This window comes from Notamacropus eugenii, chromosome 5 (assembly GCF_028372415.1).
Source record: "Notamacropus eugenii isolate mMacEug1 chromosome 5, mMacEug1.pri_v2, whole genome shotgun sequence".
NCBI lineage: Eukaryota > Metazoa > Chordata > Mammalia > Diprotodontia > Macropodidae > Notamacropus > Notamacropus eugenii.
Genome location: NC_092876.1, coordinates 186049496 through 186121584, shown reverse-complemented (window position 1 = coordinate 186121584; position 72089 = coordinate 186049496). Strand labels below are relative to the sequence as shown.

The following is a 72089-nucleotide window of genomic DNA, read 5'->3' as shown; positions in this document are numbered from 1 at the left end:
GGTTCTGAGAAGCATAAGAGTGATAAAGAACAGACCATCATTAAGATAATTTTAGCTTATGTGCAAAATCCCTTGTAGAGTGTAAAGAGGAAGAGAAATTTTATGAATAATCAATCAATGAATTGACAAATACATGAAGTGCTTACTATTTTCCAGGTATTGGAATAGGCAGTGAGAATACAAATAAAATGAATAAGAAACAATTTACTCTTGAGGAGCATACATTCTAATGGGGAGGATACAAAGTGTATATTTGTGTGTGTGTGTGTGTGTGTGTGTGTGTGTGTGTGTTATACATGCACATAAATACTCAGTGTCCTCCTTATTATCCAGTAGATAGTCTATCTAGATAGAGACAGATACACACAGAGAGATTACTATATCTATATATATTAGATACAGATGTTACTACATATCTATGTTGTTTTTGTTCAGTCATTTTAGCCATGTCTGACTCTTCATCTGGAGTTTTCTTGGCAAAGAGAGTGGAGTGGTTTGCGCCCTTCTCCAGTCCATTTTACAGATGAGGGAACAGAAGCAAAGAGAGTTAAGTGACTTGTCCAGTCACACAGCTTTGTTAAGTGTTTGGAGCCAGATTTAAACTCAGAAAAATGAGTCTTCCTGATTTCAAGTCCAGTGTTGTATCCATAGCACCACCTAGTGGCTCACTAGGTCTCTGTCTTTCTGTCTTGATCTGTCTGTATCCCTCCCTCCCTATGAAATTTCATCTATATGTATCTCACTCATTCTTTAAAGGTCAATTTAAGTCCTGTGTGCATTGAGCCTTCCTTAGCTACAACAGTCCACATTGATATATTGCCCCTTCTCTAAGCTGTTACCCTGAGGGTACCACAGAAGTTCCCAGCAAATGTTTCATGCATGTTAGCTGTTTTCTCTCCACCTAGATTGTAACCCCTTAGAGGGTAAGAAGCTTGTCTTATATACGAAGGAAAGCTTTTTTCCTGCTACATATTTTTTTGTTTTTAATTATTAATTTATTTGTTTTTAGTTTTCAACAATCACTTCCATAAGTTTTAGATTTTTCTCCCCCATCCCTTCCCAAGATGACATGAAATCTTACATGAGTTCTACACATACATTCTAATAAACACATTTTCACGTTAGAATTATGTTGCATAGAACTTCCTGCTACACATTCAGTCACTTCTGCTCATACCATGATACTTAAAAATTACCCCTTTATTCCATTGCTCTTCATCTCAGGCAACTTAGCTTGTAACAATAACCCCAATGAATGTGAAGTATTTCTCCTCATTCTCTTTAGTGACATTCTCCCTCTTGTGGCAAATAGGGTAATTGCAGGGCTTATGATGCAGGGTTAGAACATCCCAAAGAGCACATGGGGGAGTGGGCCTGACATGGAGAAGAGTGAATGATCTGTAAAGTCCCCCAATTTATTTTTATACCACTCTTTCTTGTCCAACATGAGCAAGTGACCATCTTATGGCCACTTCATCAGTGGAGATACCCCATGCTTCACCCAGCCTGTGATTCTGCCCCTGCTGATGTCATTTTTTGGCCCTCAAAAGAAAGGTCTATCAACCAATGAGATCCTGTATTTTACCATGCCTATTTTGAATATTTGAATATCGAACCTTATAAAAACAAGGTCTTCGGGACCAGGGTCATCTCAGTTGGTGAGGAAGACCTGAGGTCCATTTCATTAGTGGGGACCATGGACCCTTTAATAAACTGCCATTGGTTCAGAGCTCTTTCTCAGTGATTTTTCTTGTAGATTGGGCAATTATAATCCCCACAAAAATCTCAATGGCCCCTTTCTTGATCTGAGTTTTCCCCTCAGAAGATTCTCTGTTCCTCAAGGCCTGCAGAGCCCCCAGACAAATCTCTATAGTTATTCCACTTCCTTTCTCCCATTTACCAAATAGTTGACAAAAATATCCCTCTGAACTTCACAAGAAGAGCAGTAACTGGGACAACTATTAAAGGTTATTCAGATTTGGTTTCCTTCTCTCCTGAAATAGAGACTAGGAAGGGTCTCCTTTTATTTTAGTTTCACCATTTTCTGCAGGCAAGTCATCTTTAATCTCTTCTACTTGTCACTTCTACTTGTTTTCCTTTTGCCTGTTTTTTTCTCCTTTTTCATGAATGTTTTTGTCCTCAGATTTACCCATCCCTGCTGTTTTTTGGGGCTTAGGGTCAATTTTTACAGGGACCAATTTAGCTGACAATCTTGCCAGTTTTCTTTGCTAACCTCTTCTTCTTGGGTATCTTGGATGGAAGCTTGGATTTGCTTTCTCTCTTCAAATACTGGCTGTCATCTGATGTTTCTGATGTGGGTTGCTGCACCTAGCACTTTTCTAAAGCAGAACTCATACCAGCAGAGGGAGCAGCTGGAGAAATAAATGAAGGTGGGTTAGAAGTCCACGCCCTGATCCCACCCCTCAATCTCCATCTTTCTACCCTTTCAAATAATTTTTTGTTTTTGTTTTTTATTTTTTGGAAGCAATTGGGATTTAGAGACTTGTCCAGGATCACACAGCTGGTAAGTGTCTGAGGCTGGATTTGAACTCAGGTAGTTCTGACTCCAGGGCTCGTGCACCACTGCTCTATCTAGCTGTCCCACCTTTCATATAATCTGTAATAGTCTTCATTTCTTCTTTTGAAAACTGTTTGCTCATATCCTCAGACCACTTGTCCATGGGGGAGTAGCTTTTGGAGATAGACAGACAGACAGATAGATAGATGTACTTATATATTTTATATAATCTTTAATTTTAATAAAATGTAATCTTTAATAGCAATGAAAGACACATGTATCTTTAATTATTTACATATCTTGGATACCAAACTCCTATCATAAAAATTTGAAAAAAGATTTGCTTCCTATTCAACCACTTCCTTTTTTGTTTAGGTGCATTAATTTAGTTTATCCAAAGTTATTTCTCTTATCTTTTATGATCGTCTCTTTCCTTTGGTTAGGAATTCACCTAATATCTATAGTTGTGAAAGGCATATATATTTATGATCTGTTTCTCTTCTGATATTTTGTGATCCGATTTTTAACATTAAGATCTTGTATCCATATTGTGAAACATGGTACAAGGTCTTGATCTAAACCTGACATTTTCGGCCTAATTTCCAATTTTCCCAGCAGTTAATCAAATAGGGAATCTTTTCCTAAGTAATTTATGTTTTCCAGTTTATCAAACACCTGGTTACTGGGTTCCATTGTTTCTGATTTTCCTTTGTCTTAATCTGCCCCATTGATCTGCCTTTGTATTTTCTGCACAATACCAGGTAGTGTTGATGATGGCTGCTTTATAATATAGGTTGAAGTCTAGAAATGGTATTCTTGCTACATCCCTACCAATTTTCACAATACCCCTTTTCTACATATATTATTTTTCTAAATGAATTTTATTATTTTACCAATCTCTGTAAAATATCTCTTCAATAATTTGTTATGGCATTCAGACTGTAAATTAACTTTGCTAATATTGTAATATTTTTTAAAAATGTATTTATTTTTAGTTTTCAACATTCACTTTTATAAGATTTTGAGTTCTAAATTATGCTCCCACCTCCCTCCTTAAGACAAAATGCAATCTGACACAGGCTATTCATGTAAAATCATTAAACATATTTCCACTTTAGTCATCTTGTGAAAAAAAAAATCAGAACAAAAGGGAAAAACCATGAGAAAGAAAAAAAGGAAAAAAAAGAAAATAGCCTGCTTTGATCTGCATTCAGATTCCATAGTTCTTGCTCTGTATGTGGACACCATTTTTATCATGAGACTTTTGGAATTTTCTCAGTTCATTGCATTGCAGAGAAGAGCTAAGTCTAACAAAATCAGTCATTGCACAATGTTGCTGTTACTATGTTAAGTGTTCTTTTAGTTTTGCTTCCTTCACTCAGCATCAGTTCATGCAAGTCTTTCCAAGTTTCTCTGAAATCTGCCTGCTCATCATTTCTTATAGAACAATAGTATTCCACCGTATTACATGGCACAATTTGTTCAGCCATTTCCCAGTTGATAGGGTCATATTGCCATCTTTATTATATTGGCAATTTCTCTAGCTACTTAAGTTGTTATTTCTTTCCTTGTGGAGAACATTGTAATTGAATCTACACAAATATTTTGTGCACTATGATAAACTGAATCTCAAATATTTATTGCATCTGTAGTTATTTGGCAGGGGATTTCCTTTTCTTTTATTGTCTCATAGATTATATAGAAATGCTGTTGGTTTTGTTGTTTTATTTTGTAGTCTACAACTTTGCTGAAGCTATTTTCTCAGTATCCTTCCTCATTCTCTAGGATTTTCTAAGTAAACCATTATGTCATCAGCAAATAGGAATAGCTTTATTTCCTCTTTACTTATCTTTACACTTTTACTTACTCTAGGAAACTTTTCTGTGTATCCACATTGTATATGATACATTCTTTTGATATGAGATAGATGTTTTTTATGACAATAAAAACAAGTCCATTCCTGCCTATATACATTGTAGAGTTTTTAATATAAATGACTGTTGTACTTTGTCAAAGGATTTTTTCCTATGTCTCTTGAGCAATTATGGGGTTTGGTATATTATTGTTTTTAATATGATTGTTTTCTTAATGTTGAACTATTCTTACATCCCTGGCAAATATCTAACTTGGTAACAATAAATTATTTCTTGAAAGAATCAGTGTGGACTGATTAGTAGAATTTTACTCAAAATTTTTAAATTGGAATTAATCATGTTAGTCTATGGTTTTTTTTCCCCTGTGCTTTGTCCTTCTTTGATTTAGGCGTTAGGACTATACTTGTCTCATAAAAGAAATCTGGTAGAGAGTTTTTATCAGTTATTGTAAATGATTTATGTAATATTAGATTTAATTGTTCCTTTAAAAGTTTAAGAGCATTTACCTGTGAATCCATTAGGATTAGGAGGTTTTTTCCCTATAGGAGACAACTTGGTAATGAAGTGAATAAAACTCTGGACCTGGAGTTAGAAAGACCTAATTGCAAATTTAGCCTCAGACATTTTCTAGCTGTGTGATCCTGGGAAAGTTATGTAGTCTCTGTCTACATTAGTTTCTTCACTTGTAAAGTGGAGACAATAATAGCGCTTATCTTCCAAGGTGAGAATCAAATAACTTAGTGTTTGTAAAGCACTTAGCATGGTACCTGGCATGTAGTAGGCATTTAAATGTTTGTTTCTCTTTTTACAGCTAATTCTATTTGGGTTATTTATGATCTCTCTTTGGTCTTCTGTTAGTTTGAGTAGTTTATATTTTTGAAGGTATTCCTTTTTATTCTTTGGGTTTTGTTAGCCTTTAACTCTACATAGTGTGTTTTGATAATTCTTCTTATATCTCCTGGTTTTGCTGTGATTTTACCGTGTTCATTTGCTATTTTATTGATTTGATGCCCTCTTCTTTTTAATCACATTGTTTTGTCATTTTACTAGTGTTTTCAGAGAGCTAGCTTTTAGTTATATTTATTATTTATATAGAATTTGTTGGTTCCCAGTTTATTTCTGTGCTAATTTTTAATATTTCCTCTATTGTGCTTATACTAGGTTTCTCTATCCATTGGCTTTCTAATTATAAAAATTTATCAATACTTTCCTTTTCTATTTTGTAATGTAGGTTTTCAGAGATTTTTTTTTAATCCCAAGGACTACTTTAACTGTATCCTAGAAATTATTTTGCTTCATCATTATCATTTCCTTTTACACAATTATTAATTTTTTTCTGATTGTTCTTTGAACTACTTCCTATTTAGGATTCATTGTTAAGGTTCTATTTGGGTCTTTGCCATTTTTTTTATTCCCTCAACTAATTATGATGTTTTGTTTCATTAGGATCTATAAATTATGTATTTGCAATTAATGGTTTTTAATATTCATTTGCTACATCTCTGTACACTAATACACATAGTCAATGTTTGTCCAGATTCTATGTGGTATTAAGAAATATTCATATTCTTTAGCAATCGCATTTAGAAGACATCATAGGTCCTTTAGATTTAATTTCTCCAGCAGTTTGTTAATACTATATTTTTCCCTTTTGTTTCTGGTTCTGTTAGATTCATCCAAAACTAAAAGTGGGACATTAAAAACTCCTGCTATGATATTAATTTGTCTTCTATAATTCAGTTTTTTTCATTTATGAATTTAAATGTTAAGGCATTTGTAGCATTTAAGTTTAAATATTGATATTGGTTTGTGTTCTATGGTTTCTTTATTTCTTCTTATGTTAAGACTTTTTACTTTTCTTTGGATAACAGCATGATTGCAACTCCTGTTTGTTTTTTTTTAATTCACCTGATGCAGAGTAAGTTTTGTTCTAGTGGCTAAAATCCAGTCTCTTATTTTTATTCTGTGGGTACCTTCATTTTTAAACGTTTCTTGTAAGCAACAAAATAGGAGATGTTGTTTTCTTATCCAACCTATTATTCTGTTTTGTTTTATTGGATTGCTTAACCCATCTGTCTCTAATGTTGTCTTTCCCCCCAATTAGTATGCTTCTCTTTTCCTCTGTGAAGACAATACTTTTTCCCCTCAATTATTTTAGCTTAATCTACTTTAAGGCAACCCTATTCCCACCAGCTCTTTTCTCTTCACTCTCAAGTCCCTCTCATTTGGAAGTCCTTTTCCTACATTTTGAACTTTGCCTTACTTTTAAATTTCTTTTTATACCTTCCCTTTATCTAGCTTTTGAATTCTTTCCCTTTTTTTCCCTAAGTAGTCAATTAAGATCTCTCTTTCCCTTCAATCTTTTCTGTTAGTTTTTTATTTCATTTTCTGTGCCTTTTTATAAAAAAAACAAAGGATTTCTTTATCCCATTCTCTTCATTATTTTCTTCCCTTTCTGTCTATTCTAGACTCTCATTCTTTGAACCATGTCCCTTACACTTATTTACTTCTTTTTAGTCCTTGCATTCTTCATTTAGTTAAAGCTTCTAAAGTACTCATTTTCAGTTCCTTTTTCAAAAGAGTTTCTATGTTATTGCCCCAATCCTCTTTTTCTATTGTTCTCTAGTCTTGTGAAAACTAATTCTTGCAAGTGATAGACAGAATAAAAGTATTGCCCCATGCTAGGAATTTTCTTGTGTACCTGATTGTGCAGTTGTTTACTGCCCTTTGCTCTCTCCATGATTATTTTCCTCCAATTTGCAACTAGTTTTTTCTTTTGGGGTATTTAATTTTATTACCTATGTCTTGCTTTGTTGCGGTATTTGTTTGCATTTTTAATATTTCTATTGCTTGCAGTGTTTGCAAAGCAAATAATTTATTCAGGTCTAATTTTCATTGGAGGAATACATCAAATAACTCTTTTTCTTGAATATCTTTTTTTTCACTAGTGATTAGGCTCAGGTTTGTAGGGTATATCAGCTTGAGTGGCATCTTGAACTCTTGTTCTTCAGTACACATTATTATGTTTCCTCTTAGTTTCCTGTGAGTATAGAATAGTCTTATGTTATTCAGATTTTCTTTCCTTTATATTTGAAAGTCTTTCTCTTGATCACTTGCAAAATTGTTGTCATTGGATTTATTAACTTGACCAATATGTGCTTTGGAGTGAGGAGCATAGAATTTTTTTCTGGAGACAATCTGTGCATTCTTTTGATTGGCATGTTATTTTCTGTGTTCAGAAGTTCTAGGTAGTTTTCTTATATTATTTCTTTCATGATGGTATTAAGATTTTTTGACTTGTGTTCTAAGAATTGTCTCTATGTATATACTGTATATATAGAGATTATATTTTCTTTTAATGTTATATATAGCTTTTTGTTTTCTCTTCTTCCGAATTGTCTTTCATCTCTGCATATTTACATTCCCTGGGTGGATGAGAACAATCTGTTCCAACAGCCATGAAGGCAGATGAAGCAGGCAATGAGGAGCGCTTAGAGCTTGGTTAGACACGGAAGGTCATCCACTGCACCCTGAGCCATCATCAGCCCCGTCTTGACTCTGTCCTGCCACTGGACTATGATGACTCTGGAGGAGAGAGTGAGACTGATGACTTTGTGCAACTCTGCCTCACTTAAATCCAATGTATGCAGGAATCAAAAGGCAAAAAGAAAAATTTACATTCCCAATCTGTTGTTCTCTTTTTTGTTTCTGTGGTGAGGCTGGTCACCTTGTATTCAAGTTTTTCTATTCTACCAATTATGTCTGCTGTTTAGGCCATACATTTTGCTCTTATAATTATTATTTCTCTCTTAAACTATTTATAAATATCTTGCTCTAGTTCCACGATCTCTTGAGAATTCGCAGGTTTCTCTGCCTCATCATACATTGATTTCTTTCTCTTGCAATATTTATTCATAGATGCCTGGATTCATTCAGATGATTTGCAGGCCATCATCCTTTTTTACGATAACATATTCCCTGTTTCCTTATATTTTACGTCTTTAACTGAGTTTTCTCCCTCCTGAAATCTTTGGTAATTTTAGTCTTCTTACCTTATATTCTTCCTTTCACTCACTTTCTGAATACTTTTGCTTCTATGCTATTTTCCCTGGGGGATGAACCTCAAAGCTCTCTGTGCCTCTTCCCTTTCTGAGAAGGGAATGTTTTACTTTGCTTTAGTCTTTGCCCCAAATGACTTCTAGGGGGACAGAACTGGTTCTAGTTGGATGCCAGTCCCCTTTGTTTCAGATCTGGTGGATCCACATATATACACTGGTATCCTTCCCTAGTTTCCTCTGTTTCTCACTTCTGTGGAGGAGTACTGTTGTTGTACAGAGTACTACCACACTGCACTGCCAGCAGAGCAAGGTTCTGCTTTGTGGTTTTTCATAGTTGGCTGGTTGTTGTCCCTTGTTTTTGAAGATGACCAAAATGACATCACTACTCTAGAGTCAAGTTTCAACGTGTCTGACTGTGTCTGATCAGACCAACAAGAGCTTGGAATGCTCTATCACAGATCAGGCACAAATAATCTCTATGAACACTTGGGGTGTATACTCTAAATTTGCACATCCTGTATTTCTTTTGAGCTGTTTCAATTCTGCTTGGTCACACCATGCTGAGTGGTTCTGTGCCAGTGTCTCTCATTGTCACACATCAGTTCCGAAATTCTTAAGAGAGATTGTGAGGGTGTCCTTGTGTTGCTTCTCCTGACCACATGTGAATGTTTGTGTGAGTTCTGCATAAAAGTCTTTTTGGCAAGCATACATTTTGCATTTGAAAAATGTGGCCAGCCCATTGGAGTTGCACTCTTTGAAGCAGAGTGTGAATGCTTGGTTTTCATAGCACAGAGAAAGCTGAGGAGCTGGGAGGGAGAGTCGAGTTCTTTTGCAAGCCTGTGGGTTGGTGTATGCATCACTGCCAGATTGTGTTGGCTAGTAGGAGAAGGGGTGCAGAGTAAGCATGTTAGGGATGAGGGATTTGCCTTCTCTGCTATTATTAGTTCATTGAATTATTATCTCATTAGGGTTCTTGGTTTTACACCATACAGACAATTGAAATTACTTAATTTATTGTGCATAAATCTTATTTAGGGGTATTTTCGGAGGTTGTGAGGCTCAGATAAAGCATCTAATTCTCCATCATGTTGGCCACATCTGCCACAATCACTTCTGCTACTTACTCCTGTCCCTAGAGCCCTGTGCCTCTTTCTCTTGAAATCAGATCTAGAGCCTAAGCATCTTGGCTCAGTGCTCTCCCTTCACAGTAAGCGTGGTCATTCTCACTATCTTCCAGTCTCTTCTTAGCCTGGAAAGATTACAAATTCCAAGATCTCTAACCAGCCTCTAAATGTCTGTCTTCTCCCTGCAGAATAGTCAGCCAAAAATAATATACTATTACAGTGGAGGTATTGATATCATCCTGCATTCTTTTTAAAACATTAAATTCTAAAATAGAAATTTGTACCTAAAAACCAAAAGCGGTGGGGAGAGAATATTCCCATAAATACAGTAGAGGACTTTATATGAATTTCCATCTCATATACTTGCTCTTAAATAAGTTTTATGTTATTTTCAAAACTGTCTTTCTTATGTCCTCTTCTTCACATAAAAAAAAGTTACAATGACCCTCTTTTTTGAGGAGTCATCACTATTGCTGTCTCCTGTCTTCTCTACTCCAGTCATTTAAGATGCAGAGAAATAGTCATACTCCATCTTTATACCTTTCATCCCATTGAGTTAGATGCAGTTCTACACCAATGTGTTTTCAACACTGCTTTGTCTATTTCAGTTGAATGAGGTTCATCAGATGCCCTTTTGATTTTTGGAATATTATATTCCAAGATCTTTTTTTTTTTTTTTTAAAGAAGCTACTACTTATGTAATCCTGACTGATTGCTTTATATTCTTTTTTCTGGATGCTTCCAATCGTTTTTCTTTGCTGTAAGGTCTCAGAATTTTGGCTTTGACATTCCTGAAGCTTTTCTTTTTGGGATTTCATCCAGAAGGTTATCATTGGATTCTTTCTATATTCACTTTGTCCTGTGGTTCTAATACAACTAAGCAGTTCTCATTTAATATTTCTTGAATATTCAGGCTTTTTTTTTTAAGAACATGGTTTTAAGGTAATTCAGTGACTCTTAAATGATGTCTCCTTGACAAATTTTCCAGGTCAATTGTATCTGATATCAAATATTTTACATTTTTCTCTATTTTTTTCATTCTTGATTTTGTTTTATATCTCTTGGTCTCTCTTGGAGTCAATGATTTCTGTTTTGTCCATATTGATGCCTCAACTGCAAGATTTTTGTCTAAAAAACAATGAATTGAAGTAGTACTACTTAAGGAACTGAACCATATAGGGAACTTCCAGATGAGGAACTTACTCTACCAATGAAGGTTATCTACAACTTCTATTTGTAGTGAGGTTCTTAGAACACTCAGAGTTTAAAAGGTCACGTAGCCTATATATGTTAGAGGTGAGACTAGAACTCAGCACTTGGAGGTCAGCACTCTGCCCACTACATTATGCTGCTTTTATATATAAGTATATGCAGGATGAATAATGAATAGAATAAATAAAAAGTAGTTCAATACAAAATATTTTGAGAAGGAGGGCATTAGCATTTGCGGGGGGTGGAATCAGGAATGGCATCATATAGAAGGTGGTGCTTAAGCTGCGTTTTGAGGAAAGAGTGGGATGCTAGGAGGCAGAGGTAAGGAGGGAGTGCCTTCCAGAAATAGTTGGCAGCCAAGGCAAAAGCACAGTTATGGGAGATGGAATGTCATGTTTGAGAACCAGAGAAAGCCAGTTAGGATAGATCATAGAATGTGAGAGAGGAAGTAATATTCAAAGAGACTGGAAAGATAGATAGGGACCAGGCTGTGAAGGGCTCTAAAAGTTAATCAAAGTAGTTTATATTTTATCTTACAGGAAGAAGGGGCCACTGCAATTGGTTGGGTATGGGAATTACATAGTGAAATGTGGACTTAAGGAAAAAAAATTTTTTAATAGGATTTTATTTTTTCCAATTACATGTAAAAACAATTTTTAAACATTCATTTAAAAAGTGTTTTGAGTTCCAAATTTTCTCCTTCCTTCCCTGCCCCCCCTTTTTCCTCCCCTGCTCCCTCTCTAAAATGGCAAGCAATTTGATATAGGTTATATATTATGTAAATCATGTAAAACATATTTCCATATCATTCATGCTATGAGGGAAGAAACAGACGGAAAGGGAAAAAACCTACAAAAAATAAAGAAAGTGAAAATAGTATGCTTTGATCTGCATTTAGACTACATCAGTTCTTTCTCTGGATGTGGATAGCATTTTCCATCATGAGTCCTTTGAAGTTGTTTTGATCATTTTATTGCTGAGAAGAGCTAAGTTATTCATAGTTGATCTCATAGCATAATGTTGCTGTTACTGTGTACAATGTTTTCCTGATTCTGCTCCTTTTGCATCAGTTCATACAAGTCTTTCCAGGTTTTTCTGAAATCCACCTGCTTGTCATTTCTTATAGCACAATAGTATTCCATTGCATTCATATACCACAACTTGTTCAGCCAAAGGAAAGTACTTTGGTAGTAGTGTATAAGATGGCCTGGAATGGTGACAGATTAGAGGCAGAGAAATCAATTAAGAGCCAGAAAGGTTGATGAGGGTCCAAACTAAGATGGTAGTTGTGTAATTAGAGTTCTTTTAAATCAAGTCAACACTGAAAAATGAGAATAATAGCACCTACTTTCCAGTTTGTTGTGAGGGTTAAATGAGATAATATTTGCAAAGTATTTAGCATAGTGCCTGATACATAGAAGGTGCTATATAAATGTTAGGTATTATTACTATTATTAGTTAGATCTCAGATCATCTGCATCCTAATTCAGCATGTTTTTCATTGTAGGACCTGACCTCTTAAACACTTAAACTTTGAATTGATTAGGATTTAGAATTAGCTCTATTTAATAGGTAAACTTTAAAAATATTTGAAATCCTTGATGCCAAATATTAATAACTCTCTCCAGAGAATACATGTAGAGTCAGTCATGAACCTGAGTGGGTCAGAATTTCCATACCTTGCTTCTGGGCATTCTTCACTGGAGATGGGCAGTTTCTCAGCTACCTGTCTGGGGTCCTGCTGTTTGGCTGAGAAGGGCTGGTCACCATCTTGCTCAGAATGCTGGAAGGAGGAGACAGCCTTGGAACTCTCTCCTTCTAAAATAGGGACAGTTTCTTAACTTGGAGTCTGTGAACTTGTTTCAAAAAATATTTTGTTAATTAAATTTCAGTATAATTGTTTCCTTTATAATCCTATGTATTTTATTTTATTCATTTAGAAACATTATTATGGGAAGGGGGTACAGGCTTCACCAGACTTCCAAAGAAGCCCATGACACAAAGAAGGTTAAGAAATCCTGCTCCAGAGACTTTATAATAAGATAGTGTGAGAAGAGGAAGGGCGATAAGGGGGACTGCCAGAGGGGGAGCTTCAGGTTTCTGAGTGGGAATCTGGTTTCTTGTTGATATAGACTTGGACCTGTGACTGATCTCAGTTTCCTGGGAAACATATCCTCCCATCTTGATGTAAGAGAGAGTTTCTAAAAGGAATAAATTCATTATGACATGGGACCCAAACAAACCCTATTCAGCTGTGCCCCCTGTAATCAAGAAACCACTAGTTCTCTACGGTTGTTACTAATTATGGACACTGTTCCTTCATGTGATTCTCTTCTTGTGATTCCTCCATGATGAATTGATCTTGAATGTCATCTATCTCCTCTATGAGGTTGAGAGTTGTTTGAAGGCAAAGAACATTATCTTCTTCCTCTGGGCACAATAAAAGAATTCTGAGTCTGAAGTTGAAAGATCTCCTTGACTGCCTAAAATGGCTGAATCTTGAGTACTTTAGATTGTTAGAAAATTCACAAACAAAATAGAAGAGTTCATTCTAGGCAGTTACCTTGGACCAGAGGGTAGTGGTGGCTAGAACTGACCTATCAACAGGGGCTCTTAACTTTGCATCCCTAAGTAAGGGGGTTGCATTCACATCACTAGAAAGCAAGCAGTAAGCACCATCACTTCTGCATAGCATAGAACATGTGTATGTGTGTATGTGTGATTTGAGTGGGCAAGTCAATTGTAAGTCAAAATGGTCAAAAATGGACCAATCTGTGCTGCATGATCTGTTGAGCTCACTTGACTTTTAAACCTTTTTGGTCTTTTAGTTTCTCCTTGGCCTCAGCTGATGTCCAGGATGAGAGGGAAGGGGCTTTCACCAGGACTGCAATAGCTCTGTCAAATTCCATCTGAAAATCACAAAAAGAGGCAGCAGAAAGGCAGGTGGAGAGACACATCATGGGAAAAGAGAACAACAGAGACTTTCATTTGTGTGAGAGGTGAATTCTGAAATAGCTAAGGAAACAAAGTTTTGAGTTTCTAATTCTAAGCATATGGATTTATTAAGCAATGAATGTCAATTGTGCAACAAATTGGGATCAGGCCTCTTCAGGTTGACGCTGGACCCCAAATACAAGGGGAGACAGATTCAAATGCATTAAAAGATAACAATAAGCAGGATATAAAATAGATGTATAATTAGGCAATCTGATTTCTAAGGGGAGTAATGAATAAGGGCTTTCCAAGTTGCGAGGGGGAGAATGAACAGGTGCAATTCCCTGAAATCAGAAAAAGAGGTATCCCACTCCCCCCAAGTGACTGTTTTCAATCAAAGAAACAGTAACTGATTGATCAGTACAGGTCAGATAAAACAAATGGGTTGCTTGAGATGTATGATTATGAGAAAACTCCTTGCATCATCTTTGGATCTGACTGGGTTTCTGGTCATCATAACCTAGGTCCTTAGTTAAGAGTCTTAAAGCAACAGGTAAAGATGGTTCAGCTTCCCAGTCACATGGGACTAGGTTCAAACAATACAATAAAGTTTTCTTACAGTTCCCAAAATTGAATAAAATTTTCTCACAAGACAGATATTGGAAGAGACCCATAACTGAATAGAAAGGGAACTGAGCTAGACCTAGAATTGACTCATGAGGTAGATCAGTGTGGTTCACTCAATTTCCACTATTTCCACAATTGATTTATTCAGTATTAAGGACCTACTCCGTGTTGATATCCCTACAAGTTGTAGGGATATCAAGGGAAAGACCTGCTCCCTGTGATGTAGAAAGACTCAACCACCTGTTTGATTTATAGGCTTGGGTCTGAAAGATCTCAAGAATCCATATAGGAGCTGATTCCACTTTCTCTCCAAAATATTGCACATACCTGCTCTATAGCTAGGTGGAACAGTGGATAGAGTGCCAGGTTTGGAATCAGGAAGACTCATCTTCCTGAATTCAAATCTGACCTCAGATACGCTTACTACCTGTGTAACCCTGGGCAAGTCACTTAACCCTGTTTGTCTTGGTTTCATTATCTGTAAAATGAGCTGGGAAAGAAAATGGCAAACTGTTCCAGTATCTTTGCCAATAAAACCCCAAATGGGGTCATGATGAGCTAGACAGGACAGAAATTACTGGACAACAAATAAATCAATTAACCAGAACTTATTTATCTGATCATAAAAGAAAGATTTATAGCTGAGAGACTTTAAAAGACATCTAGTTCAATCTATTCATTTTATAGATGCATTATATAATAAAGAAACTGAGTCCTAGAGTGATTAAGTGAGTTGCCAAAGTCCATGCAGGCTTTAAGTGGTAAAAATCAGGATTCAAGTCCTAATCCTCCCATTCCAAATCTAGCATGATCTCCTAGACCAGAAAAAAATATATTAAAGACAAGTGAGGTTGAGAGAAAGAATTAGGGATGGAGAAACCAAAGAAAGCCACCTACTCCTGTCACTTGCTAAATCTCCAAGGTTCCTCAGATCATAGCTTGGAAAACGCTACTAGGTTTCTTAACTCTCTCTCTCTTGTTCCCAGGTCTCTCTCAAAGACTATTGATCCATAAGAGGTTAACAGTACTAGAGGTAACATAACTCCCAGATAGCAGAAGAGAAAAAAAAAAGTGATACAAATGCCTGAAGCCAAAGCCCAAAAACTCATACATATAATTAAACCTTTATAGAAGTATCTGGACCTAAGGACTCCAGGGAAGATTTCCTTACCTCAGTGCAACCCTGGAGATACTAGAGAACTAAGCAGGGGAGAGATCAGTTGTAAGATTTCTTTTTGTTATTCCACTAAGACTACACAAAGTTAGATTTGCTCTGCTTAACTCCAGAGGGCAGAGCTACAAAGAGTAGTTGGGAATTACCAAGACATAGATATGTGCTCAAAGAAAGGAAAACTTCCCTAACAATTGTTATTTGGTTGTTTTCAGTCTTGTCCCATTCTTCTGGACCCCATTTGGGGTTTTCTTAGCAAAGATACTGGAGGGGTTGGTTTATTTTAGAGATTAGGTACTGAGACAAGCAGGGTTAAATGACTTGCCCAGGGTCACACAGCTAGTAAGTGCCTGAGGACAGATTTGAACTCAGATCCTGCTGATTCCAGGGTCAGCTCTCTGTGCACTGAGCCACTGAGCTGGCCTCTTACTTTTTTTTTTTTTTTGAAAGATTTAGAGGAGGTCTCTAGGTGGTACAATGCAGGGTGCTGGCCTTGGAGTCAGGAGGAACTGAGTTCAAAGGTGGCCTCAGACACTTACTAATTGTGTGACCCTGGGTAAGTCACTTAACATCGTTTGCCTCAATTTCCTCATCTGTAAAATAAGCAAACCACTCACATATTTTTGCTAAGAAAACCCCAAATGGGGTCAAGAAGAATGGGACAAGGCTGAAAACAACTGAACAATGATTAGGGAAGTTTTTCTTGCTATGAGCAGATATCTGTCCTTGTAAGTCCCTTTATCCTAGCTCTGCCCTCTGGAGTTAGGCAGAGCAAATCTAACTTTGAGTAGTCTTAGTGGAATAACGAAAGAAATCTTGCAACTGACCTCTCCTCTCCTTAGTTCCCATTTACCTCCTGGGCTTCTGGATCTGGGCTTTGCCTCATTTAAACTGAGACCAGACCTTGGCTACAAAAGGCTAAGGTCCCCGCTGCATCAAGGCCATCTCCAGTTGTCCTGATCTCTATCTGGTCACTGGACCCAGATGGCTCTGGAGGAAAAAGTGAGGCTGGTGACTTTGCACAGCCCTCCCTCACTTAAATCCAGCTCACTTGTTTGTCATGATAATCACCTCCCTTTGAGAAGGAAGGACAAACAACAGAAAGCAGTAGTAACCCACTGAGCCATCTAGATGACCCTCTAATACTTAGAGCTATTTAAAAGTGGAATGGGTTGCCCTAGGAATTGTTGTATTTCCTTCACTGAATGCCTTCAACCAAAGGCTGAATGTCCACTTCTCGGTATGTTATAGGTAGAATTCTTGTTCTGGTATAGATTGGAATAGAAGGCCTCTGAGGTCTTTTCCAAGTCTAAGATTCTGTGATTCTTCACCTAGAGCATTTGCATGGAAATTTCTGGATGCCATCTTTTCTTAGGAATTACAGTGGCTTATTTGGGAAGCTTCCAGCGGGGGGAGGGATCAGATGGCAGAGGGCTTTGAGATCATGGCCTGTGATGACTGGTTGAATAGACTTGGGATTCTGAGCCTAGACAAGAGATGATTTATGGAGGATATGATAGCTTTTTTTCAAGTATCTGAAAGATTCCACTGGTTCTGCCTGGTGCCAGAGGGCAGAAAAGTGTGTGAAGTTTGCAACAAATCAAATTTCAGTTTAATGTAAAGAAGAACTTTCTAGCAGCTTTGAGCTATACCAAAGTGAAATGGCCACTCTTGGGCTCCAACTATCTCAATTATTGTGATTCTGGACCCAAGTCCTTGATATTAGATGAATGAAAGAAGGTAGATAAATGGTGTTTAAGGCTATTTGATTCTGAATGAGTGGTGACCTCCAAGGACCTTTTAAAGTTGGAGATTCTATGATACTGATATTCTCTTGTTTTGCAGCCATGGGAATCCACTTCTAGGACTGGGATATCAGACATATCACTGATATCCTCGAGAAACAGTGGATAACTCCAAGAATTTTTAGAATCTGAAGGTCTTCCCCTAAGCTTATCCTTGAAAGAAGATAAGGATTCTGAGAGGAAAGAATGTGTAGAGTGAACATTCTAGGCATAGAGGATGGCTTGTGGGGATCCCCAGAGGTAGAAGACAGAGTTTTGAGTTTGAGAAACAGTTAGTAGTCTAGTTTGGTTGGAGCATAGAGTTCATTGAGGGAATTAAGAGATTCAGGGGTGAAGGACAGTCTATATAGGTTAATGAGGTTGTAAAAGGAGTAAAGTCACTTTAGAAAAAGATGGAACAGACATGGAGAATGAGAAGCAAGGTCTGTAGGCACTGAAGGTCATAGTGAGGACAATGAATTGATTTATTAGGAATGAGGCAAAGGGAGAGATATAAGAACAGGAAATGATGACTAGAGAAGGAAATTTTAGAATTCTTTATCTTGGAGGTTGCAGTGTGATGACAGGGTACTATTTCTGTGAGGATCTGAGATAAAGTGAAGATGCAGATCATGGGAATTGAAGAAGTTCAGCTGGGAGGCCTAGGTCTTCAAAAGAATATCAAGATATCTGTTGAGGTTCCTAAGTAGGAGGGTAGTAGTTTGGATGGGGGAGAATTGTGATTCCAGTTAACAAACCAAATCAACAAGCATTTAAGTATCATGTGCCTGGCACTATGTTCAGCATGGAGAATACAAAAAGAGAAATAATTCTGCCCTCAAGGAGCTTAAATTCTAAAGAGAAGACATCAGGAGGTTGAAAAGCAGGAGGTTGGGGGAGAAGGTTCCCAGCTAGGTCATGGTACAGAAAGAAGTCCTGAAAGTTAGGAGGGGAGCAGAGAGAGGAATAATGTCCCATGGCTGCCCTTCCCTTCACCTTCTAAGCTGAAGACTACTTCATATTTTACTGAAAAAAATGGAGGCCATGTCCCCTCCTCCTTATCTCACACTACTCATATGCCTTTTACCTCTCTCTTCTCCTTCATTCATTTCTCATTCACTAAAGAGGTATCCTCTTGCTAAGGCAAACCAAACTACATACACAAGTGATATCATTCCATTCTACCTCCTCAAACTGATTTTCCTGCTATCATCTTCACTCACTTATCTTCAATATCCCCTATCCAGTTTCTGCTTCCTTTCCTTCTACAAACATACCCATATCTCCCTTATCCTCAAAAAACTGTCATTTGCTTTGACCCTCCCTCCCAACTGTCTTGTTCATAAACTCACTGAGAAGGCCATCTAAAATAGGTGACTCTACTTCTCTTACTGTCTGGCTTCCAACCTCATCATTCAACTGAAATTTCTCTTTAAAAGGTACCAATAATCTCTTATTAAATTCCTTCAAGTCTGATTCTTCTTTTTATAATGGAATTAAAAAATTTAGATTCCATTTTCATTTTTTGTTTTTTTTAACATTCATTTTCTTATTTAGAGTTCCAAATTCTCTTTCCTTTTAGCCACTCCCCCACCCATTGAGAAGGCAAGGAATATAATAGCCATTTTACATATGATGAGGTAAAACAAATTTCTATACTGGCCATGCTGCAAAAGAACCAAACATAAGTAAATAAATAAATAAATAATGAATGAATGAATGAATAAAAAACCAAAAGTGAAAAAATAAGGAAAGTAAAAAATATACTTCAGAGTACCCTCTCTGCATTCTCTGCAATATGCACAATCTGTACTCTCTCTCTCTCTGTCTCTCTCTGTCGGTGGATAGCATTTTTCATCATGAATGGAACTGGAATTGTCATGGATCACTGTATTGATCAGAGTACCTAAGTCTTTCACAGTTGATCATCATTGCAATATTTCTTTATTCTTCAATTGTTCCACTTCCCTTTCCTTACTTACCTTGCTTTGTCTTGCCAAGTACTTTCTTCTTTTCCTTCTTGAGTCTACCCTCTTTAGGTGCTACTTTCCTAATCTTCTTTTAACCTCTTTTATGTCCTCAATTATGAGAACAATTCTTGATTTTGATCCTCTTTCAATCAAAGAAAATAAAGTTGGGATTACTTATCTGAGTCTGGCAATATTTTTCCTTAAAATTTCTTCAAATTCTTCCAGATTTCTCTTTCTTAAATTCAGTCTACCATTTATTTCACTAGTCTAAATTTGTCCAAGTTACCTATATGATTTTATTTTCCTTATTTGGCTTCAGTCTATTTTCTCCTGCAGCTAGACGGCATAGTGTATGGAGTGCTGGCCCTGGAGTTTAGGAGGAAGTGAGTTAAAATCTTCCTCAGACACTTAATAGCTGGACCTAGGCAAGTCACTTAACCTTGTGTGCCTCAGTTTCCTTATCTATAAAATGAAGTAGAGAAGGAAATGTCAAATCACTCCAGTATCTTTGCCAAGAAAATTCCAAATGGGGTCATGAAGAGTCAGATAAAATTAATAGACTAAACAACAACTATCTACTTCTCTCACAAAAAAGAGAAGTAGAAAGAGGGACTTCTTATTAAAGATTTTAATGCAGTTTCTAGGCACAGTGAATTTACCCAGAATCTGTAGGGGAGACTTGAATAAACAGGGGAGAGGTGACATATATGACTAATGGACTAAGGGTTCATCTTTTCCTGTGCCTGTTGGTCTCTTTAGTGAAAATGGCTGATATCCTGGGTATAGTTTGCAGCTGTGTGTAGGGGGATGGAGTGTGGTAGTGGTGGTGGTAGTGTGGTTAGCATGTGCTAGATGGACAAAAGAAGGATCCAGATCCCAACTATCATCCAATCAAGTAAATATGCAAATGTATTTGCCTTCTCCTTTTAAGTCCCTAGAAACCATTCCTTAGTCTAGAGCTATGCCTGGGACAGGGAGAACAGGAAAAAGTTACAAGCACTTGTATTCCTTCTTCAGGTAGAACAAGTGAGATCAGCACCCTGAGTTAACCAGAATAACTAATTAAATATACCAGTTGGTTTGCTTCCTCCCTGCCAGGGTCTCTTCTTCCTCTGATGGGGTACAAGCCCAAGCCAAGACTTTTTCCCCTTGCATCTGGAGGGCTTTTGTCCCATTTGTCTGAAGGGCCCCTGGAAAGTCTGGTCTTGGGGAGGGCTCCTGGGATTCCCCTTCCATTTCTCCCGGTCCAGATACTCCCTATCTTATCACCATTTGGCATTCTCTTCCTTTGATCCTTTTGATATTCCCGACTATTTAGCATTCTCTTGAAGTCCAAGTTGCCTGGCCTGGATTGTGGATTATCTGGACTACTGGCCACTCCCATCAGGATCCTCCCTGGATTTGATCTACCCTGGATAACTTGGCAACACCTGTATTCTTCCCTCAGTCTTTTTCTGTATTTAAGTTCCATCTCGCCTCCATGAAGGCACTCAGATTCAATCCAGCTAGACTCTGTCTAGCTGAGATTCTATCTGGTCCGTGAATACAAGAATTACAAATGCTTAGGTTCCTTAAGAGTCAACCCAGTATGGTGAATCTTTAATAAACTTTCTTTTTCTTTGGCTTTAAGAAGGCTTGTGTTGAATTTATTCTAGCAGGACCTGGCATGTTGGTATTATGGGATCCCCACACCACCCCAAACCTCAACACCTCCATTTCCTCAGTCCCATAGCAGTGGCTTCCCTAACAGTGTCTCCCCAGTATGCTCAAGTCTCTGTCTCCTCGTTCCATTCTCAATCTCTGCCTAGGCACCACAAGGCTTTATGTCTTGAGATGCGACATCTCAGCTTGAAGCCTCTTGTGTAAATCTGTTTTAGAAAGTTGATTTGGGATGGTCTTTCCTTCTGCTTTCCCCAATCCTGTTTTATAGTGTTTGCCCAAGGCAATAGAATGGATAAAAACCAAATTTGGTTTAAAAACCAAATGTTCTGGGGCTCAGAATGCAGAGGACAATATCTGACAAAATGAAAAAGGATATTGTTCCTTTCTCTGTCATAAGCATCTATTTCTTATAAAATGCTGGCCGCTCTCCTGATCAGATCCTTACTTATACTTGCTAAACACCAGATGGCATGTCACTGTGTGTCTCTTTCTCTTTGGCTCTGCCACCTGCCTTCTGCCAGATATTTTTCTCTAAGCAGACTCCTAAAAGTCTATTGGTGTTGGTAATGTGGTCTGCTTCCCTCTCCTCCCTCAACCTCATGGATATCCATGGGAAAGAGGATATTGATAAGCATTCTAACACATAGACCCTCATATTTAATAATCATTTGTTTGAATAGATTTATGATTTGCTAATTATTAATCATATCAGTTCCTGGACTTCTCCTTACCAGTTCCCTGGGACAGAAACCAAGCCCTGAAAAACTGAGCCCTTTCATGAATGGAACTCCCACACTGGGGTCTGCTGTCCTGATAGGTGGTTACCTCTGGTCTTCCTCCCCCGCATTTAGGTATAGACTTTAGCTATACTTTGTTACTCCTTTCACTCCCTAGATTTCTCTTCACCAGCCACCATGCTGCTTCAAGAGCAGCTTGTTCCCCTTTTTCTACTCTCTCCCCTTTCCAGGTCTAAAAGTATAATCAGATCAACTCCATCGTTGCTCTTGGAAAGGGTGCTTCAATATACTCCCATACCACCCCGTTCCCTATTCTGATAACTTTCCAAATCAAAATCTCCCTCTCTGTTGACTCTCCCATTAGAATGTAAACTCCTTGAGACCAGGCAATATCCTTGGTTTTTGTATTTATATCCCTAGTCTGGAACATAATAAGTGCTTGGCACATAACAAGTACTTAATAAATGCTTTTTCATTCGTTCATTTATTCATTCATCATTGAATATCCAGTATAGTCTTCCGCACGAATATTTACTCTCTTGGTTTCTTGATATTTTATGTTACATTATCATAATTTATTATTTTCAGAATGCTCAGCCATGTTTTATAGCATTTCTGCACAGCTACACTTTTCACTTGATGGTGGGCTACACTTTTCACTTGGTCTGTGCATCAGTATAGTGCCCAAGGCACCGGAACTAAAGATTGAATGTTAAAGAATAGGGTAATCCCTGTTCTTTCTGGCATCCATTCTCCCCACCCCTCACCCTCAAGCACCTTAGCCACAGCCCTTGCTTTCCTTTCCTCCTGTCTCTCACTGCCAGCTCCCCTCTGGGAAACGTGTAACGTTGTTTCTTGGGAATTGTTCACTATGCTCAGTGCCTTTCTTTGCCTTGTCTTTGCTTTTGGGGTTTCCAGTCCTCTCCAGTCCTTGAAGTTCCATATGGTTCAGTTCTTGAAGAAATTCCTAGAGAAAGGAAACAAAGATGTTAGCCTTTTATTACAAAGGCTCCCTTCACCATAATGCCATACCCTTTTCCAACTAAGGCAACAAGGGAATGTACTACCTGAGGGACTCTAGGTAGGAGAATGAAGAGTGGGGGTTAAGAGGGAAAATAAAAGACTCTGATGGGGTGCTTGGGTGCTTGTACTTGGATCCCAATTCCAAGATCACATTTCTCCCTAGCTTCAAAACACTCTCCCTGACAGTTTACTTTCCAGTCCAAGAACAGTATGCCTAGCAATAACTCATGAGTGGGCCCCAGTAAGAAAAACTACCTTTCCCCTCAATTACTCATGAGTGGGCCCCCAGTAAAGTAAACTATCTCTCCCTATCATAAGAACAAGCTGGCCTCTGAAGAATTTCTCTTGTAAAAACAAGACTATCTTGTTTTTGTGGTTATCTTGTAACCACAGAATTATCATCTATTGATTCCCAAAGTTATCATATTCAATCCAGAGGTCAAGCTATACAAGTCAGCTCTCAAAACTGTCTTGCTACAGATGTAACAGACCAAAAATACTCCCCTGAGAAACCCCTTCTGTCTACTCTGACTGCTAAACACATTTCTTGGCCACTAAGTACTTAATAAATTCTTGATGGTTATTTAATCATTGACGCCTACTTTGTAACATAGAGAAAGCAGTTAAGCCGAACCTTCAAACTGAATCTGATAATTTATATGACATTCTGCATCCACAATCCCTTACCCTTCTACCAAAAGAAGCAAGATAGGTTCTTAGAGTCAAGGGCTTTTCTTTCCTAAGGGGGACATGGGAAAGCCTTGCTCTGGCTACGTAGAAGTGCTTTTTTCTCTTTTACTCTGTGTCCAGTCCTAATCATTCAGGATGGCATTAACAAACCCATTGAGGGCAGCTAGGTGGTGCAGTGGATAAGAGCGCCAGTGCAGGAGTCAGGAGGACCTGAGTTCAAATCTCACCTCAGACACTTGACACTCACTAGCTGTGTGACCTTGGGCAAGTCACTTAACCCCAATTGCCTCATACTGGGTCATCTCCAGTCATCCTGATGAATATCTGGTCGCTGTATTCAGATGACTCTGGAGGAGAAGCGAGGCTGGTGACATGCACAGCCCTCCCTCACTCAAAAAAAAAAGTCAAGTGCAAGTCATGTCACTGTTTCTCTGATAACTTGGCCTTCTTTGGCAACAAAGGAAGAACACACCACTAAGAACAAACCCATTATCCAATTGCGGGGAAAAATTCCTCACTTCAGGAAAGAGGGCTGGGCACTTCCAATTCCATACAGCCTTCCTCTCTAGCCCTTCCCTTTCTTTTGACATACATCTATGAAATTGGGGCATTCTGTTATAGTCTAAAGATATTTTGTTTTGTTGTTAGTGCAAAAGGGCCCCGCATCACCCCAGGTCAGTCAGCATTTACTATATAGTTTTTAAAAGCATGCAGAGTGGTGTACCTCACAGAGGCACCTCTTCTCACCTCATCTATCTTCCTGCCTCAGCCAGGCATACCTGTGATGTGAAGAATCAACAAAAGAAATTGAGAAATGGTCAGAAAGCCAGTAAGAAAACTAGGAGAGAGCAGTGTAAAAAACTATTGAGGAGAGAGTATCAAGAAAAAAGTGACCAACGGTGTCAAAAGTTTGCAAAATATGTTTGGCAAATAAGAGGTCACTGGTAACTTTGGAAAGATTAATTCAACTGAATGATGAATTTGGGAGCTAGACTAGAGAGAGCTTAGAAAGAGTGAGAGGAAAGGAAGTGGAAATATCCGAGGTATGTTGCTTTCTCAAAGAATTTAGCCTTGAAGGGGAGAAGAGATATATGGTTATAGCTAGCTCAGGTAAGGGATTGTTACAAAGTTAAGTTTGTAGCCAGGAGGGTAAAAGTCAAGAGATAGGGAGAGACTGAAGATAGAGAGAATGGGAGTGATAATGGTGGAAATCTGCCGAGAACATTAGAGAAGATAGGATCAAGGGATGCACATAGAGGGGAAAAGAGAAGATCTACCTCTTCATATGAGATAGGAGTGAAGGAGGAGATGGTGTGGTAAGATGTCTGGCATAGCTGGAATATAAGACTTGATTCTAGAGAGGATAAAAGAGGATCCAAGAAGTGCTTCAGGGGAGCTTGGGACTACCATTTTTCCTCGTTGGGCCAGTTCCATCTGACAAAACAGGTGTGGAGGGAGAATGGAATCAGGACTAGCAAACACTGATACATCTTAGCATTAAATGAAAACTTCATGGGAGTTACAAGATATGCAAAAGAGGATACAAACTGTCATCCTAAATTGTCATTCTAAAGAATCAACAGAGAGACAGCATGGCATAATGTATAGGGATGTGGTCTTGGAGTCAGAAGGATCTGGATTCAAATCCCCACAAATGTGTCAATGGACTGGCTATGACCATGGACAAGCCTCACTTCTCAATACCCCCAGGTTACTCTGTAAAACTATTAATTGTAGAGAAGTTATCCATTTACATCATAGAGAATATCTCAATTTTCCTTTTCAAAGTGATGTTCTCATCAGTGAATTCTTTTTTCATAATTTTAAAATCATTGGCCAGTTTTTCTTCTATTTTCTTCTTCATCTGTTCCAGGAAAGCTAGTTGTGCTTGCGAGAAATTCATAGTCCCTTCTGAAGTTTCAGATGGAAGTACAGTCTCAGCTCTGACCTCTTTGGTGTTTGTGTTTTGGTCCTTATCCCCATAGAAAGATTCTATGGTTTTTTCACTTTTCGTCTGCTTTTTCCGATTCATGATGTTGGCTGAGTGTTGTAGCTTCTGGTTCTTTCAGTCAGAAGGTACAGAACTTTGTGTTGAGCTGATGTGTGAAGAAGCTAAAAGCAGGTTTTTGTTTTTTGTTTCCCAGATCAACCCTGGGGTTAACTTGTTAAGTGTGTGGGAGGAGTGGTCGGGTCACAGGAGACCTCCTCAGCTGAACTGAGGCAAAGGCAAACTCAGGGGATGATGATCCCAGCTTCTCTATTGTCTTCCCTTTTCCCCTGGAGGGCTGAGGCACGCCTAGATGCTAATACATGTTCCCACCCCTCCTGGGGCTCGTCTCCCGGCGCTGAGGCTTGCCTGGGTTTCAGTGTGAGTTTTCTCTGCCCTGGGTCCTCTGTCCTTCCGGATCGCCTCCGCCACAGTAGGAAGAATCCCCCTTTGCTATTTTCCTAGCCTCTGGTGTTATGAGACTATTTGCCCCCTTCTGCTGTTCCCGCTGATCCAGGATTTTTCTGGGGAAATATTTTATGGTTCTTTCACGGACATCAGGGGGGAGGAGAGAGCATTTACTGATCACTCCACCATCCTGGCTCCCAGAAGTTCAAGTAGGTGACTTACCGAAGTTTAATCTTCAGGCTGAAGGTCTCAGGAGCTGCTGCGCTGATATCTGGCTCTCAGCGGCTCTCACCGGCTCGATTTGGCTGGTCTCCTGCTCCGCTGGTTCCGTCTGCCGCTCTCAGGCTTGTCAGGTCCCTTCCACCCCGCTGTGCTCACTGTGCTGCGCTGTGCACTGGGGGCTCACCCCCGCGGAACAGATCCTTCCCGTGGACCTTCCAGTCTAATCTGGGCTCTGAAGCCGTCAAAGTCTGTCACCCACTGGATTCCACACCTCCAGAGTTTCGTCAGATTCTCCTTTCAGAGATATCCAGAGGAATTTGTCCAGGAGCTTAGGTGAGTCATTGCTTTCACTCCGCCCCCGAGAATATCTCAGACTAAGCTGAATGTGCTCCTGCGAGAGGTATGTGTGAGAGGGAGAACGAGAGACAGAGAGACAGAGACAGAGACAGAAAGAAAGACACAGACAAAGAGAGGAGAGAGAGACAATAAGACAAAGAGAGGGGGAAGAGGGAGAGAGAGAAAAAAGGGAAAGGAGATAGAGTATATATGGGCTGAATAGGTACATATGTATACAAATATATGCAAATATATACATACATATGTAGACCCACATACATATATGTATAGAGATACAAGTATAAGATGGGGGAGGTATGTCTAAACAACAGTCCATGTGAGAAAGGTCTGGGGCAAGGCTGAGGAACATGTGCCCTTGAGGCCACATGTGACCCTCTAGGTCCTCAAGTGCAGTCCTTTGAATTCAAACTTCAAAGAACAAAGGATTCAGTTAAAGGGCCACACTTAAGGACCTAGAGAGCCATGTGTGGCCTCAAGGACACAGGTTCCCCACCTCTGGTCAAGGGGTTTTAGTGGACTGCATACTTAGCATTAGTCAACAGAGTGATATAGTAGTTTTAAAAAGCTAATGCTATTTTAGGTCACATTAAGAGAGGCACTTGGTGTCCAGGAAGAAGGAAATGACAATTACCTTGTCCTCTGTCCTGGCCAGACCACATCTGGTGCTCAGTATACAGTATTGGGGACTACATTTTTCAAAAGCATATTGACAAGCTGAAGAGAGCAAGGGATCAACATAGTGAAAGACCTAGAAATCATCTGAAAGAAATAGGAATGTTTAACCTGTAGAGAAGCAGCCTTAGAGGAGACAGGTCTGTTCTCTTTAAGTCTAGGACATCCTGTCATGGGGTAGAGGAAGTGGGCTTGTGGCCCAAGGTGGTATAACTAGGAGCAAAGAGTAGATGTCGCAGGGAGACAAATTTTGGCTCCAGGTAAAACAAAACCAAAACCCAAACACTTCCTAAGAGCTAGAGTTACCCAAAAGTATAATGGGTATTTTGTGCAGTAATGAGCTTCTCCTCACATGAGGCAGGGGATTGGATAAACATTTGTCAGGTGTACTGTAGATGGGATTCTTAATCAGATACAGGTGGGAGAGGTCAGGGGGCTTAACTTTTTGTGTGTCATGGATTCCTTGGGCAGTCTGGTGAAGGACCACATGGACTCCTCAAAATCATGTTTTTAAGTACATAAATTAAAAAGGAGACATAGGATTACAAGGCAGACCAATTATACTAAAATACAGATGCAATTACTTTTCCCTACTCAAGATAATGGACCCCATGAAATCCTGGACTAAAATTTCTTTGGCCTAGATCAAGGCTTCTTACACTTTTCCCACTCACAACCCCTTTTCATCCGTAAAATTTTTACACACCCTTGGGTATATATGTACATAAATTAGGTATAGAGATCAAGCATTTACTGATAATAAATCATAAATAAATTATTTTAAAACAATTCTTTGGTACACATATATTTTTATCATTTATTAAAGATGAAAACAAATTTGCATACTAATGACATGGATTTACTTGTTTATTTTTATATAAAGAATTAAATCTTGACAGAATATTTGGTACTGCAGGATGTAAAACATCTTCATCTTTTTTCAGAGTTGATCAATGTTTTGATTTTATAATTGTCAACGCTGAGAACGCCACTTTGCATAAATACTTAGTACAAAATGACGGATGTATGTTTAGGGCCATTTCAGAAATTATTGGAAATTCTGTCCTAATCCCAAGCCAAAATTCATTTAACAATTTTGTATGTGCAGTAAAAATGCTGCAATTTACAACATACAACAGTCTCAAATCTGAGCCAACGTGTTTCTGATTGTGTTCATTGGCATTGTGTGGTGTGTTGGCATGCACAGTGCAAAGTTCTGTAAAGTCAATCACTCACAGCAGCGTACCTGAGGACTGCTGCTATGAATAATTTTAAGGGTCTAATTGCATAGTATAGTCAACTCTCTATTTATTTAGCAATAAGCTAAGCATTGTTTAATAAAGTAAAGCATAATAATCATAGCAACATACAAATATATATCTATTAACACTTAATATGTCATATGGTGCATAGCATATATCGTTGCAATCCCAAAGTCAGGGGATCCCAGGCAAGGGTCTTCTCTAGCATGATGCATCCTTAAGGGGTAGTTGGAAATACCACACCATCCACTGCCTAGGTCACTGTAAGAACACTCTCCTTAATTCACAGTGTCCAAGAAAAATCCTCCGCTCCCACCTCTTGCCTGGGGTTCACATGTAGGCAGCTCTCTGCTCCTGCTCCTTGTCCCAGTTCATGGAGACTGTTCCACTCCAAACTCTTCCTGCTTCTCCCTGATAGCAGACTCCAGGGGTTTTGGTCTGCAGCTTCTGTTTCTAGAGAAACAAAGCTTAACAGGGTTCTAACAACGTTTATACACATTTCCAGCACCATCATCTCAATTCAGTAATAAAGACCAACAGACAGGGCATCTGTCTGAGAAATCATCACAGATCAATAGACAGGACTTCTGTCTGAGAAAGTAATACAGACCAACAGACAGAGTACTGACATCACAAACATTAGGCCTCCCCACAGGCAAGTTCCCCTAGCAGGCTCATGGTCATTTCTCTCTCTTCTGCTTCTGACTGCTCTCCTCTCTCTCCAAGTGAAGCAATATCTATCTATCTATCTATCTATCTATCTATCTATCTATCTATCTATCTATCTATCTATCTATCTATCTTCTATCTATCTATCTATCTATCTATCTATCTATCTATCTATCTATCTATCTATTGTTCCTAATCAAAGATTCTTGATTGATTCAATCAAAGGCAAGACTCAATCAAAGGCACCTGACTGGCTAAAACTCAATCCAGAAAAGCAGCAAAAAATCCTACTTGCCTTGCTGTTATAAGTGCACTTGTTGAGTGTTCAGAACCAAAGCTGCAGTGAACTTGTGCAATGTAACACAGGCTAGTGCTGCCAGAAACATGTTAGATTCATTATGTGTGATTTCGAATTAATTTTTGGTTGTTGTGCATTCAGAAACTCTTTACTGTTGCCAAATTTTTTGTAACCCCCACATTCAGCTATGCAATTCATATGGGGTCATAATCCACAGGTTAAGAAGCACTGGCCTACATGATCTTCAAGCTTTGTTCCAATGCTAGTGCCTTCTCTCTGCTGATTATTTCCAATTTATCTTCTATATATCCTATTTGTACATAGTTTTTTCATGTCTTTCCCATTACAGATTAAGCTTTTTGAGAGCAGGAACTGTCTCTTTTGCTTCCTTTCTATCCCCAATGCTGACACATAGTAAGTGCTTAATAAATACTGACTTAGTGTCCCTGAGTTTCTGTTTGTAAGGTATAAGTTGAGATGAGGGACAGTTGGGAGCTTAAAGGAAAGGCAGTTATGTTGCAGTCCTGATATGGCAACTGATCCTAGGAAAATGTCCTCCTTGGCAGGTGGTTCTTCCCTAAAACCCCAAATGCTGAAAGCATCTTAGAATGGAAGACTGGAGAAAGAAAGGGAAAGACAGGGCTTAATAGTCAGTGGAACACCTTTGGCATTAAATAGACATAAGTGTATATTTGGAAACATATACAGATTCTTGTGTGTCACTAGCTCTTTACCACAGGAGGGATGACTGATGGTTTTCATTTAAGGCTCCAATAAGACCAGAAGTAGACAGAGTCTAGAAACAACCTCCAGTACTGTCAATTCCCAGATCAATACACTTCTGTGGCTCCCAAATAAAGTCTGAGCTAGGGGTGGGGAACTTGTGACTTTGAGGTTACATGTGGCCTTCTAGGTTCTTGGGTGCAGCCTTTTGACTGAATCTAAATTGAGGACCTTGAGGGTCATATGTGGCCTTGAAGCCACAGATTTACCACCCCTGATAGTCCTTAGTCATCCCTAAGAATCACTGGGCTTTCTACCAATGATATACTCTTACTTGTCTTTGTATCCCTTTCAGCATCTATGCAGTATAGTTCTCTGTGCATAATAATAATAATTTTACAGCAGGCACCAAGGTCAAACCCGAGTACCCACTGGATATAAAGCATAGCATGGCCAGTAGGTGCAGTGGGCAGTCCTCACCACAGAAATCCCAGCTCATTTGCCCCAGAGAAGTTGGAAGAGGGTGGAAGAAGGGAGGGCTCACCTGTTTCTGAAGAGCACATACTAGGGAGGGACGTGGGACTCCCCAAGACTCCTCCATTGTGGCTCCCTGTGTTGCATGGGGCAGATTCCAAAGAAAGAGGGTTTTGGCACAAATGTCAGGATAAGGAGCACTGTTGTTCCTAAAACCTCACTAGCAATACCCCTGAAACAAGAGAAGGTCAAAGGACAAGAAGAGAGAAAAAGAAAGAAAAGTTATAAAGTGTACTCAAGAGCACAGATAGCATGTAGTCCTGGGTCAGCTAGGGACAGCTTCCTTTCTGCACTTGCCTAGGGTGACCTGGCATCCCTGGGTCAATTCCAACTTTCCAGAACTTGTACGCATATTGTTAAGAATTTGGAATTGTCTTGTTTGCTGTTCCCAGGGGGAGGGAGAAGTCCAGGGTTTATAAGGTCATCTATTCACCATCGTCATGATATCCAGAAATTGCTTGTTCTACCTTTTTGCCTTTGCTTGTGCTATTATTATCCTGCCTTAGGAGGTATGCTGTACTGATATATAGTCTTGTCTTCAAACTTTGTCTCCAGATCCACCTTCTATAGAGGAGCCTTCTTGGATTAAATCTATCTTTTCTGGTCACTTGCTTATATGTTTGTCTTATACTAGAGTGACATTGATTTACTCTTGCTGATCTGTTTTCCTCCCAGGGTACCTGTTCTTTCTTTGGCTAGAAGAATGTGTCCTTGTCCACTCATTCTGCTTTCTCTCCGCCCACAGTCTAGTCCAGAATTCTTTCACATTCAAGGGCGGTCTGACTGATAGGGACTGAAGGGAAAGTAGAGAGAAGTCTAGAGAAGTAGAAACTTTTCTGGTTTGTTTCTGTTGCTTCTGTGGCTCATTCATGTCAGAGAACTATTGAATCATACTTCATGGACTGAAGGATAGGAAAAAAATGATTGGGAATAGAAGCTCAAGACAATGGAAGAGATGGTGGAGTTAACACATGGGTGAATTCAATAATTCAGTTTGAAAAGGACTCTTTCCTCTTAAAAAAAATACTACATCCTAACACACTGAAAGAAAGGTGGATCTGATTTGCAAGTTACTGTCAGAGATTACTGAAAAAATCAAAATAAATGGGAGAGGTACTTCTGGATAGTAGAAGAGCAACTTTTGTTCCATTTGTTTAAAAAGGGAAGAGAATGGAATCTTCAGGTTAGGGGTCAGTGAATGTTGCTGACAACACTCCAGAATATATATTAATTAATAAGTAATGGACACCTAGAAAAGGAAGGAATGATCCCCAAAAGCCAACAGGGCTTCAAGAGCAGATCATGCCAGACTCACTTCACTTCCTTTCTGACAGGATTACTAGACAAGCAGATAAGGCGAATGCTACCGACATAGTACATATCAATTTTAGCAAAGCTTATGACTATCAGTCTAGCTATCCTTGTGAAATAGAAAGACTGGTCAAGTGATTTTTAAGAGAAGAGAAAGAAATGCTATCATTTTTCTTCTTTCCTGATCTTAGTTGAAGGGATGTTGGAGACGGAGCTAAATGACCATATGAGGTTTGAAAGGTTGGAGGAGCCAACCACCAGAGGCACAGCAGAGTATGCTGGCAGCTAAGCCCTGTGAGGAGTCAGCCCTGAGGTGCAATCTGCTTTATCCAGCTCAGCAGTGGGTTGACCTGGCAGTTGATGCAGTGGAAAAATGATACAGAAAGAAGAAACCAAGATTCCATCTGTTTTGGGCCACATGGCAACCTGAAAACTTGGAGCATTTCTTCCTCTTCTGGTCAAGTGATTTTTAAGAGAAGAGGAGAAATGACTTAAATGAGGACACAGATAACACTCATCAAATTATAGATTGATGGCCTACACAAAGGGTCTGAGGCTAGAGTTAGAATATTCTTCTGTGCTCCTAGAATGGTGAATATGCCAGTTTGAACAGCTTCCTGGGCAATGGCAGCCAGAATCCCATGCCAGGAGATGCTCACCCCCAGGGAACCAGCCTACAGCAAACATCGGACAGAGAAGTCATCCATACCTGGACTCGCACTCACTGCTCTGGTCAGCTCTGAATTAAACTATGAATTAAATAAGGTTCAGGGTTTTTGCCTCTGTTTTCTGTGTTTGTCACTCCCCCCCCCCCCCCCCCCAGAATCCCTCCTCCCAGAAGCCCAGCATTTCAAGCTAGTTTTACTCTCATATCAAGAATTCAGGATCTTGTCTGTGGTGTAGGGGAAAGATCACTGGATTTGCCATCAGAACACCTGGGTTTGAATCCGAACTTTACTCATCATTACATGTGTGGGCTTAGGCAAATCACAGCTGCTTTGGCAGACTTTGAATGCTAAACAGAAGATTTTGTATTTGATCTTAGAATTGATAGGGAACTCTGAAGTTTATTGTGTATAGGAGTGACATATACTTTAGGAAAATCACTTTGACTGCAGAATGGAGGATGGGTTGGAGTGGGGAGAGACTTGAGGCATTCATACCCATCTGTAGGCTATTGAAGTAGTCCAAGTGCAAGGTGATGAGGGCCTGCCCCAGAGTGGTAGCACTGAAGGCCTCTGGCTGTTCAGTCATTTCCCTCTTGTCTGACTTCCTGACCCCATTTAGGGTTTTCTTGGCAGAGGTACTGGAGTGGTTTGCCATTTCCTTCTCCAGCTCATTTTACAAAAGACAAAACTGAGGCAAATAGGGTAAAGTACCTTGCCTATGGTCACGCAGTTAGTGTCTGAGGCCATATTTGGACTCAGGAAGGTGAGTCTTCCTAATTCCAGGTAAGCATTCTATCTGCTGTGCCCTATGAAGGGCATAGAATTTAAGGAGAATTGAGATTCCAGTTTGGCTTTCAGTTAGGCCTTCTGAATTCTCATTCAATACTTTCTCCATTCTGTCGCCCTATCCATCTTTTGCTCCTGTGGCTGTAGCACCAAAATGGTGAAATTCCTGTCAGCCTATTTTAAATATCTGCCCAGTATTTATACTTTATTCTGAGTAGCAATGTTTTATTGGAAAATGATGATTTTCATTTAAATGTGTGATTTAAAGGTTTACTGTATTCTGAAATCCAAATGAGGAAACTGAGATTGAGATTTACTTGCCCAAGGTCATACAGCTAATTATCACAAGAGCTAAGACTAGGCCACCATCTCTTACTTCTCCATCCAGGTTTTCCTCCCTAGTATCACTGTAGATCAGTGCTGACCCAAGGAGACAATTTCTCCCGCCAAGGGACTACAGTTCTGGACTCAGGAAAAGACTACTCAGGCTCAGTCCCGGGAAGCCTGGTCTCTAAAGAGAGATCAATCTCTTTAGTCCTCATACTCTTAGACTCTTTAAATCCACACCCCAAATCATTGGGGAAAATCACACTTAAATCATAGGTTTGACTGATATATAGGGTAGAAAGGTAAGCAATGTATAATGTAGACTAGTTATAGGACAGCTATTTATTTTCTTCATACAAAAAAAATGCTTAAAACACCAAGAGGCTCATACAGTAACCTATAACTCCTATAAGAACCTTCCAGGAACTTGATACTTAAAACATTAAAACATAGAACCCTTAGTGGAACTGTTGAATTGGCGTTTCATTTTCACTTCTGCCCTTCACAATCCTAACAGTGTCTTCTGGGCAGCAAGTGCAGTACTTGGGTTCATATTCTCTTCTCATTCATTATCTCGTCATGTTCACCATCCCTGAGAAAGGTGGAGTTAGGGAAACTGCAGTCAGTTCTAGCCAAAGTACCCAGAAGTTCCTGACCTCTCAGAGTTATGAAGTTGCCCTCAAAGCCTGAAAAAAGTCACCTTAGAATTGGAATTCATTCACATATGCTTCGGGAAAAAATCTGAACATAAGAGACAAGAAAGAGCCCTAGGCCTAATCATGGGTTCATCTAAGCAGCACAAGCGTGTGTCATGAATGTTGCTAAGGTGCAGGCAAGACAGTGGCTGGAGGGAAAGCGGAAGACCCAGAAAGTTTTACACTATTGGTTCCCAAGAGAGACAAAAAAGAGAGTGAGAACAGAAATTGGAGTTGGCATTGTCCATCTTCTCTCTTGAAGCCAGAAGAAACCAAAGGAACTGCAGAGCCCAAAGAGACTGCAGACACTGCAGAGAAAAAAGTTCTGCTCTCTCCTTCTTCCTAGCTACCTACACTGCTCCCCACCTGTGGGCCTCAGGTGCACTACTGTACCCTGTAACATTTGTGTAATTGTCCTGCATTGCTTGGTTGACTCTTTCATTGAAGTTCATGTAAGACTTGAATTTCACTACTCTAGTCCAAGACAAAGCACAGAAAGGCTGAATGAATTAAATGACTCCATGAGACCAAGAAGAGAAGAGCTTATGATGTAAAGAAATAGAGTAAGGGCATCCTGCAAGGGAGCTTAAAAAGAATAATAACAATTTTTTTTTTCTGAAAGAAAAAGCTTGTTTCCATTCCTAGTTTCCTGTACTCTGTGATGAGTGGCAGCTACTTTCTCTCTCTCTCTCTCCCTCCCTCTCTCCTTTCCTCTCCTCTCCTCTCCTCCACTCTGCTCCCCTCCCCTCTATTCCTCTGTCTGTCTGTCTGTCTGTCTGTCTCTCTCCATCCCTCCCCCTCTTTCATTCTCTGTCTGTTTCTCCCTTTCCCTTTCCCTCCTCAGCGGGAAGGTAGAACTGATCTAGCTGTTACCTGAGCAGGTAAGTGAGACATAGTTATTGGGAAGAATTATCAAAGGTGGGTCAGTGAGGCATCAACATACTTAGTTGGATTCTGAAGGGCAGATGAGTCAAATTGACCCACATGTGGAGCAGAAAGTAAAACATTTCTCTATTCTTAACCCAAGTCCCCACTTCCCTCTAGTTTAGTGTATCCTTTGGAATCCTCTTTGGGTAATGCATAATCCATAATTCACAGGCATTAAACTGCCTGCTGTCCCCCTTGTTCTAAATGAGTGTTCTGCAAAGTGTGGTTTCTAGTACTATCTAAGCTGAGATCTCTTTCTCTTCTACACCTCCTTTTTAAGATGGAGATCCTGAGAGGTGAAAAGAAAAAAAATAAGCAAGAACAATCCTAAGGGAGCCAAAAAAGAAATCCTACTGTTCCTCTTTTGATCCACTTCTCCTTTAAGCCTAGAGTAGACTGTCCATGTTTCACAAGCATATAACAATGAGGTCAGCACAAAGGCTCTGTAGACCTTCAGTTTGGTAGTCAGTCTAATACCTTTTCTCTCCCAAACTTTTCTCTGAGTTTCCCAAACACTGAGCTAGCTCTGGCAATGCATGGGTCAACCTCATTGCCAATGTGTACATCCCTGGAAAGTACACTACCAAGGTAAGTGAATTTATCCACAGCATTCAAAACTTCTCCATTTGTTGTAACTGATGGTTCCACATATGAATGGTATGGTGGTGACTGATGGAGCCCTTGTGTTTTCTCAGCGTTAATTATTAGGCCAAAATTAGCACAGGCATCAGAGAATTGATCCATCCTTTGTTGTATCTCACTTCAGAGGCTGCACTGAGTGCACAACACCATACCAAGAAACTGAATCGCTTCCATTTGAACTGACTTAGGAAGATTCTGAGGATCACCTGGAGGGATAAGGTACCAGACAATGAAGTTCTTGCTTGAGCTGAACTGCCAAGCATTCAAATTATGCTTCAGAGAGTGCAACTCCTATGGGCTGGCCACGTTGTTCGAATGCAAAATGTACGATACAAGGACACTTGCAAAGTCTCTCTCAAGAACTTTGGATTTGACTGTGCAACATAGGAGACACTGGCACAGGATCGCTCAGCATGGTGTGCCCGCATCAGAAAGGGTGCTGTGCTGTATGAGAAAAGCAGAATTGAGACAACACTAAATAAATGCAGGATATCTACCCCAGATATTTACACGGACTATCGGTGCCCAACCTTTGGTAGAGCATTCCGAGCTCATATTGGTCTGATCAGACACAGTCAGACACACTGAAATTTCACTTACCCATAGTGATGTCACTTTGGTCCTCTTCAAAGATGAAGGACAACAACCAACGAAGTCTTTAGAGTATTTAGAGGCTGTACTACGCATTTTGTAATGTTCCCTGTTGTACTGTGTGTGTCAGTCTTATCTCTCCAATCAGACTGCAAACTCTGAATTTAGGATTATGCCTGTGATATTTCTTCTATAACCACCCAGCATTGAGAATAGCCCTGGGTAAAAGGAGGAGACACCAGAAGACTTGGATGATTGGCTGAAAACCTTCTAAGAACAGCTTACCCTCCTGTGACCTATAGCAAGTATTATATGTATGATTAATATGATACAATGGAAAAAATGATGGATTTAGAAACCAAGGACCTGTACAAAGTCTGGCCCTGTTGCTATCTAACTCTATAAGCCAGGGAAAGTTGTAAGCCTCTCCAGGACCTATTTCTTCATCTTTAAAATGAAGAAACTAGACTAAAAATTCTCTGAGGTCCTTCCAGTAGCAAACCTACAACCCTGTGTTTAAATACTTAACTACTGCCTATTCCTGAATATGGCCCCAGGACAATCCTTGAAGTGACCCCTGAAATAGATCCTTTCTGTTTAAAGACTTAAACCTCTAGGGAGTTACAGTTAAGGGACTATATATATAAAGTGAATATATTCCTTGTGCTATGTAGGGCTATGGAGACAGAACTGGCCTTGGAGTAAAGAAAACTACAATTCAAAATCTGCCTCAGATGCTCACTAGCTGTGTGACCTTGGGGAAATAGCCTAACCTTGTTAACCTCATTTTCTTTAACTGTAAAATGACAATAGTAATAGTGACTGTGGCATAGGACTGTTGTAAAGATAAATGAGATAATATTTGTAAAGTTCTTATCTCATAGTAGGTGCTTAATAAATGCTTATTCCCGCCCCTTCTTCAGATAGCCATCACAACTCTAGAGCCATTGCTTAAAATTTCCTCAAGGGGATAGTTTCCCAAAAGGAAATCCATTCCACAATTTTACAGGGTACAGACCATACTGGGTATTTGCTATGTTGCTTGAGTGATAGCATCACAAATACCTGGTGTTAATAGGGAAATTTACAGAGTGCATCATCGCCCTTGTATGACTGGGTGCTATGGAATACCCAGAAGGTAATGTAGGAGGACTTGTGACAACGAATAAGCATGGGAGAAAAGTACCATTTGTTTTCCCCCAGGGGACATCAATACATATACCCCACTGGGACATCTGAGAATCAGGCATTCAGAAGATGGCACATAGTCATCACAGTGATGAATTTGGGTCCCTGGACAAACTCAGGGCAAAGATCACCCAAGGGGACCTGTGATAGATGAACGAGGTTATGAGATAATGGTGGAAACCTCTTTGTCCAGTTAGAAATCCTTTCCCAAAATTGATGAAAAGGGAAATGACTAGGCACGTTGTCCCATTAATCTGTGGGTTCTCTTTCCATTTTCCCTCCTCCTCCCTTCTCCACTACCAAAAAAAATCAGTGATTCAGGTTTTTACTTTTCCTGACCACCACGGTTCAGTGACATCAGCTTCTCTGTTCCTTAGTTGTTACTGAAAATGGTTGTAATGAGTGGAGTAGTAGACTTATGCAAGAGCCTTTGCAGTTGAAACTGACTATAAAGTCTGTTTTCTTGCAACAACCACCAGAAAGTCATGTTTATGCTCATGACAATTGACCTAGGGGAAATAGCAGATGCTTCTTAATTTGATAAACATCACTTTAAAAGGAAAACATCTTCCTAGCAGGAGGCTCTTGGTTGAATGTGTGTGCCCATAAACATATGTGTCTACATTCCTTTAGCAAACAAACTTTATATTTAAAGTGAAGATACCAAGACAAGAAAGCTTAAGTGTGTATGCCAGAAAAGACTTTAATTCCACTTAATACAATGAAAGTGTCACCTTTCTTGTACCTAGAAAGGCTTACTCCTATGGCAGATACAGCAGAGGATGGGGAAAAGAGAGATAGAGTTTATTGAAGTATAAGTAAAAGAATGTTGTCAATTACAACTGCCTATTTCTCCAGGGACCCTTGAATCTGCAAGTGAATGAAGTCCAAGACTGAGCATCTCATAGAACCCTCAACATCATTTCCATTCTCAGGTGTTCCGTAGATACTGCTTTATATTAAGGCTGCAGAATAGGGTGCTGCATTCTTACTTTTATTATTCTATTATTACTTATTATTATATGAGGGGGTGAAAATTAAAGATCAGTTTGAAGGAGAGAGAGCTTTTACCTTCCTTCCTCTCTCAGTTATCCCCCAGAAGTCCTGAGCTCCAGATTCTGCATTCCCCCTCCTTCCCTTTCCCCACCCCTTTCTCGTCTAAGGGATCCACCTACCTGTGGTATTATTCCCCTGTCCCCCTAGAGAAGGCAGAGACCAGATTGGAGCAGCCTTAGAGGTGAGAGTGGGAGGGGCCCAGGTGTTTTAAACGGAGGAGTGCATGACCACACTTCTCTGCCGGGAGCAGTCCACTGAACCTGTCAGGATGTCATCCCGTAACTGACATTTGGTTTGCCGCCAGGACCGGACAACTTTCCCACTCAACCTGCGATCTCCTGTGACCTGATCGCCGGACTCCTGAGTTCTTTGACTTGCAGCTCAATTCCTTGAATTCTCCACTGCTCCCTCAGCCCAGGACCCCACCACCTCACCCAAGCCTTGGACCCTCACCATCGACATCCATGGGCAAGGTGTGTGTGTGTGTGTGTGTGTGTGTGTGTGTGTGTGTGTGTGTGTGTGTGTGTGTGTATGTGTGTGTGTGTGTGTTGTGTTGCACCCTACCACAGACCCCTACTCCATACTCTTGGGCTAGTTAGGAGAGAAAGGGATTAGGCTGGTGTGGCAAATTTGTGTCCATAAGACTGCTACACCACTTTAGGGACACTTTGCCTTCACCTGGAAAGAATAAATAGGCCCCAGGGCCAGGAAATGCAGGGGAAAATGCAGGGTGGGAAGATTCCACAAAATGGAGAAAACAAGGAATAAGAGATTGTAATCTGTTCATTAGAATCTCTCAGTCCTCAGGTTTTATTAGTTTCTTCTGAGGTGAAAAGGAGTATCCCCATATCAATTTGTTCCACCCAACTGTTTATAACGATTTTCTTAAACACCAGGTTCAGTATGAATATCTTAACCTAGATCAGTTGTGAAGAGAGAGGAAAAGAATACATTAACCTTAGGACATTTGGCAGTGAGGAAGAGGAGAAACATAGTCCTGGGGAGCTTCCTTCGGTTTTAACTTCTCCAGCTCATATTGAGACCCAGGTTCCTTTTCTTCAGAAAAAGGCCATAATCCCTTGGGTTTCATAGTGAAGGCTTCTAGACTGGGATATTTTTTTTTTCCCCAAAGGAAAGTATCTGAAGGATCTGGGGCTCCTTCATCAAATGATATAATATTTGGAAAGGACTTTTGCAGAGAGCATTAATAAAAACTTTTTCCTTTCCTTTCTTTGGAAGGTCTGGTGTGGAGTTAAGGGATAATGTTTCTTTGGATCTACCCTAAGATTGGATCACCTTGCCAAAACTTTTGGGAACTTACCCAATCATCTATTTAAAATACGTTTTACTTAGGCTTTCTGTGAGTGTGTGTGAGCTGGTTCAGTGTCTTTCTTAAGAAGCAGCAAAGAAATCCTAAGGTCTTGCTCAAGGAAGAGGGAAAAAAGGGTAGTGACCCTTGGGGCTAAGAGAGGGAAGATTACTTTTCCATCCACATTCCAGATACCTTCCATTCTCCACTTATCTCTCTCTCTCCTTAAGGTTTGTAGATGAAAGGAGGGAGAGTCAGAAGATATTTTTACATATCTGACCTGATACATTCCTTCTTTTTCCCCACTTCCCTGATTTTGATGACTGATGTCAAAGACCCTTGCTCCACAAAAGACCAATTTTTCAACTGACCTCAATCTTTGCTTCTATTTCAGGAAAAACCAGAAATTTACTTTATTGAGGTCAATGAAACAAAGAACCATGAAACAGTAGACAATGAAAGATCAGCCAAGGGTGATGGCAAAGAAAAGAGGAAGAAATACAGCAAGAAGGATCACCAAAAAGAACTCAAGAAAGACCTTGATCTAGTCAGTTATCCTAAGCTGAGTGGGACCACTTTGACTAAGTTTCTCCTATTATTTTTTCATGCCATTTTTGCTCTGCCAAGGGGACAGACAGCTTAGAGCTGAAATTGACCCTAACAATCATCTAGTCCAATACCATCATTTTGTAGCTGAAGAAACTGAGGCACAGAGACTGTCACACAAGTAGTAATTAGTAGAGTTAGGATTCAAGTCTTTATAATCTAGACACTTAATAAAAGTCACTGTTATTCTGTTAATTTCAATATGTTGTCCATAGGACCCAAAGCCTTCTTGAGTCAGCCTTTTTTTAGATACCAGCAAAAGAAATACCCAGTGTCTGAGGTTTTTTTCTTTTTAAATGAACCTGAGAAAATTTTAAGATTAAAAATATTTAAATGTACTTGGGCAGCTAGATAGGGCTGTGCTGGTGCTGGAGGCAGTAAGATTTGAGTTCACATCTGGCCTCAGACACTCATGAGCTCTGTGACCCTGCTGAGCAAGTGATTTAATTTGTATTTGACTCAATTAAAGGAGGAAAATAGCACCAGCCTTCTAGGGTTGTTATGGGGATCAAATGAAATAATAATTGTAAAGTATTTAGCACAGTATCTGGAAAATAATAAGGTTTATATAAATATTAGCTATTATTAAATTTGTTCCATGTTAAAGTTAGGCTGATATAATCTTTGCCTGGAGGCCATCTTTACTAGATGGTTCCTATATTCTGCATGAATGCCCTGCCATGTGGAAATCAAACATTTAGTTATCATAGTCAGAAAGATCATTTGTAAGTAGTTTCAGCTAAAAGTCAGAGGGAAGAAAATGAATGATTTTTAGCTCTTATATGCCCTTATTGGACAAGAAACTACAGAAACCCTGAGTTTTTATTTACCCTGCTTTAAAATGGGAAGAATTACAGAAAGTAGAGCAAGAAAGAGCATGTCTTTTTTTAGTGGGGAAGGGTAAATTGAAATTTAGGTAGAGAATTCTCAGTATGCAAATGCCTCTACTTTCTATAGATGAGATCTATTGATAAACCTAAAGTTTTAGCTACCTGGGGCAATGAGACAGTAAATGACTTGCCTGTGATCTAATTACACAGGCACTAGGTTTCTGAAGCAAGACTTGAGCCCAGGTCATTAGTGACTTCCAAGACTTTTGTGTTCTGGGATTCTGTGGCCTGAATCCAGATTTGTCCCATTGTTCCAATGGTTGATGAGAAGTGTAGTCATGTAATTAAGCAACTTATTCATGTAAGAATTTTTTTTCCTTTTGAATCTTAGGATGACCACAAACTCAGCACTAAGGAATTAGAAGAGAAGTATGGAACAAATGCCATCCAAGTAAGTCACTGAGAGGATGAAGGAGCAACATCAGGGATTGGCTTCTCTATCTCCTGGGGGTGAGGAAAGGTGGGGAACATTAGTATCTGGAATTCATTGTAGAAGCTTAAAGTAAAGCTAGTATACTTGGTATCTTTGTTTAGCTGCTTGATAAGAAAGGTTACCTGGTTCACCCTGATGTACCTTAACTGGGGCAATGACTTAGCATCAGTGATGGGAAGGATGCAATGTGTGTAGTTAAGGACTAAACTTTATCTTAGTTCTTAAGCAAGGGCTATTCTTGTCCTTAGGTTTAAAGGGGTTTGTGAGAGGAAAAAAGGATGTGAGTTCTCTCTGCTTGATTGAAAGAGTTGCACCATCAATAAGTATAGTACCATGGACAGCAGACTTGGAACCCTTTCAGTGGATTGGTCCCTAGGCTCTGGACCAAGCAACTTTCTTGCCTCATGGACTTTACTGCCTGAAAGTGGTTGTGCCATATATAACTAAAAGATGAAAACAACCATGTTCATATTGGTGCACAAACACCCACGATTTTCTACAAAAAACCAATATTGCTTTCTATTGTGGTCTCAATTAAGATAGAACTTCATAATATGAAATGTCTTGTCATGAGGCATTTTTTGTTTGTTTGTTTTTTTAGTATCATTTGCATTCTTGCTCCTGAGCATGCATTCCAGTTAGATAATATTGAACTGACTACTCAATCAACAGACACTTATTAAACATTTGTTAGGAGTAGAAGGAGATTTAAAGGTAAAAAAATATAATTTCTCCTTGCAGAGTGTTTACACTCTAGTAAGGGAGAGGAAGTGACTACCATATACACAAATAAATGTAATACACAGTAGAGATGTATTGAGTACAACTGTAATACAATCAAAACTGCCTGGATATACCATGATAGAAACAAATTTCCTAGAATTCACATCAGGTTAGGTGACAAGGCAGTGCTTCACAGAGGAGGTGAACTGTGAGTGAAGTCTTCAAGGATTGAGAGAATTTCATAGCTGGGTAATACCTATCTAGGGTAAATATAGAGAAAAGGACTGGTTTAGCAACATTTATTTTTCAGAGGTTGCATAATAAGGTTGTTTTTTCTGAGTAGGAACTATTTTGATTTTAGCCCTGGTTATCATTGTAAGATCATAGATCTACAGTTAGAAAAAAGCTCCAGAGGCTTTCTAGCCCAACCTGCTAATTTTACAAAAGAGAAGACTGAATCCAGGTCCTCTGACTCCAGGGCTACAGCAATCTGTTTTGATTTCTTCTCTGCAAATCCTTACTCTTCAGCCAAGAAAAGATATTTCCTGCTGATTATATGGGCATGTACAATAGAAATTTGAGAAATCTAAATTGGTCTTTTCCTTTCTATGAAAAAAAATTCAGAGGTACAAGCTATAAGACAACTAGGAGCTACACAAAGCCAGGATTTTCATGCAAATATAGATCTGTCTAACTCTCTGTAAAAACCAAACCAAACCAAACCAAACCAAACCAAACCAAACCAAACCAAACCAAATCATTCCCTAGAGTTATACATCTACAAGGCCAACAATGTCCAAGCATTCTTTAAGAACTATTTTTCCTGGATTTGTCTTTGCAGGGTCTTACTAGCAGAAGAGCTTTAGAGATCTTGACTCAGGATGGCCCCAATGTCCTTTCTCCACCCAAAGAAACTCCAGAAATCATCAAATTCCTCAAACAAATGGTGGGTGGGTTCTCCAGCCTTTTGTGGGTAGGAGCTGTGCTGTGTCATTGCATATCTGATTGAATTTTCAAAGAATAAGTCTGCTTCCATGGATAATGTAAGTACCTAAAAGGCTTCCTGCCATGGTTTTTAATCATTGACTTCTCTGTCATAGAAGGGATACCAGAAGCTAATGCTTCTCCTAGTCAGTCCTGGGCTGACAGTCAGGGAAACAGGGAATGCAATCCTGATTCTGCCATGGAATTACTCTTGAGTGGGGTCATGTTGCTAGACTTCTGCAGGCTGTAGTTGCTACATCTATAAGATAGGAGTAAGGGTAGAGATGTACTGAGAGCTGCTGTTTCTATGTCACAGAGTTGAAAGAGGAAAGGATCTTGGGTTCCTAATGAATAAAGGTCCTGTATCAATATGCTTGGGCTCTAACCTCATCCTCTCAAGACCTACTTCCTCATTTCTTAATTTAATAAGTGAAGCATTCAGAGAAGCCTTTAGGAGATTCATAAGGTCTGGCAACTAAAAGTGTACGAAATGATTCCCCACTGATCTATATAACAAATACTTGGGCATCTAACCTGCTTGCAGGTTGAGATTCTTACTCTCTGAGGCACCTGGTTCATTCTGAGCATCTGCTTCTCTGACTTAGGTCTCTTTTCTTTCATGCAGGTCTTTTTAAGTGTTGTGCTCACCTTGGTGGTCATCCTCACTGGGATGTTTGCTTATTACCAAGAGGCAAAAAGCACCAACATCATTGCCAGCTTCACTAAGATGATTCCTCAGGTAAGCAGCTCAAAACTCCCTTAGCCTGTGTCCTGGCAAACACCACTTATTTATACTGCTAAATCTTAATATAGTTCTGCCTGGTTTGTTCTTCATTCATTCATAAAGTGCCTCCTGAAAAGTTCAAACAACTTTTTTTTGATGAGGCAATCAGGGCTAAGTGACTTGCCCAGGGTCACACAGCTCTTAAGTATTAAGGGTCTGAGACCTGATTTGAATTCAGGTTCAGCTAACTTCAGTGCTGGTGCTCTATTCACTGTGCCACCTAGCTGTTTCCCAAACAGTAACTTTTAATGAGCTTTTTATTAGGACGGTGACTGACCATATCCACCTGGGAGGATGAGTCTCTACTCATTCTACCCCTTTCTCTCCCCAATTCTTTGCCTACCTGTATTTGTGTTGCCACCAGAAAGGCAACAGAATGGCTTAACATAATGTCTTTTCCATTGCATAGAATGGTCTTCCTATGGTAGGTTTTCTATTATGTTTGAAAATGACCATTTTCCTCCATGATGGCCAAAGGAACTGTGCCAACCTTAACTGGGTAAGGGAAAAGAGAGTGGGATCCCTTCTTTGCATGAAGAAGGGAAGAATCCAGCTCAGCATTGGTGCAATTATGACTAACATCACACAAAGACGGTGCAGCATCAAAGAGAGGGCACTGGACTTAGAGTCAGGAAGACTTGGCTACCTCAGAGACTTCCCAGCTGCATGATCTTAGAACAGTCACTGAACTTTCCCTTGGCCTCTGTGTTCTCACAAGCATTGCACTTGTTAGACTCTAGGATTTCTTGTAGCTTTAAATCTAAGATCCTGGATTTTGACTTATATCTTCGCTGTTCAATCTAACATTCCTCCTAGGCTCTATAGCTAGCGAGCATCAATTGCTGCAGGCAGCTGTTCTCTCTCTCTCTCTCTCTCTCTCTCTCTCTCTCTCTCTCTCTCTCTCTCTCTCTCTCTCTCTCTCTCTCTGTCAAGTCTACAATCCTCCCCACATCTTTATTAATGTTTTCTGGTCTTCCTGTGCCCTTTGGCATTTAGAGGTCTTCAGGGCCCAAGAGAAACACTGACTGCTCTACTTACAGCCAGGTGACATAGAGTTTTGTACTTGGAACCAAGAAAACATGAGTTCAGATCTTGTCTCAAATACTAGCTTGTGACCCTGGGCAAGTCATTTAACCTCTTGGCCTCAGTTTCCTCATGGTAAAGCACTTTGAATGTCTTAAAGCATTACTTAAATGGTATTTATTAGCCTTTCCGTAGTTAAAAGCTGCAATATCCTCTGATATTGAGCATCCAGATCAAGGGTAGATGAAGATACCATGTCAGGGTCTGAAGTTGCTTTTTCATTTTCCTTTTGATTTCTCAGAGAGCTTTTGTCATCAGAGATGGAAAAAAGAGGGAGATCCCTGCAGAGCAGCTGGTTGTAGGAGATATTATAGAGATTAAAGGTGGAGATCAGATTCCTGCTGACATCAGGATCCTGTCCTCACAGGAATGTAAGGTAAGCAACATTGCAGTTCCCTTCAATGATGATTGGATCTGATTCCAGTCTCTGTAACCTACAGTCCCATCCAATAGTCCTTGATTAAACCAAATGAGCAAGATAGTCAAAGTACCTAATTCTAGACATCTCATATCTGTCTTCATGAAATTACTTTGTATAATTGAGTTTAAACTTTGTGTTTACTTTAAATGTACATATTGTTTCTCTCACCCTGCTCTTTTCCCTGCTACCTTGTAGAAAGGAACATTCTTCAGGTTAGAAATTTCATTTTTTTTAAAGAACTCCAGTGCTTTGCACTATATCTTGAATATAGTAGGTGGTTCATAAATGTTTGTTAAGTTGAATTGAATTTATTTACAGGTAGATAATTCCTCTCTTACTGGGGAATCAAAGCCTCAGTCTCATACTTGTCATATTACCAATCAGAATCCCTTGGAGATGAAAAACATTAGCTTTTATTCTACAACCTGCCTGGAAGGTAAGTCTGGTAGAATATATGGCTAAAACATTCTATAAATACTAAGGGTTCCTCTACTCAGTCTCTACTTTTTGGTTTCCTTCCCACCACTTCAGACAGACCAAAGTTTGGTCTCTACAGAAATGGTTAAGCAAAAGTCTTCTATCATTTTGGTTCATTGGGGTTTTTATTTCTTTCCTTCTTTCATTTCCAGGTGAGTCTGTCCCTGACAGCAAAATGAATGGCCAAGAAGAACTGTCTGGTGAAGAACCTGGAAGCAGTGGAAACTCTGGGCTCCACCTCCATCATCTGCTCTGACAAGACTGGGACCTTAACACAAAACAGAATGACTGTGGCGCATCTATGGTTTGACAACCAAGTGTATCAGGCTGATACAAGTGAAGATCAGAAAGGTGAGGCTTTGGAAGAAATCTGAAGGATATGGGACTGAGCATAGGAAGTTCATGCCAACCCTAATAGGGTGAGCAGGCTGTTCCTGTGATCTGTTTGGACCCTGTGGTGTACACACTCACTCTCCTCTCTCACAGCAGTTTTCTATGTTCTACATCATTCTTTCTCTTGCTTTCCAGACCATGTTTTTGACCAAAGTTCTGCAACTTGGGCTTCCTTGTCCAAGATTGTAACACTGTGCAACTGAGCTGAGTTCAGACCAGGACAGGAAAGTGTCCCCATCATGAAGGTAGGTCTTCTGCTCGTTTGGGTGTGACATCAAAGTCAATCTCCAGGTCATCTTGCTGTCTTCCATCCCCTTCTGCTGTGTTGCCACTTAATGAGATGGGAAAAATTAGTATACATAAGAGCAAGTTTGGATTGCCAATGTGTCATGTAGCTAAGTAACAAAATAGTACCTTGACTTCATTCTGCTTTGCTTTGTAGAGTCATGGGAAAAACGTGGAGGAGGTCTCAGAATACTGACTTCAGGTAGTGTGTTGTAGTTTGAACAAGGCTGAAGTTCATTGTGGTTCCTACTGAATCCATCACCATGCTGAAGGAAATTTTGTGATCTTATTCCCTAGTACTGAAACTATTTAAATTAGTCCTATGTGTTCCTCCAAGACCCAACTCATCTAAGCCATTGAATTCAGCATTTATTAAGCACTTACTATGTGTTAGGCACTAGGGCAACCAGACATACATAGTCTCTGGCCTTAAAGAGCTCACATTCTACTGGAAGAAAATTACATGCCCAAAGAATGAGCGAAAAACACTAGCAGCTGGGGGAAGAGGGAAAGGTCTCTTAATATGAGTTACACTTGGGCTGAAAATTGTAGGAGCAAAAGGCAGAGTAGAGAAGAAAGTATGTCAGCATACAAGACAGATGGCCTGTGCAGAGGCATGAACATGGGAGATAGAATGCTGCTTATGAGGAGCAAGAAGCACTCCAATTTGGCTACTGTGACTGCTAAGGGTAGTAATGTGTAAGTAGTAGAAAGGATAGGTAGGTTCATAGCCAGATTATGAAGGGCTTCAAATGACAAACAGGAAAGTTTGTGTTTGATCCTAGAATGCAGCAAGGATGTAATGAAGCTTCTTGAGCAGGGACACAAGTAACTATGGCTTTATAGAACATATTTTCTTCTTTTCCTTTTGTTCACCTCTTAAACCTGTCTCTTAAACTCTTTCTGCTTATCTCTGAACTCCTGTAGATCATTATCCACATTCCACTCAACATCCCCTGTCATCCCATTCTTCAAAGTTCCATCCTAACTCCTTCTTTTCTAAGGTACCCTCTGGAATGCTTGTTCAATAGGTAACAAACTTAGCTTCATCTTAAATCTATTCCTCTCCCATTCTTTCCGTCTTGCAGCTCTTACTGTAACCTGGCTTTCTCATGATGACTTCCCGGCCACCCTTTCTAGTACTGACTGCACTTTCACTCATTCTCATTGGCTCTCTGGTTGAGGTCAGGGAGCTGGAATATTCCTTGATCCCCATTGCCACTTCCAGGTTCTTTCCCTTCCTCTCTCACTCAATAACCTCTCTTCCTTTGAGGTTCATGCTATTCATATCTACCACTCAACCAAAATCCTGATTGCTATTGTCTGTAGACGCTCAGGTCACTCCCCTTGATTCCTCAAGGAGTTTGATACCTGGCTTTCAATTTTTTTTCTCCTCCAACTCTTGCCTTCATACTAGGGGACTCAAAAAATATATTGGTCCTCCTTCAAATACTCTAACCACTCAGGTTCTCAACATACTCTCTTCTCATGAACTACTCCTCCATTGTACCTCAACCACATACAAAGAAGATCATCCCCTAGAACTTGCCTTTACCCATAAAAGTACCATCTCCATCCATATTCAAGAATTATAAAATCCCCTTATCCCACCATAATGTATTGACTTTTCACCTTTCCTCATATAACCCTACTCTCTATCCTTAGCATGACCAGTTTCTTTGTTATATTATTCAGAAATATTTTAGAATTCAATGGAATGTCTGGGTAACTCTAAGGCTGTCAGTTGGAGAACAGGTGCTACTCAGCATTAGTTTATGAAGTTGTCTTCACCAATATATTCCACAGATCAAGATACAAAATAAAGATATCAACTGATCAGATCAACTGTAGGGCTATTTTTTTCATCCAGGGTAGAGTTACTGGAAATGAGAACACTTCATTGTATTTCATTGTCTTTTTACTTCTTGCCACATTGAAGCTGCCTTGGTTTTTCCTCTTTATTTCCCACTCTGTTCTGTTTTCTTCTATTGTACATCCCTTTTCTGCCCCTGTTTTACCAAAGCTTATTCATTGGGCCTCTGTGCCTCTTTCTCCCTCACTAATTTCATTCATTGCTTTAGCTACAACTGTCAACTTTATGCTGGTACCATCCAAATCTCCATATCCCATCTTATCTGACCCAAGCTCTAGTCCTAACTCTATCATCCAAATAAATGGTTTCCAGACATTGCCACCTGGCTACTCACTGGCACCTACCCTGAAAACAACATGTCTAAAATTGAACTCAATTTCTTCACTTTCTCAGAGTTTTAAGAACCACAGGGATCACTTAGTTCAATCTGCTCATGTAATGAAAGTGAAAATTGAGCTCAGAAAGGTTAAAACTTACCCAGAGATGCAGAATTTGTCACTATCAGGAGGCAACAAAAACCTCATGTTTGTTGACACCTCGTTTAATGCTCTTTCTATATTTGTAAAACAGTTGGCAAACCTGAAAATTCTATATAAATTCTAGCTACTGTTATTATTGCTGTGCCATCTTGCTCTCCCCAAACTTCCCAAGTCAGTGTCCTTTCATGGTTTCCCTGTCTATTAATGCCACATTCTGCCTGTTGTCCAAGGCCAAAGCTTGGAGTTTCCTTTGACTGTCTCCTTCATTTCCTATATCTACAGATTGACTGTAAATGCTTCCCCCACCAGCATCCCCTTTTAAGTGTCACTCACTTCTAACTTCTTGTGTTCTGCCCTCACCACCCTTTCCTAGACCACTAGAACAATCACCTAAGTGGGCTGCTGGATCTTAATTTCATGTTTTTCTAACCTTTCCTATTTCCCAATGCCAGACTTCCATGCCTTATTTTTTCATTCTGCTCTTCTGTTCACTCTTCAGTGCCTCATTAATTTACGAAATTATTAACAATGAAGCCCCTCTTTAACTTGGCCCCACCCTATCCTATCCAAACACGTTTCTCCACAGTTTCCCATCTTTAATCAGGATTGTTTCACTACTTTCTTTATTGACAAATGTGATTCTTGTCTTTTCTTTTTGCCTTTAAAAAAATTCTCCATTTATTCTTTCTGGTGTTTCTAGACTTAGCTCAAATGATCCATGAAAGAAAACCTCTCTACCTCAACTGCTTTGGCCCTTAGTGATCTCATCTTTTTTTAAACTTACTTATTGTCTAGACAATGCAATTTCATAGGTCAATCCTATTATCTTGTTTTCTGTCTTCAATTAGATTATACACTCTTTGAGGGCAAGCATCTTACCCCCCTCTCTTCTCCCTATTACCTATAGCACTTAAACACATAGAAGTAATAAAAAATATAGAATAATTTTAAAAGTCATGGAAGAGACAGATTATGATCATAATCTGATTTCTTTTATTCTTTTTTGAAAAAAAAATTCCAGAAAGCATTGATGGGAGATGCTTCAGAAGCTGCCCTCCTGAAGTTCTCAGAAGTCATCATGGGTGATGTGATAGAAAGAAGGAAAAGAAACAGAAAAATGGCTGAAATTCCTTTTAACTCCATCAACAAATTCCAGGTAGGTTTTTCCATATAACCAGTGGTATTCTTACCTACAATTATGAAAAGTTTTCACAGGTCTAGAGTCTGGGTTGGTTTTTTCCCCCACAAGCACAGTAAGGAAAGGAGGATGCATCTAAAGAAGCTAGGATATGGGTCTCCCTGCAAAAATCCATCCATGTCTACTCTCTTAGTTTCTGGTGCTGAAGGATTTGGGGTCTAGGTTTTTGTTGCTTAGGTATTATCAGAGGCACTAAGGGAGTTGCTTATCTTTCATTGCTCCCCCTCCCCCCAATTTTTAACATTTTTTAACAATTTCTATCTTTCCTTTCCTCTTCCTCTTCTTTCTTTCCTCTTCCTCATCCTTGAGGTGGTAAACAATCAGATTTGGTAAGTACTGATATATATGTGCAATTATGTAAACCATTTCCATATTAGTCATTTGTACAAGAAGACTCAAGAAAAAAATGAAAGTGAAAATAGCAATCTTCAGTTTGTATTCAATCAACATCAGTTCTTTCTCTGGAGGTGGATAGTATGTTTCATTATTAGTCCTTTGGGATTCTCTTGGATCATTGTATTGCTGAGATTAGCTAAGTCATTCACAGTTCTTCATTGTACAATATTGCTGTTACTGTATACAACATTCTCCTGGTTCTGTTAGCTTCACTATGCAACAGTTCATGTAAATCTTTACATGTTTTTTTGAAATCTTCCCTCTTGTCATTTCTTACAATTTTAACATTCCATTACGATCATATATCATAGCTTGTTTAGTCATTCTTCAATTGATGGGCATCCCTTTGATTTCTAATTCTAAGCCACCATAAAAAGAGCTGCTATAAGTACTCCTGTAAAATAGGCTCTTTTCTCTCTTTTTTTTTTCTGAATGTCTTTAGGATATATGCCTAGCAGTGGTATTGCTGGATCAAAGGGTATGCACAGTTTTATTGACCTTTGGGCATAGTTCCAAATCGCTCTCCAGAATGGTTGGATCAGTTCACAATTCCACCAACAGTGCATTAGTGTCCCAGTTTTCCCATATCCCTTCCAACATCCAACATTTTCCTTTTTTTGTCATATTAGCTACTCTGATAAGTCTGAAGTGGTAACTCAGAGTTATTTCAATTTTCATTTCTCTGATTAATAGTGATTTAGAGCATTTTTTCATGTGACTATAGATAACTTCGATATCTTTGTCTAAAAACTGCCTGTTCATTTTCTTTGATCATTTATTAATTGGGGAATGACTTGTATTTTTATAAATTTGACTCAGTTCTCTATATATTTGAGAAATAAGGCCTTTCTCAGAGATACTTATTGCAATCCCTCCCCACTTCCCAGTTTTCTGCTTCCTTATAATTTTGCTTGCACAAGCTTTGTTTGTGCAACCCCTTTTAAATAATCAAAATGATCTATTTTTAATTTTTGTAACACTATATCTTCTTTAGTGCTAAATTCTTCCTTTATCCATAGACCTGAAAGATAAACTATTTCACTCTGTCTTAATTTGCTTAAGGTATCACCCTTTATGTGTAAATTATATACCCATTTTGATCTTGTCTTGGTAGATGGTATGAGATACAGTTTCTGTCATACTGTTTTCCAGTTTTCCCAGAAGTTTTCATCAAAAAATGAGTTTTTGTTTGAAAAGTGTGGATCTTTGGATTTATTATATACTAGATTACTATACTCATTTAGAGTAATATTATTACTCTAATATTATTACTATAGTATACACTATACTATACACCACTCTGATATACCTCTCTCTTTCTTAGTCAGTACCAGATTATTTTGATAATTACCACTTTTTAATATGGTTTGAGATCTGCTTTGACTACACTACCTTCTTTTGCATTTTTTCCCATTGATTCCCTGGGTATCCTTGAGCTTTTGTTCTTCCAGGTGAATTTTGTTATTATTTTTCTAGCTCTATCAGATAAGTTTTTAATAGTTTGATTGGTGTGGCAATGAATAAATAGATTAATTTATGTAGAATTGTCATTTTTATTATATTGGCTTGACCTACCTATGAGCAATTAATGGTTTTCCAATTGTTTAGATCTGACTTTATTTGTGTGAAAACTGTTTTATAGTTGTGTTTATATAGTTCTTGTTTTTTTCTTGGAAAGTAAACTCCCAAGTATTTTATATTTTGTATCTCCAGTTAATTTAAATGGAATTTCTCTTTCTACCTCTTGCAGCTTGATTTTGTTGGTAATATACAGAAAGGTTGATGATTTATGTGGGTTTATTTTGTATCCTGCATCTTTGCTGAAGTTGTTAATAATTTCAAGAAGGTTTTTAGTTGATTCTCTAGGATTTTCCAAGTCTAACATCATATCATCAGCAAAGAGTGTTAGTTTTGTTTTCTTTTTGTCTGTTTTAATTCCTTTATCTTCTCTTGTTGCAAAAGCTAACATTTCTAGTACAATATTAAATAATAGAGGTGATAATGGGCATCCTTGCTTCACCCTGGATTGTATTGGGAAGGCTTCTATCTTATTCCCATTATAGATAATGCTTACTGATAGTTTTAGGTAAATATTTCTTAACATTTTAAGGTAAGCATGATTTATTCCTATGCTTTCTACTGTTTTGAATAAGAATGGGTGCTGTATTTTGTCAAAGGCTTTCTCTGAATCTATTGAGATAATCATATGATTTCTGTTGGCTTTGTTATTGATATGGTCAATTATGCTCATAATTTTCTTAATATCGAACCAGCCCTGCATTCCTGGTATAAATCCCACCTGGTTATAGTGTATGATCCTTATGATATATTACACTAATCCCTTTGATAGTATTTATTTAAAATTTTTGCATCAATATTCATTAGGTAAATTGGTCTATAATTTTCTTTCTCTGTTTTGACTCTTTCTGGTTTGGGTATAAGCACTATATTTGTGTCATAAATGGAATTTGTCAAGTCTCCATCTTTGCCTATTTTTCCAAATAGTTTATATAGTATTGGGATTAATTGTTCTTTAAATGTTAAGTAGAATTCACATGTGAATCTATCTGGTCCTAGGGATTTTTCTTAGGAGGTTCATTGATAGCTTGTTCAAATTCTTTTGTTGAGATCGGATTATTTCAGTGTTTTATTTCTTTTTTCTGTTTATCCAAGTAGTTTAGATATTTTTAGATATTCATCCATTTCATTTAGATTATCAAATTTATTGGCACATAATTGGGCAAAATAGTTCCTAACAATTGTCTCAATTTTTTTCTTCATTTTTGATCCTAGTAATTTGGTTTTCTTCTTTCTTTTTTTTAAAAAAATGAAATTAACCAATGGTATATCAAATTTTATTGTTTTTTCTCATAAAACCAATTTCTAGTTTTATTTATTAGTTTAATTTATTTTACTTCAATTTTATTAGTCTCTGATTTTCAGGATTTTTAATTTTGTATTTAATTTGATCATTTTCTAGGTTTTTTAGTTGCATGTCCAATTTATTGACCTGATTTTTCTGTTATTGATTTAAGCCATTAGAGATATAAAATTTCCCTTAAGTACTCATTTGGCTGCATCCCATAAATTTTGTTGTCATTTTCTTTAATAAAATTATTGTTTCTATTATTTGTTCTTTGACCTACTTCTTTTTTAATATTACATTATTTAATATCCAATTAATTCTTAATCTGTTTCCATTGTCCATTAATGAATGCAATTTTTATTGCATTATGATTTGAAAAACATTATTTGCTATTTTTCCTTTTCTTTATTTGGTTGTGAAAGCGTTGTGTCTTAATGTATGGTCAGTTTTTGTATAGGTGCCATGTACTGCTTAGAAAAAAGTGTATTCCTTTCTATTCCCATTCAATTTAATTTTATTCTTAACTCCTCAACTTTTTTGTTTATTTTTTGGCTAGATTTATCTAGTTCTGAGAGGGGAAAGCTGAGATCCCCTACTAGTACAGTTTTATTTTCTATTTGTAATTCATTCAATTTCTCCTTCAAAAATTTAGATGATATACTATTTGGTGCGTATCTGTTTAGCATTGATATAACTTCATTGTCTATGGTACCTTTCAGCAAGATATAGTTTCTTTCTTAATCTCTTTCAATTAGATCTATTTTTACTTTTGCTTTGTTGGAAATCGTGATTGCTACCCCTACTTTCTTTGCTTCAGCTGAAGCATAATAGATTCGACTTCAGCCCCTTACCTGCTTCATATATGTTTCTTGTAAACAACATAATACAGGATTCTGGTTTTTAATTCATTCTGCTGTCTGCCTACATTTTATGGATGAGTTCATCCCATTCCCATTAATAGTTATGATAACTAACTGCATTTCCCTCCATGCTATTTTTTTGCTTGCTTATCTTCCCTTTATTACTCCCCACTCTTTCCCTCCTCCCAAGTGTTTTACTTCTGATCACCACCTTCCCAAATATACACTTCCTTTTATCAGTCACTCCTCTCCTTTCTCTTATCCTATCCTTTTTTACTTCCTTAGGATAAGATAGATTTCTATATCCAACTGAGTGTGTATATTATTCCCTCTTTGAATCAGTTTTGATAAGAGTAAGGTTTAAGCTTTGCCAGTCATCCCTTCCTGACCCATCTTCTCCTCCATTATGAATTGTTTCTTTTTTGGCTGCTTCCAATACTTGAGTTTTCATTTTGGGATTTCTTTCAGGCAGTGATTGGTGGATTCTTTCAATTTTTATTTTGCTCACTGGTTCTAATATGTAAGGGCAGTTTTCTTTGATAATTTCTTGAAAGATGTTGTCCAGGCTTTAAAATTTTTTTTTTTATCATGGATTTTAGGTAGTGCAGTAATTCTTATATTATCTCTCCTGGGTCTATTTTCTAGGTCAGTTGTTTTTCCAATGAGAAATTTTACATTTTCTTCTTCTTCCTACATTGATTTTATTTTTATCACATCTTGATGTCTCATAGAGTCATTAGTTTCCACTTGTTCAATTTTAATTTTTAAGGAATTGTTTTCTTCAGTGAGGTTTTGTATTTCTTTTTCCATTTGGCTGATTCTATCTCTCAGGTAGTTATTTTCCTTAGTAATCCTTGTGTATTTTCCCCATGTTATTGACTCTTTTCCTATGATTCTTTTGCATTACTCTCATTTCTTTTCCCAATTTTTCTTCTCCTTCTATAATTCACTTTGTAAAATCATTTTAAAGTTCTTCTGGGAATTCTTTTTGGGCCCAAGTCCAAATTACAGTTTTCTTTTAAGCTTCACCTGTAGCCATTTTGACACTATTGTCCTCTCCTAGGTTTATGCCTTGATCTTCCCTATCACCGTAATAACTTTGTATAGTCAAGCTGTTTTTGTTTTTTTTGTTTTTTGCTCATTTTTTCTGCATTTTTTGGGGGGTAACTTGGTCTTTTTATGTGAGATTTGGGCTCTGTTCTTGCACTGTCCCAAGCTTTTTGTGCTGGGGCTCTGGGTCTTACTGCAGGCCTCCACTGGGTTTCAGGACTTAGTTGTTTGTTTTCCCTGGAGGGTTGCCTTCTGGGTTGTAGGGGGGGCTCCCTGTAAGACTCCCCTGGGTGTGGAGTTTAGCTAGTGGTCTGCCCAAGGGGTGAGGCCCTGCTGTTGGGTGGCTATGGAAACAGGGTCTCTCTACTGGTAGGCCCCAGAGGGAGTGCTTCACTCTTAGTCAGCAATGTGATCAAAGCCTGGCTGGTGGCTTGTGGGGTTGCTCAGATGGGACCTTGCTACACTGCACAGACTGCTCACTTTCCTAGGGGGTTGATGTATTACCCCAAGCTAACAGCCTTGCTGCTGGCACCTGCTATGAGGCTGGCTGCTACTGCTGTTCTTGGACCTCACTCCCTTCCCAACTCAGTGAGATAAACTTTTGCTTCTGGACTGGGAACCTGCTTCCTGCTCCTAGACCAACTCTGAGGAGGTTTTCTAGTTGTTTGGAGGGGAATTTAGGAGGATTTCACAGGGCTCCTTCCTCACTCCATTGTCTTGGCATCAGAAGCTATCCTTCACTTCTGAAGAGGACCAATGACATCATACTTAATGTCTTGCCTTGTTCTTCAATTGGATTTGAGTGAGGCAGAGTTGCACAGTCATCAGCCTCACTCTTCCTGAGGAAATCCAGTAACAGGACAAAAATCAAGATGACTGGTGATGGACAGTGCACTCCCTAAGGGATTGCCTTACTCCAAAAATCAGTAAAGTAGGTAGGCCTCCATCACATTAGGTAGAGACAAACAAATGTCCTTTCTGACCATAGGTGGGCAAACCAAGAAGATTTTAGATTTCATTCTATCCCATTCAGTTTGAGGTCCTGGGGCTCCATGGGGTCTTTTTGCCAATACCTCAGATAATCAGCCTAGCAGTAATTGGTGCTTTCACTTCAGGAGTGTAGGAATGTCCAAAGGCTGACTGCTTCTATCTCCTTCATGGAGATAGGAATGAAGTGGAATGGGAATGAAAATCACTTTTTAGAGTCTAAAGTATTGGGGGAGTTGGTAGTATGAGAGAAAAATCTATTTGGTGCTAGAAATTTCCCTGGCAGCCATCTTGCTCAGTCTGGATTAAAGTGGATTTGCCATAAAGTAAAAATTCCTTTTTCACTACTCCCTCCCATCCCTAGCCTTCCCCTTACCCAAACATACACTTCCCTTCCAGCTCCTAAAATATACTTAATTAAATGAGGTTTGATGGTTACCCATGGTAGTACAATTTTCCCAGTTCCAGTCAGAAAAAAATATCTGTTTGTCTGTCTATCTATCTGTCTGTCTTTCTGTCTGTCTATCTATCTATCTATCTATCTATCTATCTATCTATCTATCTATCTATCTATCTATCTGTCTGTCTGTCTGTCTGTCTGTCTGTCTGTCTGTCTGTCTGTCTGTCTGTCCGTCCGTCCATCTGTCTGTCTGTCTATCTACCTATCTATCTATTTATCTATTCATCCATCCATTTATCTATCTATCTATCTATCTATCTATCTATCTATCTATCTATCTATCTATCTATCTATCTATCTATCTATCTAATCAGTGCACACTAAGGGCATCAATATGCTTACTGTTTCCACTGCAAGGAAGTCAAGTGTACAAAGAGTAAGAGATGATTTTCCAACTATGACTAATTGTGGAAGAGCTCTTCAGGTCTCTTTGAATTAATTGTAGACACACACACACACACACACACACACACACACACACACATATGGGATTCTCTTCATTGACAGTGGAGTGATGTGAAAGAAAGGCCTTCAAGCGAATGCTACTATGCTGAAAACTAATGGAATTTAAGTCTCTGAGTTCCTGGAATTTTTTTTACTGTCACCTGTCTTGACAGGACCCTGTAATTTGGTTAATGTTTAGGAGACCCTGGTGAAATATAATGAGACTAGTGCAAACATATCAGTGTGCAAGTCATTTTATGGTTAGGAAGAAGCAGAAAGAAAATTTGCTGATCTCAGTTTCCTGTGCCACCAAGAAACTGTGTCCAGCCCTAATGTTGAGACTGGGCCTACTGTCTAGTCTCTCTCCCTAGCCACAGACTGTAAGAATAGCCAGAAACCTGGAAGAGGGAAAGAGATCACAGAAGTAAATGACTCCTGATGCTATGAAACCTACAGTAGACAATTCTGCCCTGGGTATGACATTCAGTGGCATTTGTACCACCACTTAAAAGGACATCTCTTTCTCTTTAGAGAGAGGCACTGTTTCATTTTGGGTCTGTTTATTTCTCCTATGAAAGCCCAGGCTTCAGCTTTAGGTTGGGGTCAAGTTGCAATCTTCTTTTCTAGGGGAAGGCACCATGGAGATTTTTGAGATCACCATGGGTTTGAATAGCAAATCAAAATAGAAGGGATGCTGGGTATGGAGAGAGAAGTCTTAAATTCACATCTTACATCTACCATTTACTTCCCATGTGACCCAAGTGAGGCAAGTCATTTAACCTCAGTAGGCTTCAAGTCTTTTAACTATAAAATGAGGAGCCTGGTCTCTAAGGTCCCTTTCTGCTCTAACTCCTTGAACCCATCAATTGAGGAAGTTTCAATGCAAACCAAGGACATTGATATGCCTCCTGTTTCCACTGCAGTGAGGTCAAATGTACAAAGAATAAGATGATTTTCCTTCTCCTTCTCCTGTATGACTAGCTATGGAGGAGCTCTTCAGGCCTCTTAGAAGTGACAGTAACAGTGACATGTCCCATTTAGCACATTCACTTAATTTCTTCCTCCCAGCTCTCCATCCATGAGACAGATGACCCCAACGACAAACGCTTCCTCTTGGTGATGAAAGGAGCCCCTGAGAGGATCCTGGAGAAATGCAGCACCATCATGATCAATGGCCAGGAGCAACCTCTGGATGAAAGCACTGCAGAGGCCTTCCAAACTGCATACAGGGAGCTGGGAGGCTTAGGGGAGAGGGTTCTGGGTGAGTTGACCTGGGAAGGGGACAGAGAAGTAACCACTACTACATAAAGGATTTAAGTTGAGAAAATGGACAAGTTTATTAACAACAGTGGAAGGTGATACCAAGGGAAGGAAATGAATTGATGGAGTGTGTGTTTCAAAAGGACATTGGAATTTGTGTTTGGGAAAGAAAAGCATGTTTGGTGCTTAAACATACTCATAAAAATGCCTCAAGGATCAATGATTTTATTAATGATCCTCAATCCTCTAGTGCAGAAGCCATTAATGAAATCATGGATCCTTGAATGAAAGTTCTATAATTTTTTTTTAATGGTTGAGAACTGATTTTTATTGGGGGGGGGGGGGCGGTGATTTCCAGCATAGAAACTTTTTTTGCCTGGCAAAATTTCCTTATCATATAATCTCTTTTAAACAACAGATCTGTTTAACCCAATTAGGATGGCTTTTAGGAGCTTTCCTACCTGAACTTTCAAGTGCAGGCCTTAGTTTTTTATGAGTAAGACTGAGGAGGTTAGACTAATTGACCTGCACTGTCTCTTTCAGGTTAAAAATCTTTGATTCCATGATATAATTTTTTACCTGATTGACTTTTACAGTATCCTAGAGCTACATAAATACTTCTTGTGATAAATAGAAGATTCTGTCTTGTCCCTAATGAAATTCCTTTCTCACAAATATCTACTGCACCTTTCATTAAGAAGGTGCAGTTAAGAGACCTAAGTTTCTATTCAAGAAAAAGAACTTTGATGCTTTAATGTGCTTGTGTGGTATGGAAGCAGTGTCTCTCCTCCTGCAGTTTTATTGATGCCTTCCCTACTTCTTCCCCACACATATCTATTACAGGTTTCTGTCACCTCTACTTGCCAGAAGATGAGTTTCCAGATACCTATTCCTTTGATGTAGAGGCCATGAATTTTCCCACCTCTGATCTCTGCTTTGTGGGGCTGATATCATTGATTGATCCCCCTCCATCCACTGTTCCTGATGCAGTTATGAAATGCCGCAGTGCTGGCATCAAGGTAGAGTTCTTTTCTCTTATCTCTTGGAGTCCTTCACAGGTGAGAAAGATCCTTTGAGAAAGTTTCCTTTTAGAGTAAAGTTCTCTCTACCAATCCCGTGTATTTCTATTTCAATTTTACATTTGAGAGATATCATAAGTGGATGGAAAGAGAGCTGGCCTCAAAGCCAGGAAGACTTGAATTCAAGTCCCTCAGACTCAAGTCCTCTCCTGACACATGCTGGCTAAGTGACCCTGGATAGGACAGTGTTAACCTCTCAGTGATTTAGGTAACTTAAGGTGCCAATCTGTAATGACAGAGGACATTTCCTTATCAATGAAACTACTGATCCAGTGTCAACCCTTTTACGTTTACATTAGTTTTTTTTATTGATTATTAGGATATTGGTTTATTAGTATCATGTAGAGGAGCTTTTTCTCAGTATGCTGACTGTTTAGTCTAACGTCTTAATACTTGAGTCTGGTGCTGTGAAAAAAGTCAAAGGAGTGGCTGAATAAAGCACTTATATGGTTTGCAAAGTGCTTTTTACATATATTATCATATTTAATTCCATTGTTTTCCTCATGAACCTTGACAGGCAATGTAAAAGGCAAAAAAAGTCTACTTTTTAGACTTAGATTGTTTTTGGCTTTATAGCATAGGATTCTTCCCAACTCTTCCATTTACAAGCTCTGTGGTTTAGGGCAAATCAGTTAACCTCCCTGAGCTTCTGTTTCCTCACATAAAAAAAGAAGATAGAGTACGTTGCAAACCTTGAAGTGCTCTATAACATAAACTATTGATATTGTTGTATAGCACTGATGGCCTTTTAAGCTATAATGTACCGTATAAAGGTAAGGCTGTATCTTTAAGCATTTTTCTAATTCCTTTTATCTTTGTGATCTTTTAAAGTAGATTATGTAATTCCACTTTATATGCTATTTTTTTAAAAAAATCTGAGGCTGTCCCACAAATCCTTTTTCTCCAGAAAGTCAAGTAAGACCTATACCAAAAATTAAAAAATCCCTTCTTCAGAATCGAGGAACACTGGCAAATAGATATATGGAAAATGTACTGGTCCTGGGCTTTTCCAGGAAGAGATCAAAGGTCCCTCAAAGAGCAATTCTGTTATCAACACTTATTACGTATCCTACTAGCTCTTGCCTCAGCCAAGAGTAGTCATGCTCGCTTGTCACTCTGCTTTATCTAGACCTGCTTCTCATTGATTATATCTGTTTCTCCTCATTTTAGGTTATCATGGTGACAGGTGATCATCCCATCACAGCCAAAGCTATTGCCAGAAGCGTGGACATTATTTCAGCTAATAGCGAGACTGTGGATGACATAGCAAAACGTCCTAACATTCCTGTAGAGAAGATCAACAAAAGGTAAGACCAGTGGTGATGCAACTCTTATCTACCTCTTGGTTTCCAAAGAGCTGCAGTGTTAGGGGCTCATTCTCTTTGAACCACAGCCTCTTAGGCTGCTGCTGCTATATCATGTCTTTATACATACATATCCATCCACATCAACATATACATACATGTCCACACACACAGACACAGAACTGCCTTTCCACTAAAACATTCAAGGATGCCACTAAAAATGGTATATACATACACACATACATATGCATACATATATACATATACATATATAATATATATATTTGTGTGTATGTGTGTGTACACACATATATCCCCTAATTACATATTAAAACAATTTTTTGACATTTGTTTTTTTTAAATTTTGAGTTACAAATTCCCTCCCTCCTTCCTTCCTTCTCCCCCATATCCAAGATGGTAAGCAATCAGATGTAGGTTATACATGTCTAATTACTTAAAACATTTCCATAATAGTCATTTTGTACAAGAAGACTTGAATAAAAGTAAAAGAAAGAAAAGAAGAAAATGAAAAACAGTATGGTTCAGTCAGTTTTCAAACAATATCAGTTTTTTCTCTAGAGGTGGATAGTAGGCTTCATCATTAGTTCTTTGGGATTGTCTTACATCATTATATTACTGAGAATAGCTAATTTATTCATAGTTCTTCCTTATACAATATTGGTATTACTTTGTACAATATTCTGCTTCTGTTCTCCTCACTTTTCATCAGTTCATGTAAGTCTCTCTAGGTTTTCCAAAATCATCATTTCTTATAGCACAATAATATTCATGACATGTGAAAGTAGTATTCACAATAATATCCATTACTATCATATACCACACCTTGTTTAGCCATTCTCCAACTGATGAGCAATCCATTGATTTACAGTTCTTTGACACCACAAAAAGAGGTGTTATAAATTAAAAAAAAAGTGTTATTCTTGATCTAATTTTAGTTCCACTTTAGAATTGAAAAAGTTAGAACTAGGAGAGACATTGGAGAAAGATCATCTAGTCCAAGGACGCTTCACTTTTAAAAAAAAAAATATTTTTATAGCTAAATTTCAGTTTATTTGGTTTCTTTTATGTTCTTACATGTTTAAAATCATTCTCCTGAAAAGAGATTCATAGCTTTTACCAAACTGCCAAAGAGGTCAATGACAAAACAAGGGTAAAGAATCCCTTGTGTAATCCACTCACCCCTATTATATTGGTAAGGTAACTGAACTGATACCTAGGTGGGGAGGAATGAACCCAAGGTCATGAAGGAAGGACTTAGTGGAACCAGGATTCAAACAAGTTCCTTTCTGATCCATTCCAACATGAATTTGTGGTACACTTTAATATATTAAAAATTTATCTGATATTTGTCAAATATTTTTCAAATCAGTGGTTGTGTGCAGTCCCCAAACAAAACTTTCAAAGCCTTCTGCCCCTCTTTCTGATGACAAAATAGAAATCTCTCCATACATTTGCCAAATTAATCTCCCTAAGACATAGGAATGACCCATGTCAATGACTACTTGAAACTCTTCAGTGGCCTCCAGGATAAAATATATACTCTTCCCCTGGCATTTAAGGTCCTGCCCAGTCTGTCTCCCACTTGTTTTCCTTCAGGCCTGCTACATTCTAGTCATACGTCAGACCAGCCTGTGAGCTGCTCCTGAACTCATCTCTGGGCCTTTGTATAGGTTGTCTCCCCCACCTAAGATGTCCTGCCTTCTCCCCTGTGCTTCTTAGAATTCCTAAGTTCCTTCAAGATTCAACCTCACCCCGGAGGGGCCGCCTGCTGGGAATTCTTTTCTGGTCCCCCTAGCTGCTTGTATTCTCTCACATCCCCCTGAAATGACTATATTTATCATGTGCATCTTCATTGCTTCTTCCCATGGAATGTAAGCTTGTTGAGATCAGAGTCTATTTTGCCTTTGGATCCCCAGTGCCAAGCGTACAGCCTTACATGCAGTAGGAACCGATTAAATATTGATTTGTTGAATTGAATATAAAAACAATACACATATTAGGGAGAAGCAAGCACAGTGCTAGGTAGTCCAAAAAAAGAAATACTTGTTACCAGCTGGGAGAAGCAAGGAAAGCTTAACTGAGGAGTAAAGTTAGTTTTTAAGGACAAGGAGGAATTCAACAATCAGAGGATGGTGCTGAAGGAGGGCATTCCAAATACAGGGAGCAGCCAGCCATTGCTTCTCACTACCAGTTCTTTAGGGGTCCCCTGTGTAAGAGGAAGGGATTGGTAGTACTCATTCCAATTGCTCCGCTGCTAGCCTCTATTTCCCCATCTTGAATGGGGATGGCAAAGCCTATTACTGAGCCAGGCTTCTCTGTTTTGCAACAGTTTTGGGAGCATTAGTGAATAAATGAGGGGCCTGTCACTTTCAGAGGGTTGTTATCTACTGGACTCCCTTGATCAGCATTAGAGTTGTCTTTTTTCCTGACTGGTTTTTTCTTTGGCCCTTCCAGGGAGGCAAGGGCTGCTGTGGTCAGTGGGATGGAGCTGAAGGAGATGAGCCCAGAGCAGCTGGATGAGCTCCTGACCTACCACACTGAAGTTGTCTTTGCAAGGACAACTCCTCAGCAGAAGCTGATAATTGTGGAGGGCTGTCAGAGACAGGTGAGTCATTGGGGAAGTAGAGCTCAATACTGTGCCTGGCATATAGTAGGTGTTTAATAAATGTTTATTGACTGAGTAACAGGTACCCCAGTGTGTCTGAGTAAAATACCTTCAGACTGTCATTGAGCCTGAGGGGAAGCCTTATAATAACAGAAGGCTCTTTCTCAAAAGACAGCGATGATTCCTTTACAAAGCCTCAGGAAATGAAATGGGTAGTTCTTTTAATGAAATTCAATTCAATTTCCCAAGCATTCATTAAGTATTTATTTTGTTCTAGGCACTGTGCCAGGTATTAGACAAAATAATGACAAAACAACTCCTTAAGGAGCTTGTATTCAAGTTTTTTCAGCTAACGAAAAATAATTGGGGAAAAAAGACAAAATCAAAAAATAAAACCCTAACAAATATTATCATCAGATAAAGTAGATTCTCTCATTGGCCATGTGCAAAAAATGTCTTATTCAGGACCTTGACTCCGTCACCTCTGTGTTAGGAGGTAGGTAGTATCTTTAAGCATCAGTCTACTGGAATAGTGGTTGCTCATTGTGTTAATGACAACATCCAATGTTGTTTGGATGGTATTAATGCACAAATTATTCAGATTCTGCTTTCTTCACTCTGCATCAGCTCATAAAAATCTTTCCAGGATTCTCTGAAATGATCCCTTTCATTATTTCTTACAGGACAACAGTATTTACCATTATATTCATATACCATGGGCTTGGCTTGAATGAGTTTTCATCTGTCACAGTTTGAAGAAGGTGGTGGCCCATCTATTTGTCATTCTCTAATTATGACTTCGTTGTTGAGTAAATTATTTTAGCTGGCCCTAACTATGGAGATAACTAAGGAAAGAATGTGATCCTATGACCAATATTTTATCAGGAGCCCTAGAGTTACTCATCTCTGTCCTCTGCCATTTTATAATTCACCTCCATTCATTGGAAAAGGTCTTGCTTGGAGACTTATTACTCTTGTTCATTACGTCATGAGGCACTATAACCCTTCCACTGCCCTCCTAAATGAACTCCTACAGTTCTTCCTACCTTCCAGATCAGATGAAAGTTTTTTTTATCAGTACTCCAAACTTGGCTCCTCCTTGAAGTTTCTAAATTTAAATTTAAAAGTTTGATTTCCACTTTGTTCTTCTAGAATGCTGTTGTTGCAGTGACAGGGGATGGTGTTAATGATTCCCCAGCCCTGAAGAAGGCTGATATTGGGATTGCCATGGGAACTGCAGGTTCTGATGCAGCAAAAAATGCAGCAGACATGGTCTTACTGGATGACAACTTTGCCTCCATAGTGACAGGTATAGAGGAAGGTAAGTAAGGTCCCCTGCATAGAAAGGTGCCATTACAGAAGGTTAATTTAACCTTCTGATTTGAGGGTTACTCCTCTGACAAGAACATTCTCCTCATAGGTTGCCTAATCTTTGACAATCTGAAGAAAATCATTGCATTCACCCTGACCAAAAACGTCGCAGAGCTTATCCCTTTCCTTATCTTCATTATTGCTGGGGTCCCTCTGCCCATTGATACCATTGCCATCTTGTTCATTGACTTGGACACTGATATTGTAAGTAGCTGAGGAACTAGGGAATCAAAGAAATAGGTGCAATAAACTTTTGGGACCATAGTTTTTCCTTCTGGTTTTTCTGTCCCCTGAAAAGACTTCATTAACTTGTCAAAAGAGCAATAATAAAATCAATGCTCTCCTAAATTAGGCTTTTCATACCATTCCATTTATCTTAGCCTCCAAAAATGCATACAGCCTGTTTCTCAAGTTACTTATCCCTGAACTGGGGGCAATGATCAAGGATCATAGGTGAAGCTACCACCAAGACCATCTGCCCAATGTTTAGGAGCCCAGTTAGGTTTAAGAAATCTAAGAAACATTGTAGGATACAGCCCCCAACTTATCCAAGGCTCTATTAATTCAATAAAGGATAGCTATAGTGTTTTCCAAGATCCTTTGATCGTAAGATCATGTGGCAGTTTAAATCTTCCCCACTCAAGGAGGGGGCCACTTGCTAGAGGAAATGTAATGGAGACTAGTGGATGGAGTAGAAAATGGGAAGGATGGCATTATTCACATATTCAGGAATCTGAACTAATCATAGGCCAGTGTAATTTCCTTAACTGTCTCTGCATCTAGGATCAACCAAATTGATTTGTAGGATCAAAGATCTAGAGCTGGGAGATTAGAAATCATCCAGTTGAACCTCTTCATTTGACAGATAAGGAAATTGGCTCTCAATGATTAATGTAAGGGCACACCAAGTACTTAATCAGAGGCAGGGGTGGTACCAACCCAGGTTCTCTAAATCCACAGACAATTTATAACTAAAGAATGACTGAAGAATAACCAACATTGTTGAGGGTACTTTATTCATGTAACTTTGAAAAGCATGAATAAAGGTTAAGTGGATAAGAGAAAGCCAACAGAGACACAGGAAGGGAAATAGCTCTTGCCAGTAGCTTGCCAACCTCCCCCCTTCCTTCTCTACAACAGTAATATATTAGGCTGCTCACACATTTTGGCATAGTTAGAGATCAGTTTCTTTTGAAACTGACAGCAAATGGCTCTTGTTACTTGAAGACTTGAAAGTTTCTGGCCAAGCTGCTTCCAGAGAGTTGGGGTTCACTTATTCTCTCTCTTCTATTTGCTATCTAAATACTAATTGGCTTTGTTCTAGCTACAGGGCAGTGGTAAGTGACTGGATTTCACCCTCTTCTTTCCCCTCTATAGATTCCTTCCATTGCTTTAGTCTATGAGAAAGCTGAGAGTGATATCATGAGCCGGAAACCACGCAACAAGAAGAAGGACAGACTGGTGAATCATCAGCTGGCTTTGTACTCCTATCTGCAAATTGGTATGCTGAGTCTAACTCCCAGCTGTCACTTTAGTACCAAAGGTCTTTCCTAAGGCTATTTCCTAAGGCAATCAGAAGCTGCTTTTTATTTTATTTTTGGATGGGAAGGGGAGAATTGGAAAGAGAATATCCTGAACTCATCTGTTCCTACATCTCCTTTGTCCTCTAGGAATGTTGCAATCTGTGGGAGGCTTCTTTGCCTACTTCACTGTCTACACAGTCCAGGGATTCAAACCTGACAGGCTCCTTTACTTACGGCCATTGTGGGAAAGTGATAGCCTTAATGACCTTGAAGACAGCTATGGACAAGAATGGGTAAGGGAAGTCAGAATTTTAGCCCCATTTATTCTCTACTCTGTTTGATCTGATTCATGCTGAAATGTCATGTTTTAGACTGCCCTAGTGATACTACCTTATTAGAATCAGTAAGTGAATGAAAACTTCAACAAACATTTGTTCAGTGAGGACTATGCACTAGACAGTGTACTGAGTGCATGGGATACAAATATGCTAAGGACAAAAGCATTTATTATAGACATACTATTGTCTACCCCTGCCCTTAAGGATCTTACATTCTAATGGTGGTACACAATACCCTGAGGAACTGATGATTTGTGGAAAAGGTTTCAGGGAAGAGAAAAAGGTGCAGTCATGGTAGCAAGTTTTGAAAATGAAAGGATCAAAACCCCCAAGGCATGGTCACTGATGATGAAATATATTTCTGTCTCCTCATCTGAGAAGTGGTGGACAGTAAGAGGGGAGTGCCAAATAGCCACTTTACTGGTTTTCTCCATTGAACTGTTTTCTTTTATTAAAAAGGAGGGAAATGAAGAGAACAGAATGAAACTGTCCACATTTCCTTGAGATATGTAAAGGAAAACTACAATGAATAGCACCCGGGTAAATACAGAGGACAATGTTGATTACTAACTATCTCACTAGCTGTTTTTGGAGTTTGGGTGGCACAGTAATTAAAGCTCTGGGCTTGGAGTCAGGAAGACCTGAATTAAAATCCTGTCTGAAACTTACTAGCTGGGTTAGGTTACCATGGGCAAGTCACTTAACTTCTCTGACCCTTGATTTCCTCATACATGTAATGGGGATAACAGTAGTGCCTTCTTGACAGGGTTGTTGGGAGAATTCAGCTACTTAACATTTAAAATGCTACATAAGTGTAAGTTATTATTATTAAATTGGATATATATATGTATTTCTTTTGTTAAAACTAAGTTTATCAGTTTTTTTTTAAACCTCAGTGAGATGACAGTCTTATGGAAGGAAATTTTGATTCTGAATGGAAACTAATTGCTCTTTGCTTGTGCAGTTAGTTCTCTTTGGGAAAGAGATGAGATCATCTGGTTCAGCTTAGATTCCTAGAGTTATCCAAAGTTCAAGGTGGTCAGGGGTCAGAACACAAGTGTAGAATTGTGCCTAATGGAGACGTAGCTGATTTTCAAGAATGGAAATGGCAAGTTAAAGTTTTATTTGCATAGCTCTGAACTTTATCAGGACTTGTCCTTGCTTTTGGTAATAGTTTGCCAGAGCTGACATGCATCAGCTTTGCCATAGACACAAAAGAACAACTTTGTTGCAAGACATAACATGAGGATAAGTAAGATAAATCACATCATCTTTTCTTTCCTACTCAACTGTTCCCTTTTCTGAGAAACTGGGTAGCCATCCATTTACACACGTATCCCTCTTCCTGATCATTTGCAGACAAAATATCAGCGGAAGTATTTGGAATGGACTGGATACACTGCTTACTTTGTTGCAATTATGGTCCAGCAAATTGCAGATGTGATCATCAGGAAAACACGGAGAAATTCAATTTTCCAGCAAGGTCTCTTCAGGTATCAACTAGACTTTTCAGAGGCCTGTCATGCAAAGAGGGTGGAATTCTGCTGGTTCATCAAAGGGACCAATGCTAGGATACCTACTATGGGAAAAGATTGTTTGACATGGCTCTGGGTCATATTAGCCTGATGGGCTTCAGTCAGTCAGTAAATATGCATTAAGTGCTCCACATGTACAGGCAATGTGCTAAGCTTTGGGCCACAAAGAAAGACAAAGATATATTTCTGCTCTCAAGGGAGACAACATGCAAACAATTGTATACAAATATATACATATATATAATATATATACATATATACACAAATATATAATTGTATACATATATATGTATGTATGTATGTATATACTGGAGATAAATTACAGAAGAAAGGTATTAGCTTTAAAGAGAATTGGGAAAGGCTTCCCATGGAAGGTGGAGATGGGGAAGGAAAGCATTCTAGACTTGAGGAACATCCAGTAAAAGTGCCCAGTGTTGGGAGATGGAGTGTCTTGTGTGAGGCTCAGCAAAGAGGCTGGTATCAATGGAACACAAACTAGTATGTGATAGGGTGTAAGAATGCTGAATGTGTGTGGGAAAGGGGGAAATGGAAAGGGAAGTTATGAAGGGCTTTGTGTATATACATACATATGCATTCAAATACATACAAAATATATATATATTTTTTGTTATATTGATGTTTTAATAATAATAAAACACTTATCAGGTATACAGACAGACCAACCCTGAAGAAAAAAGTAACCAGCAAATCCAAATCCCTCTCACCTCCTTGTTAGAGAGAGACGTGGCTTGCTTGGAGAAATAGTCCTTCGTTTTCAACAAGAAATTTCCATTTAACTTGGCTTCTTGTCTTCCAGGCTCAAGACAAAATCAAATTCCTCTACCAAAGAGGGAAAAGGGAAAGTCTGAGCTGGAGGTCAGGTGGTTTTGGTATGAGTATAAAGAGGAAGGGTGGGCTAGCTCTCACCTTGGGTCAAGGGCTGTACTGACAGTCTCTGACGGGTGAAGAGAGCCATGTTTTCTAAAGGGCCACCATTGGCTTTGTGGGCCTGGTGATGCACCTTGAGTTCAGCCAGGGGAATAAAACGTTTGGTCATTCGAATAAACTGGACATCCACCATGGACCACTTGGGGTTGTCCTTCTTGCTGGATGGGTCATAATGAGGGCTATTTTTCTCAAATTGTGTGTGGTCAGGGTAGGCCTCCTTCACAATCTTCATGAGGCCTGCGATGCCTGGTTCCTCACAGTTGCTGTGATAGAAGAAGGCCTGCTCTCCCAGTTTCATTGCTCTCAGGAAGTTCCGGGCCTGATAGTTTCGAACACCATCCCAGCATGCTGTCTGTTTAGGCTGTGCTTTGAGATCCTTGATGCCAAACTTCAGATCTATGCCCTTCTCCAGCCGGCTTTCTGGCTCTGATTTCATCAGCCAGTAACCACTTGGCTCCTTTCCACAATTTTTAGTGGCTCGATCCTTCTCTGGGGAGTCACAGGTCTTTGCTTCTACCACTGGCTTGTGTAGGGTCTCAGTCTTGGTGGCCTTGACACATTTGCCTGATAGAGCCTCCATTTCTGGCTCGGGTGCACACCGGGAGGCTCTCTTCCGTGGCCTCGGCATGGTCTCTCAGCAGGGATCTGGACAAAGGGAGCTCTGGAGCAGAGAAGGCGGCCGCCTGCGGCCTGGTCCTGGGAAATGTCAAAATATATTTTTTTATCCTGGATGTAACAGGGAGTTTAGTGAGGGTACAGAAGTTAAGAGGAACTCTTGGCAGGGACACCTACTATTGGACCACTAAAATAATACAGGCATGGGATGGTGAGGACCTGCACCAGGGTGGTAGCATTGTTAGAGAGAAGGAAGTATATACAAGAGGTATTCATATATATTTCTATCTATCTATATACATATCTATCTATATCTATATATAAAATTCACAAGGATGAAATCAATAAGCTTGGCAACTGATTGGATATGGTGGGGAGGGAGATAATGAGGAGATGACTTGCAAGTTGGGAGCCTAAAGAACTAAGAATTTGGTGGTGCAATTCCCTACCATAACAGGGAAGCTGGGAAGAGGGGAGGAATAACCAAGTGGATTCAAAATCTGTTCATGTTTATATTTCATACAGAAATAAATATATCTGGGTTGGGATTGCATCTCAAATTATCATAGCAGCAGTCCTCTCCTGTGGATTTGGAAGTATCCCAATCCTGAATTTCACCACACTTAGGTGAGTTATGTGCCCTACCCTGGGAAGGGAAAACACTGGCCCCCATTCTGAGGAGAGTTGGGGACCAGGTTGGGGTAGGATGAAGATGCCTAGATTAGAAATGAGGTAGTAATGATGGGAGACCAAAAACCCCTTCTGAAAAAATGGTTAGGCCTGCTCAAGCCAGTGAGGGAAATGAGGATGAATTCAAATCCCCATTCCCATTGGAAAGATTTGAAGGAAAAAAGCACACTTTATGTCCTCATCTTTGAGTATTCGTTGCTTTGTATTATGCCTTCAAAGAAAAGAGCTGGTTTTGGACAATTTAGAAAAAAGCCTTCCCTGCTCTGAATCCACCTGAAATTGTGCCAGAGCCAAGAAGGCAGTGAAGTTAATAGCCCCATCACTATTTATCTGAAAAGCTAGTTCTTATCTTCTGATACACTTTGACTCTTGCATTTGGCTCCATTTCATTTCCAGGGTTCAGCGTTGGTTTGTGGCCGTACCATATGCCATTGTCATCTGGCTATATGATGAGTTCCGAAACCTCCTGGTCAGGTGCTATCCAGGAAGTAAGTAATGTCAAAAAAAAGAAGGAATTTGGGTCCAGATTTGGAAGACCCTGCTGAGGTTTATTGAGCATTTACCTTTTTACATCTCCCACAGGTTCCATATTTTTATTGACTCTTTCTCCCCCTACAGGCTGGTGGGATAAGACCATGTATTACTGAAATGGCTTTCAGTTCCCAGGACTCTTCTGAATTTCTTCCAATGATGTTCAGTGTTTTCCAGTCACCTCTCCTGGGAAGTCTCCTGTGCAATATGGGCATCATCAAATCCACACTAGAAGAAATTTGTATGAAAGATTCTCAGTTACTGTAAAAATGTAAAATTTTTGTAAAATTGATATTTGTTGTTTTGTATGCACTGTTTTTTCTTCTGCTCCCTACCCTCCATTCTTCTTGTTTGTTTAAAATGTATAGGAAGTGGAAGTGGAAGTGGAAGTGGAAAAGAAAAAGAACCTGTTGAATCTTACATAACTTTCCACACTGTCTAATTGTAATTAGGCATTGTAAACAGGCCATTGTAAAACCTGTACTTGCACTGGGGTTTGAAACTTGAGTTTTATGAACACAACCGGGACACAATTGTGTGTAGCACAAACCCTAATGGATT

General features: G+C 39.1%; 2 protein-coding genes across 2 annotated transcripts; one reads left to right on the top strand and one right to left on the bottom strand.

Annotated features, from left to right (window-relative positions):
* The first annotated feature begins 39171 nt into the window (after positions 1-39171).
* On the top strand, positions 39172-71644 carry LOC140507770 (potassium-transporting ATPase alpha chain 2-like). Its single transcript, XM_072615698.1, is given in 24 exon segments — positions 39172-39180; positions 40411-40563; positions 41844-41903; positions 43510-43658; positions 43660-43711; positions 44278-44391; positions 45761-45895; positions 46259-46376; positions 46438-46481; positions 46570-46768; positions 46946-47055; positions 50469-50603; positions 58777-58969; positions 59812-59987; positions 61218-61354; positions 63827-63977; positions 65130-65298; positions 65398-65552; positions 66726-66849; positions 67019-67164; positions 68569-68702; positions 70833-70934; positions 71394-71485; positions 71616-71644. Coding segments are annotated over 24 exon segments (2886 nt in total).
* On the bottom strand, positions 69366-71650 carry LOC140505553 (thymocyte nuclear protein 1-like). Its single transcript, XM_072611650.1, has 3 exons — positions 71561-71650; positions 69672-70388; positions 69366-69584 (listed from the first exon to the last, which is right to left on the bottom strand). The coding sequence occupies exons 2-3, from the start codon at positions 70318-70320 to the stop codon at positions 69538-69540; spliced, it is 696 nt and encodes a 231-aa protein (XP_072467751.1). The 5' UTR covers positions 70321-70388; positions 71561-71650; the 3' UTR covers positions 69366-69537.
* Positions 71651-72089: the final 439 nt, after the last annotated feature.

Coding starts and splice junctions, on each gene's coding strand:
- LOC140505553 (XM_072611650.1), bottom strand. CDS start 70,320: ATGCCGAGGCCACGGAAGAGAGCCTCCCGGTGTGCACCCGAGCCAGAA. Junction 69,585..69,671: donor AGTACAGCCCTTGACCCAAG/GTGAGAGCTAGC, acceptor CCTCTTTGGTAG/AGGAATTTGATTTTGTCTTG.